The sequence below is a fragment of the Chionomys nivalis genome, chromosome 24, assembly GCF_950005125.1.
Source record: "Chionomys nivalis chromosome 24, mChiNiv1.1, whole genome shotgun sequence".
Taxonomy (NCBI): domain Eukaryota; kingdom Metazoa; phylum Chordata; class Mammalia; order Rodentia; family Cricetidae; genus Chionomys; species Chionomys nivalis.
The window spans coordinates 3,720,269-3,792,357 of record NC_080109.1 but is presented as its reverse complement, the minus strand read 5'-3'; the positions used below and the strand labels follow the sequence as shown (position 1 = coordinate 3,792,357).

General features: G+C 40.6%; 1 protein-coding gene across 1 annotated transcript; it reads right to left on the bottom strand.

The window, feature by feature from the left end:
- Nucleotides 1-37,577: 37,577 nt before the first annotated feature.
- Nucleotides 37,578-66,476, bottom strand: Rbm46 (RNA binding motif protein 46). The gene is made up of 6 exons (XM_057757169.1): nt 66,436-66,476; nt 59,948-60,109; nt 58,741-59,208; nt 57,426-58,208; nt 42,136-42,195; nt 37,578-37,900 (listed from the first exon to the last, which is right to left on the bottom strand). The coding sequence occupies exons 2-5, from the start codon at nt 60,096-60,098 to the stop codon at nt 42,140-42,142; spliced, it is 1,458 nt and encodes a 485-aa protein (XP_057613152.1). The 5' UTR covers nt 60,099-60,109; nt 66,436-66,476; the 3' UTR covers nt 37,578-37,900; nt 42,136-42,139.
- Nucleotides 66,477-72,089: the final 5,613 nt, after the last annotated feature.

The window sequence follows — 72,089 nt, the reverse complement described above, 5'->3', positions numbered from 1 at the left end:
AGCTCCTGAATGATGACTCTAAACTTTGTATAACTCCAGACCCACAGAGTCTGATGCCCTCTTCTGGCCTCCATAGACACCAGACCCAACAAATCATGTACAGATAGGCACACAGGAAAAACATCCATACACATAAAATAACTTCTTTAATTTAAAGAAATAATCTATGGAGCTGGGGAGATAGTGCTTGCTCCACCATCATGAGGATCTAAGTTCAAATCCCCAAAGCCAAAGCAAAAATGTAGACACTGTGACACAATTCTTGCAACCCCAGTTCCTCAGTGGACAGAGACAGGAAGAGCTCTGGGTCTTGCTTTATCTCCCAGTTCAGAGAGAGACCCTGACACAAGGAAATAAGGTAGATAATGATAGAACACAACATGCTCCTCTGGCCTTTGCACTCACACACACACACACACACACACACATGAGCATATACTACACACATAGATTATACAATGCACACATACCAATGTAAGTAAAATATAGAAATGGTAACTGTGAAGGGATGAGTATCAATTAGCTTAACACTAGAAATCCTTTCATGCCAAATGTTTATATCAGCACATCTCAGTATATATCTTAAATGTATACAAGCTTTATCTACAGCTTTTCAGCAAAGCAGGAAAAAATAGAAGAACTGTGTCTCTATCAGCTGTAGTTTCTCTTACACGTTATCTCCATCTGTGTTCAATCAAACAAATGTGTTCATATGGCTTATCGGTTGCATTGTTGGTGCTGAAACATTGTATCTGGCTGGAATCTTCTTACACTGCAGCTATATTCACCTCAGATGACCTCACTTTGTCAAGATCACAGGTAGGCCTTTCTAAAATGTGTAGTAGGCTTATTGCGAAGGGTCTCTGGGATGAACAGTTGCTGCAAGGGAAGGAATGGGCAGAAGGGTGGATGGACTGCAAGGCAGATGGATGGATGCATAGACTGCCAGGCAAAAAGGCAGATGAGCAGCTAAGCAGAGGGGTGGTTGGGTGGCCAGGCAGAGGGGTGGGTAGACAGCCAGACAGAGCAGTGGATGGATGGCCCAGCTGAGGGGTGGATTGACAGCCAGGCAGAGGGGTAGATGGATGATCAGGGAGAGGGATGGATGGATGCACAGGCAGAGGGGTGGATGGACAGTCAGTCACCAGTCAAAACTTCTGCTGACTTAATGGGAATCCTGTGGCTAGGAGGTATCTTGGGCTGACTTCTGATGACTGCAAGGAGTCAGACCTTTAATTCCGTGTTGACAGGCTGGCCGAGGTAGTGGAGGCTTGAGACCAGGCTGCTCTCTATTGCAGAAGGACTGTGTTGACAGCCCTCTGCTGGCTCCTTCCAGCAGCTGTGGGGTGACAGCTGAGGGGCAGGGTTTAGCCAGCCAAGCAATGTTCCATCAGGTGGGGCTCTGATGAAAGGCAGCCAGATGTACAAAGAAGATATTTCAACTTCAGTGCAAATAAAACATAAAGGAGAAAAGTCTGGCCCGAAGCAGAAACTAAGCACTGGGTCTCTGGGTCACCACGTCCAACCTGGGCTTACAGTGTGATTTCCGACCTCCAAGGCACAGGAAGAGCTGGGACAGTACAGTGTGCTTGGAAACAGCATCAGCTTTATGTCCTTCGTGTCCTCTACTGCTGAGATGCCTTTCTCTGTGTGTCATTAAGAACGAGGTTGGCTGATGGACACTGTGGCCACAGGGACTGACATGGTCCCTATTTGAGACAACGTTACAAAGTAAGAGGATGTGCATGTTGAAAGGCCACTGGCTTTTAACATTACTTATAATTTAGAAATTATATTAATGCATTTTCCTCTTTCCTAAAAAAAAAGCCTTTTAAAATAATACTTATCAGGTGGCAAATACTGAAATAAACATCTTTAAAATGTCCTAATCGTGTGTTTTGATTTTCAAAATAAATTTACTATTTCCAGTGTCATGGTGTTGTTTTCCCTACATTTATGAACTCAGTCTAGAGCGTCCTTTTCCGCCTATTAAGTACGTCCCAGCAGGCCCTTCACCGTGGCTGCTGTCAGTGGCAGATGTTCAAGTGCAGTCGTGGGCCTTCTAGCAACACCGAGCAAGGCACTCAACAAGCAAAGCCTTGTCATCAACCTTCTGCGGTACGGAAGGGAAAAGGGTCTTAAATGATCTGCCCAGAAAGGCAGTCTTTACTCTTAGGATTTTGGGGACATTTTGCAGGAAAACGGAGTACTAATAAAGCAGTGTTAGCATCTAGTCTCATCTAAAGAGTTATTAGGAGCCCATAGCCACGAGTCACTTCCTTCTCTACTGCGTGGCCGTGGGTGAAAAAGGAAGTCAGCCCTCCAGGCCTCCTCCATTTGCTTTTGCCATGAATTATAGATGGTGAGTAATACATGGACTCCTAAATGCCTGAAAAACCAGAACACAGAAGAGACAAGAACAAGTGTGTGCTAATCTACATCCTGAGCCAGCCACTTCATCTCTCCAAGATCAAGTTTTCTCTTCCATAAAATGAAGAAAACTAATGTATTAAAATGCTTGTAAAGTTCCAGGTAATGCCTGCAAAGCATCTGACTATCAACCAAAGATACAATTATTTATCATTGTCCCATAATCTGTGGTCAATGTTAGAGACTGGAACTAATGGGCCAAGCAGTGTTTAAAAGAATACAGTTTCCGTGTAATTATGTTGGGGCATAAGCTAGCCATGCCGGCGGCCGGGTGCCGGGGACGCAGCCCCGCCGCTCTTGTTACAACAGAGTGGCACCCAACGTGCTAATGAACTCCACGTAAAACCTGAGAGGGCTTAAAAAGGACACAGAGAGAATTTAAGACAGCTTTTTGCTGTTTCTGGGTTGCGTGCGGCAAAGAAATTGTCCTGACTCAGCAGCAGGAAAAAACTGGCTGTTTTAAAATGCCGGCTTTCTGGGCTGTGCCGCCATCGCGATCTCTGTCTGGCTCCTGCAGGAGACAGAGCTTTTGAATGGAGCATTTGGAGTAAAGTGCTACGGCTTGCTTGATGGCAATGTGGACTACTGTGTGCCTGGAACTGTGAGTGGTTCAGGGGCACCAAACGGCTCAGAGGCACATGCATCTCCACCACGCTACTGGTGCAATGTGCAAGGATCAGAGGCACGAGCCGCTCCGCCATGTTGGACTGGGCGGGGCAAGCAAGCAGTACCTGTTTTTGTTAGCGATTTAAAAGCACAAAACAAAGTGCTCCTGGATAGTAAAAAAATTACAGATTCACAATAGAACTGATTCAGACGCTGTTGGATGAATGTACGTAGGCTTGAGAGAGAGAAAAATATATATATAAAGAATAAAGTTAATGTTTTAAAAAAAGGGTAAAGTCTTTAAAGAGACAGAGTACAGATAGTTATAGATTAAAAGAAATAAAGAAAAATAAGCCACGTAAAAATGGAAAATTCACAGAGAGTCTGGATTCTTTGTATTATTGTGTTTTCTTTAAAATTTTTGACTGTAAAGGAGCTAAGTGCAGAGAGACATTTCATTATATGAGCTGCCAAGCTAAACCAGAATGGATACAAGGGTATTATGATTTCAGAATATGGGTCTAAGGATATGATGCTTTGGAAAGGGTCTTCTTTTGTTTTCACAGAGGATACGACCCTGTGGATTTCTTCTATCCCAATATGGTATGATAGACCACGCCCTCCTGAAAGGTTACTGTGAACCCCTTCAAAAAATTGCTTCACTCAACTGCCCACTGAGATGAATGAACCTGGCACACAGGTTATATCATGAAAGACCTAGTTAACGACGCCCCCATTCAGCAGGAAGCAGTTTGGAGAGAAAAACTGCGCCCATGTTCCCAAATATGGTTTATAAATGTTCTTTTACATTTAAAGGGGGATATGATATAGATATAAATAATTTGCATTGGTGTGGATTTGAAGGTCAATTTTGTTATATGTATATGCATATTTCTAATCTTGATTAAGGTATTATGATTGTATAGTTCATTTAAAAATGTAATGTATATAGGTTGTTAATGGATAATCATCGATAATTGTCAAGCTTTTAGTCATGTTAGTTAGATTTTCTAGATGTGCATAGATATATTTCAGCTAGGGATATATATTTCAGTTGGATAGGCATTCTTCATATCTTTCAAAGACTACAGAATATGGCATTTAATGTTTTAATAACTTAGGGCTTTTTATGACAATGAGACACATCTGCTCCTGACAGCACCAATCTACTTCAAGAGGATGATGGGCATCGAAGAGGCTCCTTATGGAGTTTGATAGCCATTTGGGCATGAAACTGTTCTTGCCTGGACTGTTGCATAAACTGGACACAAAGAACCCGCAGAGAGAGGACTGCTGAACTTGCCTAAAGGTGAGATGGTCTTTCGGGGTTCCTGACTCATGAAAGAGTCTACGAGACATTCTGCAGGACACAGCAGAAAGTGACTGAACTGTCTTTGGAATTTTCCTGCTTCATGGAAATGTCTCTGGATACTATGGGTCTGTAGGCCGAAGATGGATGCCCCAACGGTACAGAGGAACTTTGGGTGACTGTCCAGGCAGCAAGATGTCTCTGTCATTTCTAGAGTTTTGGATTTCTTGTTTACTTAGGTAATATTATATCCTTCTGGAGTCTTTGATGGAGTTGAAGAATGGTTAGTTATAGTTACAGTTTTCCATTGTTATGATAAAAGATAAAATAGATATAAGTATTGTAACTGTAATTCTTGCTTTATAACTGTTTTGTTATATGTAATTTTACTATGTTAAAGTGAAAGCCTTTCTTGTTTAAACAGAAAAAGGGGAAATGATGGAGGTGGTTCTTGTATCTTATCTGTTGCTTTCATTGGTTAACTAATAAAGAAAACTGCCTTAGCCCATTTATAGGCCAGCCCTTAGGTGGGTGGAGTAAACAGACAGGATGCTGGGAAAAAGAAGCCGAGTCAAGGAGTCGCCATGATTCTCCCACTCCAGACAGACGCAGGTTAAGATCTTCCTGGTAAGCCAGCTCGTGGTACTACACAGAATATTAGAAATGGGTTAGATCAATATGTAAGAGCTAGCCAATAAGAGACTGGAACTAATGGGCCAAGCAGTGTTTAAAAGAATACAGTTTCCGTGTAATTATGTTGGGGCACAAGCTAGCCATGCGGGCGGCCGGGTGCCGGGGACGCAGCCCTGCCACTCATATTACAACAAATGTTCAAATATATTGCTGTCCTCAAGAGATCATAGACTCTTAAAGAGATCATGGAAATTGAGCAGAAATGTTGGCCATGTAGCCCCCAATGCCCAAACACAGGTATACCAAATGTCTAACCTCTGACAAGAAAAGCATACCAACTGAGCAAAACCCTCCAACATAAGATGGGTTCACACCTCCTTGAACCCTCTAACACAGCCATTCTCAATCCATGGGTCACAGCCATCAGAAAGCAGAGTATTTCCTATGCTCTTAGGAACGCGCAACAGTAAATTTATCTTTGCTTCTACTTCCTAACTATAATTTTGCTACCGAGAGGTGTCTCAATTCCTAAGAATATGTTTTCCCATGGTCTCCACCCTGTGGCTCGGAACCTTTGCATAAACACTGTGCAAATTATCTGTTTCCTGGAGCCTCTGCCCTATGTCTATGTAGGGTTAGTTTTACCCGTTGCTGGTGGGAGGTGACATGGTATTTCTAGTACAACTATGACCTGGAGAAAGTGATTCCGAGACTGGCTCCTCCTCTTAATCCAAGTACATATTACGTGGTCAACATTATATCATCTCTGGGGACTAACATTGATCCTAAGCTTAGGAAGCGACTCCACCGTGCTGGCTGTAGATATTTGCCATTCACATCTTCATCGGAATAAAACTCTCTGGAATTATTAAAGAAGAAGAATTGAAATACTACAGTATGCAAGTGGGGAGATATAAATAACGCTAATCCTTCCATGTCAGTCTCTGAGTCTGACAGGCCATACTCGGCAACCAAAATTGTATATTTGTATATTATCTACTGAGTGTTTTACTTTGCGTTTTACTTTGCGTATTATGACACTGGTGTTTCTTCAAAGGTCTTTACTACAGGGCCAAGTTATAATCCATTCATCACTTTTCCAGTGGTTTATATTGAAGTTGGTTATGGCTTTCCTGGTAAGTAAGAATTTGGTAGCATGTCACCTCGTACACAAACACACACAAGAGAAGAACGCAGGGTTGAAGCATGCAGCTGACACACAGCCTCGGGTCCCAAGGTCTTAGGATCCAGGCGCTGACACAGTGCAGGTCTGATCAAGCCCAGGTCACCCAACTTCAGAGCTGTGGTTTCTCATTAGAGGAGACTTTTACTCAATGGCCATGCCAGACCTGGCTCCAGTGCTGTCATTGGAGCACAGCCATTGGCTGGCTCTGTCACTGCTCTCCAAGGACTCAACTAAAGTCACTATCTAATGCCACTTCTTCCTTTACCTGGGGCCCCAGCTACTGGTTCTCCCTGGGACTGGGACTTGTTCAGGATGGAGGAAGCCATCACATCTACACATGAGCTGTCCCTCTGCAAGCTATGTTTTCTCATAGTCTGGATCCCAAGGACGCACACTTTTCTTTCCTGGGGAAGACTTTCAATGTTAGCATCTGTCATAATGATGCTCACCCATGCAGAAGACATCATGGCATTTAACATTCTCCATCAGTCATGGAGTCCTTGTGCTCATCACCTAGGCAAATACAACTAAACACAGTGTGCGGGAAGGGTGAGAGAGGACAACTTAAATAGCTTGGCACATTTGGTGATCTACAAAACAAGTCTGTTCTGGGAGTGGTTAAGGCAATCGAGCCTGAAACGGAAACTATGTGTTCCATAAAACAGCAGAGGGAACACATGAATAATTTGAAGCTTCCTGACCACTGACAAAGAAGTAGAAGACTTTGTCTAGATTTCCAAGTGAGTGGGTGCAGCCAATTTCAGTCAAGGAAGAAACTGAAAAATTAATATCAAACTCTCAGAACCGATAAAATCACAGACAACAAAGAGGAACAAAGAGAGCCAATGTACTAGAAGTACAAAAGCTGAACTCCCAACTAATTAACTTCTGTGATGAGACTTTTACAGCATGGCACTGTCTCCTCTCAGAGTATGGAGCACTGTCTGCTCTCAGAGAATGGAGCACTGTCTACTCTCACAGAACGGAGCACAGTCTGCTCTCACGGCATGGAGAACTGTCTGCTCTCACGGCATGGAGCACTGTCTGCTCTCACAGCATGGAGCACTGTCTGCTCTCACAGCATGGAGCACTGTCTGCTCTCACAGCATGGAGAACTGTCTGCTCTCACAGCATGGAGAACTGTCTACTCTCAGAGAATGGATCTCTGTCTACTCTCAGAGCATGGAGCTCTGTCTGCTCTCAGGGCATGGAGCACTGTCTGCTCTCAGAGCATGGAGCTCTGTCTGCTCTCACAGCATGGAGCACTGTCTGCTCTCACGGCATGGAGCACTGTCTGCTCTCAGAGCATGGAGGACTGTCTGCTCACATGGCATGGTGCGAAGTCTACTTTGCTCTGTTCTGGGAATTTCTGGAGCATTGCATGATGGAGAAGTGAGAATGATGCTTCTGAGAAGCAGATTCATAGGATTTCATGATTGTTTAGACATATATTAGCTTTGTTGTGTTCTGATAATAGAATATCATGTCATTGCTGGGAATCTGAGAAGAAAATTAGAGTTAATGTCGACATGAACTGATAAAAGGTCTCTCAGCATGGTAAGATTCCTTGGAAACTGTAGCCCAAAACTCTGAGAGGGAAAAGGAAAGGAATTCTATTGATCATGTACTCAAGCTAAAATACCAACCCACACAATTGTATTTAATCTTTACCAAACTTTGTTGGCTAGGCTTTAATAGCCCAATTTTTAAATTTAAGAGTTTATGGACGGAGCCGGGCGGTGGTGGCGCACGCCTTTAATCCCAGCACTCGGGAGGCAGAGGCAGGCGGATCTCTGTGAGTTCGAGACCAGCCTGGTCTACAAGAGCTAGTTCCAGGACAGGCTCCAAAACCACAGAGAAACCCTGTCTCGAAAAACAAAAAACAAAAAAAAAAAAACAAAAAAAAAAAAAAGAGTTTATGGATGGGTGTTTAGCCTGTACATATGACTATGTACCATTTGCATGCCTTTTGCCCATAAACAGTAGAAGGGACCCTAGAACTGGACTTATAGATGGTTGTAAGCTAGGGCACAAACCTAGGAATCAAACCTGAATCCTCTAGTAGAACAGCTAGTCTTCTTTACCTCTGGGTCTTCCCTATGGCCACATTCCAGTGTTTTATATAGAGAAACTGAGATTCAGCAATGCTGGGTAAGTTTCTCTAAGTAACATCACTGACAGGTGAGATACCTGAGTGCGCAGACAAAAAGCAAATACTCAAGTATACCTACCAGCCCACAGTGCCCAGCTCCCACTAGGAAGTATACCTACCAGCCCACAGTGCCCAGCTCCCACTAGGAAGTATACCTACCAGCCCACAGTGCCCAGCTCCCACTAAAAAGTATACCTACCAGCCCACAGTGCCCAGCTCCCACTAAAAAGTATACCTACCAGCCCACAGTGCCTAGTTCCCACTAAAAAGTATACCTACCAGCCCAGCAGTGCCCAGCTCCCACTAGGAAGTATACCTACCAGCCCAGCAGTGCCCAGCTCCCACTAGGAAGTATACCTACCAGCCCAGCAGTGCCCAGCTCCCACTAGGAAGTATACCTACCAGCCCAGCAGTGCCCAGCTCCCACTAGGAAGTATACCTACCAGCCCAGCAGTGCCCAGCTCCCACTAGGAAGTATACCTACCAGCCCAGCAGTGCCCAGCTCCCACTAGGAAGTATACCTACCAGCCCAGCAGTGCCCAGCTCCCACTAGGAAGTATACCTACCAGCCCAGCAGTGCCCAGCTCCCACTAGGAAGCAGACTTCGACATCATTTATACGAACAGCTCCAGAGTTTATACAGAGACATTCTGATAATGGTCTCCCCAAGCAGACCTAAGAGGCAAAGTCCTCAGAGAAACTCTGAACCTGTGAGATATCTCTTTATACTTTGACCTGGTAATCAGACTGGGTACCTTTCCACAATAAAAAGTTAGTCTTTATGATCCTTGTACATTTAAGGAACCCACAGAGTAGACCTAGAAGCAATGAATATTTAAAGTAGGCATGGTAGCTGCGGCTGGAGTGTAGATGCACGGTTTTGGCGGTTACATGTCCAGGAAAAGTCCCGGTGTAGAAACCTTATTAGGTTACTCTGACCATAACTCTATGTAGGAAGTAGAATGAAAGCCTGCGCACCCCCACTTCACACTGTTCTCTGTAAAGTACTTTACAAACAATCAGCAAATAACAGAAGAGTCTAGAACCATCGAACCTTATAGATGTGGGATAGTTACAGGAGGTATCTCTTCCTAAGAAGAGGACACACAGTAATTCTGGAGTGAGACTCTATACCTAAAGTCTTGCCTAAAGCTATTGGACATGAAAGTCTTTCTCTTTGCCTAAGAAACTGGAGTAGGTCAGGTGCCTCTTGGGTTGGCTTTCCCAATTGGCCCTCTTTCATCTTCCTTTGTATTTGATCTGCGTGTGGATCAGCAGAAGCTGTCGGGAACCCAATTGTCAAATACATTGTTGAGATAAATGCATGGCCAAGAGCCTGGCTCAGAGGAAGAGTGAAGAGGAAGGAGACTGGGCACAGGGGAAGCCAGGATGGACAGAGGCAGAACAGGAAGCAGAAGGAGAGTTATCCAGAGTATCTGCGGTGTTACAGGGTGCTTACATGAAGTCCTAGGTTCAATCACCAGGATTGGAGGAACATGAGATAAAATAATCAGAGCAACTGAGGCCTCCAGCTGAGCCCAGGCTGGCCAATTGAACACTGGAAGTAAAAAGGAAAGGGCAGATAATGGGTCATAGATACAGAGGGCTTTTGCCTTACACTTCAGAGGCTTCCAAGACTGACCAGTCAGAAAACACCCTGAGTAAGGTCAGAATAATGCCATCTTTAGCAGAGGGACACTAATAAAATGGATTGTGGAGGCAAAGAGATCTGGGTTCCAGTCCACCTCTGTCATTCATAAGGTTACCAGGGAGACTACTCTGTGTGTTAGAGCCACCATGTGAACATGGTAATAGTACATGCATTCTGCCAAGAGACAGAAAGGATAAAAAGAGAAATGCCAACTGCTATCACTCAGTAAGCACCCAAGCTGAGTCCAGACGAGACCCTTCATCTTGTCTCTGTCTTCTTTTTCACTTCTCAGCACACAAGAGAGGAGGTTCACTGGTTCACTTATTAAACCGTTTCCCACACACCTCCTAAGGGCTCTCAGTCCCTGCTTTAGACAGGAGAGCTGTGGCTTACGGACACACGGGGAGGTGCTTGAGGGTCACGCAAGAACAGATGGAGCCAGAGCTTTCTCTCTGGAGTTTTGGGCAGTTAATGGTCTCATCTTTCCCTGGAGTAATTACCCTTAAGCACACCTGAGTTGATGCCTTTGTGCTGTGATGGGCTTTGTGCGCTGTTATTCCTAAGCCAATTCAAGCCTTCCATCATTCAGATGATGCACTGGCATTCATCAAGAAAAATACATTGCTCACAGAAAGTATAAAGTACAAAAAGTAGATTAACCAATGCATTATTGTGCTTAATATACTGCTGCTTCTGTGTCAGAGAGCTCACGGATGATTAAACACGTGACGTTCTCCAGTTAGCACCCCGGGGGGTTCATTAGGCATTAGAAGGTGACAGAGTCTGAACGCCAAGGCTCATTCCATAAAGGTGGTCTGTGTTTTCCTTTTGTGAGCCATTAATGTAAATCTGGATCAGTACACAACCCCACCCACCACAGGGGAATTTCTTGACCTAAAATGTGAATGCCCGAAATGAAACTATGAAGAGCGGCATGGATGACTGCTGACTTCCGGCCACTGTCGGGAGAAGTGACCATGGAACAGGGCAGAATAAAACAGAAGTAGAGGAACTCTTGGGGACATGTGTTGTTGGTGGAAAGGCTGAAACAGCACAGCAGGTTCTGCACAGAGCCAGGAGAGAAAGCCACAGCTGAAGATGCCCTGTCCGAGCGGCTGACGTAAGGCAGGTCAGTAGCAGCAAGGACAAACATGAGCAAGACGGTCACTTCCAGGCATTGAGCTGGACGTGTAACTAAAATAGGGCTTGAGCGGCCAAAGGACCAGGTGGCCTGCTCTGTCATTCCGTCAGAATGAGCTAAGGGGACAATAGCAGAATGGAGCTGGGCATTTATTTGTTCCCTCGCTCGCTTTGCGTCTGACCAACGTGCGTCTGAGATTGTGCACAATGTTCAGAGCAGCACGGAGACTGCCCAGCGCTCATCTGACCTTTTCACTGTCCATATATGGTTCATCTCCCGTTTTCAGGAAGAGCAAATTTAGGAGAATTATCTCTCCATTCCAAAGACTTGGTAGAATAGTAAATCTCACTTCTATGTGTTTTCCCTAAGACAGAAAGACTCATGTGTAGAGACATGCCTAGAAAATGTGTGCAAAGGTGCCAAAAGCAGCTAAAAGCAGAAGCAGCAGTCATAACTGGGAGTATGAACAGCTAGAATACACTTGATCTACAGCATGGCACGGTAAGCAGCATTTTATCAGGATTAGTCCAGCTCATACCTCTCAACCTGCATGAATTTCCACAACATTCTGTGGACTTCTGAAAGCAGCACTTAGAGAGGCACATGTGATTGAGTCCAGATTGCTCAGATGATGAGCTTATTTTTATTTATTAATTCAATAGTGTTAGTGTGTATGTATGTATATATGATATAGAATATCGTAAGACAACTTTGTGAAATTGGTCCTCCTTTACGTGGACTCCGGGGAGTAAGTTTAGGTCATTAGGCTTAAGTGACAAGTGCTTTATCCATTCAGCCACCTTCCAACACAGAATAGTGTGTTTGTGTATTACTATGTACTGAGACACAGAATGCATACCTGCTGGCTAATCATGACGAAAAGGAGGGATAACATAAACAGACTGACAAGGCCACATTGTAAAGAGGCTGGGGAAGACCCTGAAAGAGCTGGGAGGGGAAATAAAGATAATCAAATGCTTTTTATGAAATTCCCAAAGGAAAAAAACTATTAAAAAAACAATATCGGGAGCTGGAGAGATGGCTCAGAGGTTAAGAGCACTGACTTCTCTTCCAGAGGTCCTGAGTTCGGTTCCCAGCAACCACATGGTGGCTCGGAGCCATCTATGATGAAATCTGGTGCCCTCTTCTGGAATGCAAGCATACATGGAAGGAATGTTGTATACATAATAAATAAATAAATCTTTAAAAAAAACAATATTTCAAGTTATACTGCAGAGCCTTATTAGTAAAAACAGCATGGGCCTGGCACAAAAAGACTCACAGATCAATGAAATTGAATAGAGGAACAGATACAAGCCAAACAGTTGGGGACGAAAAGGGTCTGAGTGAGTTAATCAAATCCAAGAATATATAAAAAACAAAACCTTATAGAAACCTTTTAGTCTGTAAGCTATTTTTAAAATACAATTATTTTTTTCAAAGAGTTTAAACACCTTTTATGTCCACCAAGTCAAACAAATAATCAATGACCCAGGTTCCTGGAGATGGAAAATAGTGAACAGTCTATTAGCCAGATGTGGCCATGGCTGCTTTACCCACAACTAAGTGGAAACAATGTAAAATTCAAAAGGCAAAGATCATCTAACCCATGGTGATTAGTGGAGCAAATGCCAGGAGCTGCTCTGCGATTTCCATGCAGCTTTAGGGGCATCCCCCTTTCTCCTCGAAACAGCTGCTGAGGATTTAGCTGTTTGCTAAAGGTTCCATCTTCACAACAAGCTCACTTTACAGATGAAAAAATGGAGACAGGAGAGTTCAAAACTCACTGGAAAAGGACAGAATTTGCCACCTGCTTCACCTTTGAAGGACATCTAGAGTATGTCCCATGAGGAAAGAGATGCTCCTATTTGCCTGTGTATCTAGGTACAGCCACTCAGGATGTGTCTGTTTGATGGATGAATGAGTTCATAATTATTTTCATTAGTGTGCTCTTCAAAATCAAAGAAAAGTTATCAATAGGAGATACCCAAAGCCTGCAGAAGGAATCAGTACAGATCAGACTAACTATGCTTTTCTTCCAAGTACTTGAAATACAAATACTTCCCGCTGTTTTTTTAAAAAGTATTGTTTTTTACAGTAATTACACATTAATTTTAATGAGATCTTTTATCTGATCTCCTGTGTACAAATCTTTATAATAATGTGCATAATGGAAAACTGCAGGGAGTCCCATGGAAACAGGGCGGATGCTTTGACAAGGAAAGACAGCTTCTATCATCTTGTGATTCAGTTTACCCAAGAAGCAGGCACAAAGAACTAGGGTAAGAGATCAAAACGAAAATGCAGGAAGACGAGAGACATCATGATTGTGGTGAATCACTAATGTTTCCTAGGTGATGAAGTCAGTAAGCTGGGAGGCTTGTCTGGTGTGTGCTCTATCCTGCTACCTCTCAGTGTGTGCACTGCCCTACAGATCCTTCACATACTCATCCAGACACATCTCTTATTTCAGCACCACTTCCAAACAACGTCAGAATTTGGTTCCTCTGGGCTACATGTGAGTGAAAGCCTACATGCCCTTTGGCTTCTTCTGCTGAGTCCCCCAGTCACTTTCTGTCTCCGATCACGGCTCTCCCAACTGTCCCCTTCTGTGCCTCTCATGGCCACCATGCTCTAAGCTTCCACTGCAGTTCTTGGTCTCTAGCATGCTGGCATGCATCAAGTGATCTTCCTCTCTGATACCAGCATTTCTTCTCTTTGCCAGACTAAGTGTCCAGCTTCTAAAGAGCCATAATATCTTCTAAGAGAGAAGATGGGTCAGACCTCAAATACTGCGGGAAGTCAGAGAAGGGAAGAAGGGAAATAAAACTGCTGGCTGTGTGTTGAACAGGAGGTTCTCAACCTTTCTAATGCTGCAATAGTTCCTCAGGCTGTGGTGACCCCCAACCATAAAACTATTTTCATTGCTACTGAATAAATGTAATTTTGCTACTTTCAGAATTGCTAGGCTTAGTGGATGATATTCTATAGCTCTTCATTCATATGCCACAGTCTATGTCTCTTCCATTTGGAATGAAAACAAATTCAATTCCCTTTTAGAATAAGTGTCTTCTGCAGGTGATTCTAATTTCTTAAAACTTAATATAGTTAGTGGACATCTTCCTTTCCACAGCCTCCCTATGAGATTCAGATTAAGTTTTGTTGAATAGCTATATTTTATATATTAAATTAATATTAGTCATAAACAAACAATCCCCAATGTCTATAACATCTATAAGCAGTATATAATGTAGGCCTTAACACTCTCCCAGTTATCAGATTCAGGAACCAGCATGCTGATGAGCTTGTGAAATGCTGTGACCAATAAATAGCTGAGCTAAGATCAAACTGACTGTTTGATATCAGGGTTCATGGTCTCACAAGCCCCCTGTCATTTGGGATCAGAGCAGCACTTGTAGAAACTGTCTCTGAGATACACACTTCCTGGTTAGAAAAGGCAACCAGCTGACCCAATTGGAATACTAGGAATCTCTTAATTATAACTAAACCCGACAAAAGTCACAGTATCGTACCATCCACACGAAGGCATCCAAAGAAACTCGGTACCAGCTAAGTCTGTGTTTTATTGGTGTTTTCAGAGAACACTGATTTTCAGAACTGTCTATTTCACTAGTTGCTTGAATGAGTACATCGTTCCCCCAGCTCCTGCTGGCCCTGGAGCTGGTAGCCAGTGAGCCAGTGACAGAACACACGAATCATCATCTCCTTAATGGAGTTACACTGCAGCTAGACCGGCATTTCCATTCCCCAACACATTATTACTGTGAGATCATTGTGTGGCTTTTGCTTGAACATCATTTTGGGAAATGCCTGGTCGGCTGGGACAGCCACCTTGTTGGTAGGCATTTGCAACTGTCAGCTCTTTTTTACATTAAGGTGTGTGTGTATGTGTTCCTTCCAATACCCGCCGTGATCACACAGTCCTATGCCGTCACTGAGGAGTAGAATGTGTTATTACATCTCAAAGACAACAGCAGCAAAGCCAGTGTTTCTCCATGTTGGTTGTTGACCTTCTCAAGGAACACAGTGAAACACTTCATGTGACAGAATCATGTTCACAGCACACAGAGGCAGAAGTCAGTGTGGCTAAGGACCTCTGTGGGCAGAAAAAGCAGATGTAGTAACCACAGTGACTGGGTTCATAACGGACAAATAATCAATTTTGCTGATGGATGGAGTGAATAGGTCTTAGGCAGTTTGCTGTCTAAACATGATTATACTAATCACAACGTCGGAGTCCTCCTTCTGATTGATCATGACACAAAACCCAGCTGTGGAAATTCACCAAAGGTGGCTAAGTGCTCATTTTTGGCAATTTAAAGAAGAGCCACAGAATCAGCAAGCCTTGGGCCACTGTTCACGCTTCTGAGGCTGTCCCTGGGGAGCTGCTGATTCTGAACTGTAAGTTCCTGATTGCTGAGTAGTTCATCCAGTTAAGGCTGCGGTGCATAACTGGGCAAGGTACGGATAACAGGTTACAGACTTATATCTACCTTAGAGAAGACAGGTCCTCACAATGATCATAAGAACAATGGAAAAATATTGCTAATGGAAATGCTTAGGCCGCCCTTCAACTATTGTCAACGTGCAGTGTTTAGCTCAGATTTAGCCGGCACCCTTCATATGAGGAGAAATGCACAGAAGTTAATGAAACCTCAGTGAATTTCAGACTTGACACCAGAGTTCAGCTGTGCAGACAGGAGTTCCAGCAGTAAATCTAGAACAAACAGTGAAAAAAATAAAATGTCCTCTGCACACTTAAGATCTAGGTCTTTCACTATATGCAGGTTGCATCTCATATGTTTGGGGGCCGGAAAGATGTCTCAGCAGGTAAATGAGCTCTCTGCTAAGACTGAAAATCTGAGTTTGATCCCTGAGACGTACAGGAAAGGAACAATCCCCCACAGGCTGTCCTCTGACTTCCACTCATGCGGTGTGGCATGAGTGTGTTCACAGCCACACACACACACACACACACACGCATGCGCGCACGCACACACACACACACACACACACAGAGAACAATAATTTAATCAACTAATTTATTATTTTTAATTAAAAATATGCCTTGGTGATAGCTATAAGGGATCGATCAAAGGACTTGTAAAAGCTAGTGGCAAATGAAAAAATGCATCCGTCTATAATGCTTTTCCTCCTCTTAACCCCATGGACACCTTTTGTGAAAGTCAGAGGTCACCTTTCAGGGATTGATTCTGCCTGTCCACCTGTCTACCTTGTTGGCACAGGGCATCTCTTGTGTCTGTTGCTGTGCCCTCTCCTTCAGGTTGAACTCCCAGGGATTCACCTGTCTCTACTTCTTGGTTGCCCACAGTACTGGTGTTACTGTTGTAAGATTCTACATCCAGCTTGTTTGTGGGCTCCAGGGCTAGAACTCAGCTGGTTGGATCTGAGCAGCAAGTGTTTATCCCTGCTGAGCCAACTCACTGGCTGGAACCTTTGGGTTGTCTAACTCTGAAGCCCAGGCTGCCTCTTGGTTTATTAAGTTGCTCACATCTCAAACTCCCTGGCGTCCTCATGCTTCAGTTAAGTGCTGGGATTACAGATATGAGCTGTCACACACTATCTGATTGTTTAACAACAAAAATATTACAGTGTAAACCAGAGAACCGAGACGGTAACCAGATTAAGCAAAGTCTTTTCAAAGATGGGGACTGTTTGACCACATGCATATTCCAATGAGAAAGAGTATAACCAGAGAGAGAGAGAGAGAGAAGCTTCCAAGAGAGAAATAGGAGATGTCCAGGAGCCTGGGTTCCTAAGAAGTCGGGAGAAGATGGAAATCAAACATATAATGTGGGATTGGCCTTAGCTGTTTTCCCCATTGAAACTGGAAGGAAAGCATGGCATGTTGAGACCGTTCTCCCCTCCCTGCGCCACATTATCAGTGAAATAGTCACCGATGTTACCTGCTAAGAACAAGCAGGTACAGCATCTGACCAGAGTGGGGATGAGATTCCAAGCCTCTGCACAGGCTGATTCTGGGTTTGTTTTTTTGTTTTTTTTTTTTTTTTTTTTTGGAAGAAGCCACTGACAGACCCAAAGGAAGGGGAGTAGGGGGTGACTGTTTGCTTTGTAGCTACAAGACTGAAGGGGGAAAGGGATTCCTGGGATCAATGAGACATGTGAGGAATAATAACTGACGAGTCAGTTCAGAAGCTGGACTTCTTCTTCGGGACCAGAGTGACCATAGCGTGAACACTGAGCACAAAACAATAAGACGAACTTCCAACACAGTCCATCCCCTCTGCTTCAGCATCCACAGCGGGAGTGAACCAGGACACTGAACTCATCTATGAACACTGTTACTTAGCAGCACCAGAGCCCACAGTAGGAAGAAGGGGAAAACCAAATTGCAAGGCTGGACAGAGTGGCACACGCCTGCAATTCTAGTGGCACATGCCTGTAATCCTTAGTGGCACACGCCTGCAATTCTAGTGGCACATGCCTGCAATCCCTGGAGGAGAGGTGAGAGGATTGGGAATCGAAGGCTAGCTTTGACCACACGGGCTATTTAAGACCAGCTACCTGTGGGTCACAGAAACGGTGACAAACTGAACAAATGGCAGCATCCACCTCTACCAGTTTCTAAGTCTGCACTGCAATCTCTCTATGCCTTCCTGCATCAGAGAGTCTCATCATTTTAGTCACGATGAATCGGTTCTTTACCACAGCCAGTGCTTGAGCCGGAACGGTGGGACACAGTGCCAGAGCATGGGGTTAACGGTGAGATACTCCTGCCTGGATTTATTCATCAGGCAAACGTATCAGATGGTCATCAGAACAGGAATCTCATGTCTGAAGCTCAAAATAATATTCCTAGCTATTAATAAACGCAGCTAGGTACCAAAGGAGAGCGTCAGGATCTTCATTATGTCTAATGGAGTCTCACTGTTAGCCTGGAGTTCTTGATCTTCCTACCTCAGCTGCTGAGTGCCGGATCACAAGTCACAGTGACTCAGAGTGGATGGTGTTCAACCATGTCAAGGTCATGCTGACAAGAGCCAGGGATTTATTTAAAGGCTCAGCACAGGCCAGTGATTTGCCATGGGAAAATGCTGCCTGTGATTCTGAGAAGCCCCGCAGCTCCAGAGCTACAAGAGTGGCTCAGGGCATGTTAACACAGAGTCTGTCCCTCCTAAAGATTCAGTCAAATTTCTCAGGTGGAACCGTGAACAACCCTCCCTGTGAGCAGAAACGGGTAGTCTTTGTGGAATTGCCTATTACCCACAGTTCCGCCGGAACAATAGAGACCATAATAGCCACGGCATCTGACTGAGGACATGTCACACCAGCCCGTCTTTGGATGTGCAGCCTTTTCAGGTCTTTGCACTGTTTGTCCTTTGAAAAACCCCATTTTACTCTGATATAATGTGGTACTTCTACAGGTTTATAATAAAATACTTCAAGATAGGTTTTCGTCTAAAACCACAGAGTCTCTACTTCTCTCCCTGACAGAGAAGATTGTGTAATGATTAGTCATCTGCCAGCCTCACCATTATTTACACATCTGTGTTCAATTTCATAATGGCTCAAAGTAAAGGTAAGTATATTGCATATGATTGCTGGCTCTGTGGGCACATTTCACTTCCTATTGCAAAATAACAGAGTCCAGAGTAATTGGATCCATGGCTGTAAAGAGAAGCCTGTGGAGTGCTGTAGTCCCCTGTATGCCATTAGTGAGTGCTGGGACCTGGAGCAGAGGGCTCGGCCTCTCTGGGCCCCAGTTTCTGTCACTAGCAGATATGAACCCCTTCAAATTTCTGTTGTTCTTACCATTCATCTTCTGGTCATCTGGTCTACCACAATAGTTTTCATGGCTGTCCCAAAGTTCTCTTCCCCATCCAGTTGTTGACAAACCCAGTTCCCAAAGCCTACGTTCTCACCTGTGCTACCCCCAGCATTCTCTGACAACATGGCGGCACTTAGCTCCCCTCTCGGGTCATGAAGGCCCCTATCTGGTCTCAAGCCCACTTGGCTTGCAAATCCCTAAGGCTGTAGATCTCACCTGTACTCCCCTTTGTCTTAGGCACTGAAAGAACGAAGGATCTCGCTCCTTAGATCTTAGATTCTCCCCCCCCACACACACACACAGCTAGTCAGGAAAACTTCAAGGGATGTTTTCGAATCTGTTTTCTAGACTTCGCTATTGATTTGGACCTTGGACAGCTATTGCTTTACATAGTTTTTGCCCAGGGCAACATGAAGGTAAACTTGGTTTTTAATTTTTGCTCTCCTCTTGTCTCTCAACTTCCTAATGGGAAAATTATTCCCATAGAGTAACTTAGCACCACAACTTTATGAATGTGACACCTTTCTTTAGTTCTGTAACACAGGAATTCAATTCTAAATATGAAGTGATTTACAATATTATAAATTATAATATTACAAATTACACAAACATTCATGCTGATATAAGGAAGGATCTGCAAGCTTTTGAAGTCAGTGATAAACGTGTACTACTGGATCTTATTTCCTTTGACTGATGCTGAGTTGGTTGCTTGTATGGCAAGGGCAACAACAGCCTACATAAATGACAACAAAATTGAATATCAAAGATGCTTTTAATATTGCATTGCTTTAAATAAGACAAAATGATCATTCAAGTACATTTGAGTCAACATTTCCAAAGGCATTTGATTTATGTAGGCATTCTGACTCAATGACTTATGCCTTGTAAGCAGAAAAAAAAGGTAAATACCAGAGAGCCTGTACACTACTGCTTTACCAGAAAAAAATCTATGAAACATTTTCCATATTAGCCACCCATTTCACGGGTCAGTGACTCCGAGAACTGCTAAAATATTCAATTATTTAAAATGCAGCAAAAGAAAAATAAGCATTGAAAATATTTTCTTCTTCCTCCTATGTTTGTTTGGTTTTTGATTTTGTTTTGTTTATGCTGTAACACTGAACCACACCCCTGTCCCTATTTATCACACTTTTTAAATGATTGTATATGCTAAGCCTTATAAAACAGGTATCCTATGCTATTTGGTTTATAAGTCTTTTGTGTGATAATGATTAGGTTCTTTATTTACGTGGTTACAGTCTTAAATAACCAATACATTTACTGGTTACAGATGATACATGATAAACAATTATCATGATGGAATTTATTTAGAATGTATGTGTTGAGAGCCATCGTGTGCCCTTTGGTATTCTGAATCGTGAGTGTGACAAAGAACAGTTCAGAGAAATACGAACTCTCGGGAAGCCCACACTATATTTGAGAGAGACAGAAAATAAGTGAATGTTAAGATGATTTCACACAGTGATAAACACTATGGAGAAATGAAAGGGGGTGGTAGGAGGCAGAGCAAGAGGCTGATGACTTGAGCTGTCAAGGAGAACATCAGCCTACATGACAAGAGTCAGCCATGCGAAGACCTGGGAAGAGAGCGGTACAGACTCAGCGCGAAAGTAAAGGCTTCTAACTGACAGCAAGTAGGGCAGTATGGAGTCTGTAGTACGAGAGTCAGGAGGCCTCAGAAAAGGAGCATGGTGGATGGGAAGGGGCTTCCCACTCCTGTGTGTTGGCCACACTGAAGGAGTTCGATATTATTGGAATTTCATCTGTACATCGCTAAAATCTTAAACAAGGAGTATGTCGTCTATATGTATTGTTTGAGAAGAACATTTTGAACGCTGAATGGGAGCGAAGGAGGAGTGGGAAAGCAGGAATGAAAGCAGCTCATGTAGTGCAGTCACAGTAGAGGCGGGTGTGCAGCAACTTCTGACAGCACATACAGGACTTGCTAAGGTCCAGCCAGACGAAACCCAGTACGGTACATAGAGAGTGGACATGAAATCCACCAGGAGCTAAGGAGATGTTGGCATTTGATGGCTGCTGGGCAGAGGGAGAGTCAGTTCCTCCACTTATGTGATCACTGGTCAAACATGTGCCAGAGCAGACCCCACTCCCAGGGACAATAAGAAGGAGAAATCTCAGAGTTGGGTGGGAAAGGATGGGAGGGTAATTATGGAGAGAGTTGTGGGGAGCTATATATTCAAAACCCACGGTGTGAAATTCTCAAAGAATAAATAAAATACTATTCAAAAGCATAAAATGGACAGGCATGGTGGTGCACACCTTTTAATCCCAGTCCTCTGGAGGCAGAAACAGGTGGATATCTGTGATTTCCAGGCCAGCTTTAGCTACAGAGGGAGTTCCAGGACAGCCAGGGCAACATTGACAGATAAAGAGAGATCCTATGTCAAAAAACCAAAAGCTAAAAAACAAACCAAACCATTGAGTTTTACATCTTCTCTATTTACCATAGAACTTAGAATATAGCAAAGTTAATAAATATTAGTAGAATTATGAATCAATAAAAATATATATTTATTTTAAAATTAAGTTTATTATCATCCAAATCGACCATTGTTCACAGGTCAAACTGTACAAATGTAGTTCCCTAATTAGATAGATAAGGTATATAATGGTGCACTGAGTAACTCCGGGTCTCTGCTATATTGGCTTCCTCTGGCCTATGTAGTCTGAGACTTAATTGAGCCTTCCAGAACCATGACTTTCAATGCACAACTAGAAACAGAAGAATTTAAACCTACCTGAAAGGTTGGATACAGAGATGTATGACATGGTGGAAAATCAGGTCTGGGCCCTTTCTGACTCTGGTGGATCTGATCACAACTCAGCATTCAAAAAAAAAAAAAAAAAAAAAAAAAGGACCAGAGGTGGGGTGAAGGCCAAAGGAAAGCAGACCATCATGACACGTGAGCAACAAGATTCAAATCCTCCCAGTGACAGAGCAAGTCAGGACAAGTCTCTCTGACTAGCCAGCATTGCTTAAGGAGTCGGAGACATGTGAGAGACAGATGAGCAAGCTGTGAAGCTGGTTTGCAGGATAACACAGCTGCCTCTGAAGAGAAATGCACGCACGCAGGGAAGGCAGGAGCTTGCTTGGGCAGAAGCTGGGACTGACTTGGCACTGACAGAGGAGCGTTTCCTTCCTTTGGCGGAAACTGCCAGTTTGCATGACTTACTTCTGTTCATTGTCCCTTTCTTGTCGTTGAGACAAAAATGCCGGGCATAAGCAACTACTACAGAGAAAAGTTTATTTAGCTCACAGTTTCAGAGATTTTAGCTCACACTGTGGCGGGAAGGGTCCAGCATAGCAGCTCAAACCATAGTAGGAAACACTCTGTGGGTTTCTTTTACTCTGCAGTGGGATTCAAATGTGTGACTCGTTGGGATAATCCACTCTGAATTTACCCAAATGAAGCATCCCACACAGGCAGCAAGAGCTGCTAGCCCATGACAAGTCTGCAGGCTTGAGTCTTCTAATTCTATCACACAAGATTCCTTCTTAACAACAAAGCAGAGTCAGATATAGTGAAGCACATTTGCAATCTTAGCACTTGGGAGGTGAAGGCAAAAGGATTAAGAGTACGAGACCATGCACAGCTCAATAGTGAGTTATGGGCAAACGAGGGCTACATAAGTCCTTGTTTAAAAAATAAGTAATTAAAAATATTTAGAATTAAATTGACTTTTAAATGTAAGAACAAATAGTAAAATACTTCAACAATAAGGAGCCACTCTTACTCATCTTTTATATTCCCAGCCCTTAGTGAATGGAAAAAAAATTGAATAAACAGTATATGTTAAATTCTGCCTCCTTTTAGATTAGAATTTAAGAATTATTCCAAAGTGGCAGAAGCAAAAGAAAACAGGAATTTTATTTTTGCCCTTTAGGGTAATGAACACATCAAGAACTGAATTTTTCCTAGAATGGAAATGTCTTCCCATACATGGAAACAGCATTGTAGGAATCATCAGGCTTTGCTCTCCCCTAGACTACCGCAGCACTGGAAGACCTGTAAGTGGTATCAGCCAACAGATGCATAGTTTTTGCTTTTTTTTTTTTTTTCTGGAATTGAACAATCCTGTATTCCTGGAATTGCTATAAAAATTGATTGAATTTTATTTGAAATCAAAAGTAAAGAGAAGGTCATCATCAGCAAAGGCCAGAAGCGTAAGAATTCATGGAAGACCTAAGAGCAGAGCAGAGAAAGCCATGCACAGAGAGCACCTGAGAGTGGCTTCTCACCAGGAACCGTAGGTACCCACCATATGCAAGCCTGCTAAACTTCTAGCTTTAAGTCCCCATAGCTTTGCCTGCTCGTGCTCATCAATACACATTTATCTCAACTGTATCTATGCATGTTTACAGTAGGCCACTGCACAAACACACCGGAAGGCTCACAAATGAGGCAAGCAGATGCACACATACAATATAATGGAAAATAAAGGTGCACAAGTCTTTCTCCCCATATCTTCTGTAAGCCATTAAACTATATTTAATTAAATGTTGTCTAAATATGCCCAGTGTTCATAAACATAGATTTTATTTCCCAGTCAACAACTGGAACTCGATCAACTGGAGACTAACATGAAGAAGAGTACGAACTTGAAACCTGAGGATTTCTCCCTCCCCAGGGCTTTGGTTAAATCAAATGAAGTGCCTTTAGCCACTTACTTTCAAAAGAATAAGAACACTGTACACTCCATGTGCTTCTGATCTGACACCTGAGGAACGAGAGGGAGAAATAAAACCAGACATTGGGAAACTACAAAATCACAGTGTCCCGTTTCTAGAAGCTAATGGAACAAGTGTAAAATCAAACTCCAGTAAACTTAGAAATTCCCTGTCTCAAAACAGAGCACTATAAAAAAAATATTGTACAAGTCTCCCTTGTGGTCTGGACTTGAAGTGTGCCCCATAGGCCCAGGTTAAAGGATTAGCTTCCGACACTTCCAGTAGTGGGACTTTGGAAGTGGGGCCTGCTGGAGGGAGTTCAGATCCGTAGAGGATCCTGGGAAGAAGTGTTGAATCCTCTTCCTGTCCCCTATGAGGTGGGCAGCTTTCTCCACCAAAGACTTCCCGTCAGTGTTCAAGATCACAAAACAAAGCCAAGCAGTCATTCACTGAAACTTCTGCAACTCTAACCAAAATAGACCTTCTACTCCTTTTGAGTTGGTGTCTTTGGGATTCTTTCACACAACAAAATCAGAGTATGTAACAAGTAAATAGGACAGGAGCAAGAAAGAACATGAGGACAAAATTATGTGTTTGATCTATAAGGGCTATATTATTGCTTGTCTGCATCTATGTTTGTACGCCACACACATGAAGTGTCCACTGAGACCAGAAGAAATGCCCAGTAGCTATGGACGGTGATGATCTCCCACGTGGTTTCTGGGAACCAAACGCAGACGTCATGTAAAGAGTAGCAAGTGCTCTTAGCTGTGGAGCCGTCTCTTTGGGCCCCAGACTGCAGGCTCCTTCAAAGACTACTTTTACATACGTGCCTCCAAGAAGATGGTAGCATTGCTACCTATCACAAGCCTCCAAAAACAGTTTGCTATACTATTTTTAAACTCTGATAACATGGACAAAAATAAACAGGCCTCCATTTTATGCACTGCAAAGAAACTTACATTCAATAGGTAAACTAACAATTGGACACCTCCAATCACAGACCCCTTGTGTGATGAGAAAACCTCTTGATTCCCTCCATATTGAAGATTTTAAAAAAATGTTCCCACTAGACTAGGAGACAGGATGTCATATTGTCAGTATTGATAACAGAATTACTAGACAAAGTAATGAGCGGAAGGGCACGCCATTTCATACATCTGTGTAAGTGGTGTAGAGAGAGGATGATCTCATGTGTAACTAACAAACCTGTGTCATTGAAAAGATGAACCTTCTGAGTTAGGGCTTGGCCTACAGTGCCATCCAACAGACCTGAATCTTGTAAAGACCTCCGTGGCATTGTGCAATCCAGCACTTCTACCAAAGCCACGGGTACATAGTGTATAAACAGTCTACTGCTATTTTGTTGCTATGATAAAACACCCTGACTGAAAACAGTTTAGAGGATGAGCAGGTTTACTCAGCTTCTACTTCCCTGCTACTGTCCGTCGTTGGAGGGAAGACAGGGCAGGAACTGCAGCAGCTAGCCACATCACATCCATAGTCAAGGTAAATGCTTAATTAAAAAACTGTTTCTATGGCCATGTCTGTGAGGGGTTGTCTTGATTGTTAATGGGGGTGGTAAGGCCCACCATGAGCATGAGTAGCACCATTTACTGGGCTGGGCCTTGGATAGTCTAAGAGTGAAGGAATCTGGCTGAGCACGGCATCAGGTAAGCAGTGTGCAGCCACAGAGGTCTTTACAGTATGAAACAGGGCCTTAACAAGGTCATAGATCATAAAACATCCGAAGACCCCACAGGAGCCTTCACTATAAACGTATCTTTGTTTCACTGCCCTTTTAAAAGCTATTCAAACATCAATTCTTGACAGCATGGCTCTTTAAACACCGAGCTAAATGTGTTCTTTCAGACATTAAACATCGAATGAGGTCAAAGTGAAGAAACAAGAATCCTGGAGAGGACTGAGGAGTTCATCAGGTGAGTGTCCACAGAACCACTGAAATGGGTACCAAGAGAAAACATGGAGCTATTGCCCCAAGACTGAAATAGGAAGGTTTCAAGAAATAAAAAGTGAGCTCCTAATACTAAAGGAATCCTAAATCTTTTGAGTTTGACTAGAGTTTAGCTTATAGAAATATTTAACATAGAAATACAAGCAAACAATAAAACATAGAATTGGTACCGGGTATTTCCTTTATATAAAACTAAAGCAAAAAATAAATAAATAAAAAAAAATAAAAAAAAAAAAACTAAAGCAATTTAAATCTTTTTCAAAGTGGATGTACCTTTAATGCAAAGGAGAATCACTGAATCAACCATGACTTTGATCTTTGGTTGTATGTCTTTGATTAAATTGAATTTTAGTAATGTGCTCATTCCTCTTGTTTTATTTCATTTCTCACCAAAGAAATAAAAAATCATCCTGAAAAGGTTAATGTTAGCTCTTTCTGCTTCTTAATCTAATTCTCTAATAACATTCCCATTTTCTGAAAGTTGCTACAACATATTTCTCACATATTAATAGCAGTGCCACATTAATGCCTTGTGTATACGTAAGATATTAAAATAGGAATACATAGATACAAAGACAAGAATAAAAATGATGATGATAGTAGATCTGTTCCTAACTACAAACAATGCAAAGCCCTTTCAGAGTCTAACTAATGTATCAGACTCAAACAGCCAATATGGAACCTCTTGCTCCTAGACAATAGGCTTTCTGTCCTCAGAGAATAAATTCAGACTTAATGGGCTGACTTTGGTTATAGCAATAGAGAATTATCAGAGTAAGGCCTTTGGGGGTTCATAAAAACTTAAATATTTAGTAAAATATGCTTTGTTCCTGACCATCATTTCAAAAGTAATAGTGTAGTCACACTCTTTAAGGGACAGAATCTAAAGTTCCATCTAGTTACTGCAACCAACTCAAAGTCCAGGGTCTCTGGGTGAGTTTAACTCCCGGTACCTACATAGCAGTTTACAAATGGCCTATAATGTCTGATACCAGCAGCACCAGACAAACACTCATACACACAGACAAACAAAAAGAAATAAAATGTTTTTAAAAAATAAACCTTTAAAAAACATTGTGTTCACCATATATTATCAAAACTTATTTAGCATTCACCTTTTGATTTAAATAATAGAAATAAAAGAAAGAGTTGGGAGCACACAAACCGCACAGAATATTGGGACATGCATTATATCGCAGTAACAGCATCCTATTCTTTGGTCTTCATATGTAATTTTTCTTAAGCATATCTACCTTGGGACATGATTGAATTTTAAGCATGATCATGTTTCTCTTCTTCTACCACATTAAGCATCCTTGTAGCTCAGAGAGACCACCAAACATGTCACCCCTAGGTAGGGAAAGTCAGTGTTCCTACTGAGGGTATTAAATAGTTCTGTTGCTGTTGCACTTAGATAGCTTTCAAATCCTTGCTTCTGATAAATCTAAAGGACCCAGGATCAGCAGGTAGATCACCAAAAATAAATTTTTGATTAGAGCAATTATTCAGAAGGAATAAATGAGGCAGTGTTATATAATCATTCTCCAGTCCCTTCTGCTTATTCAAACAAACAGGTTTCTTGGCACTTAGGTCTAATACAGGGAGCAATGTGGGTAGAATTGTCAATGAGCTCGGTCTTTTCGGAGCAGCAAGTGATATTCATGCACAGATCAAAATGTGAATGCACCTGTTTATTATGCTAGGCTGCCTTCTTTTAGGGCCACAGGCCAATGTTGGAATACCACATGCAGGTAACCACCTCAGAGTTGGGTAGAAACATGTCCCCCAGACAAACCTCCTTTCCAGGACTGGGTAACATTACCCAGGAATCCGGTCCTCCGAGTCTATCCCTTCCTGGTCTTCTGGAGACTCCTAAAGCCAATCGTGAGTCACCCCTGATGCCAGGTGGAACCACAACCGTGTTACGGACCTCAGACCATCAAGTACACGACCAAGTCACTTACAGAACTGCCACCAAGAAGAACGGGTAATTCTGCCCATTTTTCTAAATTCTAACACACAAAACCCAAAGTAAGTTCCCACTCTTCATTTCCTTCTTTTTCTTTTCTTTTCTTTTCTCTTCTTTTCTTTCCTTTACTCTTCTTTTCTTTTCATTAGTACTAGTCAAAACCCAAGCATGCTTCCTCTAGCATCTGGACACTGTAGCTTGTTCCCTGAAACCTATCCCCTTCTGCCATGTGGCCGTGTGTCAAAAGGTACCGATTCCTCTCCTCCATCTTTCCTGTACCTGTGGAGACAGACTCCTCCTTGGCCCTGTTGTTTCTCTTTCAAACTTTAATAAAACTGTCATACTTAAGCAAAATGTGAGCAAATTCAGGGTTCTATCAGCAAGACTAAAATATTGTTCAGGCAGCCATAGTCAGCCTCAGTTTAGGCCCTAATGTAAGGCCATGAGCGGGCAAGCATTAAGGTTTGCCTCAATAAGACAAGGACAGGCTCTAACATAAGACAAGACTCAAGGCCCCTTCCTGCCTGCAACATCTCTCTCTCACCCTCCAGCGACACACTGCAACACTGACCGGAAACTGTCTTACTCTCTGCTTGGAAGAAATTTTCACAGTCCTTTTTTTGCAAATGGCTTCACTGGGGGCTGTGGAAGACAACAAGTACCAAAGATGAATGTGGCCCGCTCTTACTTCCAAGGCATGTAGGATGTAGGCGTGGAAGAGGGTGGGACTGCATTTGTAATTCAGTGGGGTGATCTCCTGTGTAATGCTGAGAATTGGCCCCTGTAATGAAGGCGACCACCTCCCCTCCCTCCCACCATTTACATCTACTATAGACTTGGAAACAACTAAACTACATTTATCTTTGGGACAGCTCTTAGCACTGCCCTTTGTATGTGATTTAATAGTAACTGCGGTGCATTGAATGTCTGCCACTGCCAAGCACTGCTCCAAATGCTCTTTCTATGCAATGAAGGATTTAACACTCCCCACAGGTGAGGTCTCAGCATCTCCATCTGACAAGCGAATGAAGCTGGTCCAGAAAGCTTCAGTTCCTGCCTGAGGTCACAGGTGTGGGAGCTGCTTTGCCCTCTCCTCACTCTGGTATTTCTGCCTCTAATTAGCATTCGTTGTGGGAAACTGAATCATCTCTGCTTGTTACCCAGCAAATGCACGGAGCTTATTATTAGTTGTGTGCCTGGTATGGTGGTGCTTCGACATGTTATCTTGCAGAATGCTGGTTTTCTCGCTCCTACAAATATGGAATGTTAACTGAAGAGATACTGAGTAAATCAGTCACATCACCAGCTACAAAGAATCACTACTGGCCTCCTCTTCTGCTGTTTTGATGCAAACAGAAACAACACAACCATTTATAAAAGTCAAAACAAATTACTTCTTTCTGTTAATGTGGGTTAGCCAGTAATAACTGACATCGTGAAAATGCTATTCACTTTTATTACCCAAATCTATTTTTACCAGTTGTGTACAGGATGTCTCTGTGTGTTCTTAAATCCTGTTTCCGTAAGTTTTTGTGAGATATCATACTGGGAATTCTTAGATCTGTAAGATATTTAAATGAGCTATTAAGCTGGGTGGTGGTGGCGCACGCCTTTAATTCCAGCACTTGGGAGGCAGAGGCAGGTGATCTCTGTGAGTTCAAGGCCAGCCTGGCCTACAAGAGCTAGTTCCAGGACAGGCTACAAAGCTATAGAGAAACCCTGTCTCAAAAAAGAGCAACTAAATCTAGTAAATTGATTTCCTCTGCCAGGGAACTTACTAAGGTGCCAGAGTGCCAGATAGACTCTAACCAACAAGCTCAGCCCATGATATCTGATCTGTTCCTCTGTGTCCTGTCTCCTATAAGGTGCCAAAGACTGTATTATAAAATTCACAGATGTAGCCGGGCGATGGTGGCGCACACCTTTAATCCCAGCACTTGGGAGGCAGAGGAAGGCGGATCTCTGTGAGTTCGAGACCAGCCCGGTCTACAGAGCTAGTTCCAGGACAGGCTCCAAAGCCACAGAGAAACCCTGTCTCGAAAAACCAAAAAAAAAAAAAAAAAAAAAAAAATTCACAAATGTATTTAATAGGTTACCACCTTCTGGAAACTTTCTGATCTTGTCTAATAAATAATAGCTCAACCATTAAAATATTTCAACACGAGAATGTGTAGTCAGTTCTGTTAAAATGCACTTAAATACACACACGTGCGCACGCGCGCACACACACACACACACACACGCGTGCGCACGCGCACAAACACACCTTAAGGAACCTTAAGACATGAAAAAGTTTTAAAATGATTCAAGAAAAAGAGCAGGGACTAGATTTTAGATTTGCTACAGCTGAGTTTGCCTGAGTGAACTTCAGCACATCACTAGAGCAGGATAGTACGTGAGTGCTGTTTAAGATAAAGTTAAAAACAAAACCTAGTAGATTGAAGCAGGCAAAAGTAGACGAAGACCTCCCCATTTTGATCTCCGCCACATATCCAGAAACAGTTTTGTCTCCACCATTTCCGGACTTTATTTTGCAATTTTGCTTCCATCAAAGTTCACAATCTCAGAAGGAAAATAAGAGAACAAAAGAAGACAATGTGGAGCCCAGAATTAAAGCCAAGGGACAGTGGAGAGTAAAAGGCTCCGGCAGGGTCTGTCTTTGCAAAGGCAATTTCCAATTGCACCGGGAGTAAGCAGCAAGGGCCACTTACTGCAAACCTGATTCCTTAATTAATTAGGTTACATCTAAATCAAGTAATGAAAACTGATGAGGAAATTGCTCTTGTGACCAAAGCTTTTTTTTTTATGTGTGCCTTAGGATAACACAGCAATAATCAGAAAGGACCAAACATCAACAAAGGCTTCATGAGAATGTGGAGTTTTAAGTCAGTGGATAAAGTAAGGGTGTGAATGTTCCCCTAAGATAGATAAAGAGCGGCTCGGAGTTAAGGAGCACTTACACTTCCAGAGGACCCATATCTGAGAGCTCTCAAATGCCTGCACCTCCTGCTCCAGGGGATCCAGTGCCCTCTCTGGCTTCTACAGGCACCTGCACACATGTGCACATGCCCACACAGAGACACATATACGCACACAGTCAAACCAGGTAACATGAGAAGTTAAAATAAATTTTTAAATATGATAGAAGATGACGAGACAATGGCATGGATCCATTGCTGTACTGAAGGACTGAGAAGCAGGTAAGCCGGTGGAATGACTTCCAATCCAGCTCTGAACCCAAAGACAGAGAATGCTAACGCCCTGCTCAAAGACAACCGAGCCGCGAGGGCAGCCTCTACTTTACTCCTTTTTATTCTGCTCACACAGGAAGCCAACTAGAGAGGTCTACCCACACTGGAAAGGAAAGCACAGCCTCCTGAGTTACCCACCTAATGCAGATGGAATAATGGCTAACTGAACAGTTGGTTACTTTGTACAACTAATATACACCAGGGGTTTGGGGGTTTTTTGTTTGTTTTTAGAATTCCTGAGGAGCTGGAGAGATGACTCAGTGGTTAAACACACTGGCTGCTCTTTTAGAGAACTGGCTGCCCTTCTAAGTTCAGTTTCCTGCTATGACATGGCAGTAACAATCTAACTACAGTCTCAAGGGACCTTCTGCCCTCTCCTGGCCTCCCCAGGCATTACAGGAAACATAAACAAAACAAAAAAGCGTCCTAGGCTAGCAAGATGGTCAGTAGGTAAAGGCACTTGCTGCCAAGCCTGACCATATGAGTTCAATTCCCAGAACTCACATGGTGGAAGAAGAGAAAGATCAGCAATAAGTGTCTTCTGAGCCCCCCAGTCCAGCAACAAAATGCCCCTGTCCACCATGATTCACAAATTAAGCCTCATTATTTGGGAGACGCTGACAACTTCCAAGTAAACGTTAGGCAGACTTTGGCTCCTCTTTGCTTCCCCTGCAGCCAGGAAAGTGGATATGCACACTGTCCAGATGTGGACACGACCTGGGATGTGGCAGAGCAGCTGACAGACGCTTTATTCTAAACTTGCCTCCTCCTCTCCATCTGCATGGGACGTGATAGGGAACATCAATCAAGTGATAACTGAGTTTTCTCCTGCTAGGAAAATACAACTGACTCTATGCCATCACCAACAATCCATAATATGTTGAGAAACTTAACCCGTGTAAACCTAAGACTTCTGTAAAGATCTCTCAGTGCATCCTTACAGGCCGCCTTGCACACAGAGGTGGTGGAAAGAGCAGGAACATAGGACAGGGGGAGGAAAGCGAGGGTTTTATTTCTCCTGCAGGGTTTCTGAAAAGCACATTGTGAACCCTAAAGATTATCCTTAGTAATAGGAAAATCTAAGAACCTAGCACAAATCAGTTTTCCTTTACTAATGGGAGTTTTCCACAGTAATGTGGTTTTACTAGAAAAGGTCCATGAATTCAGTCACTTCCAACAGATGCTCTTTCAAATGTCACTTGTTTATGTCGTTTCATTGAAGATGAAGAATCTTGCCAAAAGTCATCTTATTAAAATCAGATAAAAAGAGAAAAGTCAGGGGGGAAGAACCACTGTGCGTAGCTTGGTAAAAGGCCTTAGAAAGAGCTTGCAATCCTACCTTGCTCAGACTCCACAGTGCCCCACAATCCCCTGGGAACTTGAATTTGGTTTGAAGTCTACCAAATAGTAAATGCTTACCTTGAAGTCTGAGTCACTTCCTGATTAAACTAATAAATTGTTCTTAAACACTTTCTAGGCATTATGGTTTGTATCCAGTGATAGAAGGTAAACATTTGGCAAGAGAGCCTGGTATAGTGGAACACACCTTTTGTCCCAGGACACGGGAGGCAGATGGCCTAGTTAGTGGCTAGCCTGATCTACTCAGTGAGTTCCAGGAAAGCTAGGGCTACATAGTAAAATCCTTTTAAAACAACAGAGCCTGGCCTACAAGAGCTAGTGCCAGGACAGGCTCCAAAGCTACAGAGAAACCCTGTCTCAGAACAAAACAAAAAATAAAAATTAAAAAAAAAAAACACAAACATCAGAACTGGGTGATTGTGGTAAGATGATTTCTGCCATGAAGAGAGAAGATGGGATTGCATGTTCATAGCTGATTCCTCACTCAGGATTGGAAAACAGGAAAACACACAAATGATCTGAGAAATCCTTTCCAACTTGCAACCACAAAGGACTTCAGAGAAGTTGGTATCTGAGCTGAACCTAAAAGAGCTGGAGACGACCTCTCGTGATCGGGGCCACAGGACTTCACATCCTGTCCTCAGAGTCGCCTTTGGCAGCTTCTGTCACAGCAACAGAAAGTAGAGCGCAGCTTTCGAAGCCGAGATCGGATCCACCAGGATATCTGAGTACACCCACTGGAAGTTAGTCTTGAAGAAACATATGGAAAGCTTGAAAAAGGCTGGACCTCTCTGCATATCTGGGGACAGGTGGGAGGGGTTTCCTAATATTCTTACAAGCTTCCCTGTCTGGGAAACAGAAGCGTAAAGGCAGGTCACTGGGAAGTCTGCAGCAATGACTGTAGCAGAAGCATCAGTACCAAGGGCCTGCTAGCACTGTCCCATCCCGCACACCCACCCACAGACTCCCACCACCCCTTTTGCACATTTCTGCTTTGCACTGGCAACTAGGGACCATCTTCATATCAAATTCACACCATCCTCTGGTATCCTTACCATGGTATCACCAAAGAGTGCTCATAGATCAGCCTGCTAGACTAGCCCCCTTGATCAACACCCTTTAGAACCAGAACACATTAAATTGTGTGGCATCAAGCCCATGTGGTTGTGCTGAAACTCAAGCATTAAGTCTAGAACCTAAGACTCGGAGGGGAATATATGACGGCCGGGTGGTAGGAGGGCCATGCTGTCTTGCTGCCCAGGAACTGACTCTGCAGGACTCTCATATGGGAAAGTGTAAGCTATTAGCAGGAAGAAAAGCTTTGGAGATGGGGGCATCCACTCAGATGTCATATCTGTGAAGATTCCATTCTTTTTAAACTATGGATGTGTTGACTGTTAGCTCTCTGCCCGTTGGTCTGGTCCTGACAAGTTTTTGTGTTGTTTTTTTAACAACTTGACATTTAACAAGTTCATTTGGGAAGAAGGAGCCTTAGGTGGGAAAGTGCCCCCCCCCCCGCCAGACTGGCCTGTGGGAAGGCCTACAGGGTATTTTCTTGATTAATGATTGATATGGTGGGCCCAGCCCATGGTACAGGCAGAAACAAGGATTGTTGGCATCAGCCTGGTCAGGCTGTCCTGACTTGTATAAAAAAACATGCCGAGTAATCTGACCAAGCCAGTAAGCAGCATTCCGCCCATGGCCTTTTCTTCAATTCCTGCTTTCCAGCCTTTACTTTGGTGATGGAGTGTCAATGTAGAAGTGTAAACTCTTCCTGTCCATTGTTTTCAGTCATGGTGGTTTATGCAACAATAGAATCCATCACCAAGACACTATTTCTCCTTCAAGAAAGGAACTGCAGAACAAGAAGTGTGCATCCACTACATAAGAGGTCTGTTGCAGCAAAGATAGCACACAAGCAAAGAACACACATAGCCAGAGCAACAGGGCAAGAGGTGTCCAGAAAAGCAGCACCTTCTGGCCCTGTATGGATTTATATAAAGCTTTTAATAGGGTGTAGGACGGGGCTGGGTTCCTTTCCTCTTTCTTGAACAGGAACGGGCAGAATGGATCATTTTAAATGAGCAGGGACTTAACTGGGTGAGACAAAGTTGGGACCTCTGAAATTCCCAGAAACTTCTAAGCCATCATCAGATCTGCCTGCAGCAATTTACTCTGTCCTGCCCGGTCCCGCAGCTGTTCAGTCCCAAAGAAATACACAGAGGCTTACATTAATTGTATACCGGTTGGCCTATTATCTCAGACTTATTAACTAACTCTTACATCTTAAAGTAACCCATAATTTTAGTCTGTGTTAGCCATGTGGCTTGGTACCTTTTATCAGTGAGGCATTCTCATCTTGCTTCTTCTGTCTGGGTTATGACTGCAGATTGAACCTTCCCTCTTCCCAGAATTCTCCTGTTCTAGTCGCCTCACCTATACTTCCTGCTGCTGGCTGCTATTGACTAAGGCCAATCAGTATTTTACTAAACAGATACAACTGTCAGCAGTGTTCTCCACAGTACTTTCCTGCACTGGGTACTGAGTCATTACCATCCTCATCCCCTCCCTCACCTCCAGCTGTGGAGATGAGCAGCTTTGCTCCACCCACCACCCAGCCATGCTACACTCATGTGATTGGAGGAGGAAGTGAGGAAAGTTGTGCAAAAAAACAAATACCACATCACTGCAAAGATACCCCCCAAAATATCAGCTACTATGTGGCTTCTTACACTTACCAGTGTTCTAGCTTCAATATTATAAGGACCATAGCACCCTCAACAGGGGCCTTCAACTAGACTCAGATTAAAACCTGTTCAAGTTTAAAGAACAGGTTTTTGGCAGAAGTCCAACCTGACACCAAAATTTACGCATTTACCATTACATCACCATGGATCTTCAAATCTTATGGGATTAAAGCTCTCTAAGTTGAGGTGTTTTTTGGCTCTCCAAAGTGAAAAGTCCATGACAAAATTTGTGATAACTTATAATTTGGGCTATTACAAGTGTTTTTTATAAAAAAAAACTAAATGTGTCTGTTTTTCTAGCTTAGAATCTGAGTCACCTGTGTCTCATGGGTACTCACAAAGCAGTCAGCATTCACTGCCTGTTTTCTGAATGATTTTACCCAAGCGCCTGTCATGTATGTGACAGCTGGGTTGTGAAATGTATGCAGCGCTCATTCAGTGTCTCTTCTCTCTTAAAACCAGAACATCTAAAGCACGGGACTGCAAAGGCAGCAGGCATGCTTTATGGGAGATAACCCTTCTCTAGCACTGCAAAACTGAGACTCATTTACTCTTCTTATAACTTCCTGCTGCTACAAAAATCAAATTAAGCTGTAAGGGAAGTTATTTGCAACTATTTCTAATTCTGTGTACGCAAATCCTGGCTCTGGCTCTACCACTGTTGTTTTTAATATTCAATATTTAGATATTAATGATATCTAGAATATCTGGTATCAACTATGAAAACCATCATAATTAATCATGCATGCTATAAATGATGAAATCAAAATTATCTGAATTCATTAATTATTCTTTAGTAAACAAGGGAAACTTCTGTAATTCTACCAACAAAACATTTCTATTGGCACTTGAAAATGATTCTACTTTTATTGTACAAATCTCTTTATAATATCTGACCCTTTGATCTCATGAAGACATTGAAACTGCAACTGTTGACCTGGCAAGTTAAACTCTTCTCAAAGATGAGAGACACTTGTGTGTGTAAATTTTAATAAAAAACAAAACACACATTAGTAGCAACATATATTTAATATTGAAGAATCTGAAGTATAAAAATTAACACATGATTTCAACATTTAAAAACATTAACACTTCTTGCCAAAACAATGAATATCAAAACATAGATGAAATATAACTATAAAAACCTTAAATTTATTAACAGCAAAATTATAATTTATTTGTGTAACAAATATTAACAAAAATATTTAGTTACTTCAAGGACCACAATGGTTGACTGATTTTTCATTATGACTGTCAAAAATTTGCATCTTAATCTTTTTTGTCTCATTAATTCTTTCTACATAATAGTTAGATGCTTCTGGTTACATAACTATTCCAAACTCCACTACAGATAGTGATCCTTGGTAATCTAGTCTAGTGTAAACACTGTCTTTAAGTACTTCAATAGTTATGAAATGATGCTTTACAAAGTTGTTATACAAAAAGAACATAAACTACTGGAATCTTTTCAAACTAGGAATTAGAAAGTCCCAAAGTTCACAAAGAACAGTGGTAGTTTGCTACCACTAACTTTTAAATGTGTCTCTGCTAATCTTACCACTCTTGTAATTCTGAATTATAGTTGATGTTTAATATGTTAAAATATATTGTTTTTAAAGTCAAATGTGCAAACCCAATTCTAAAATACAACAGTACTTTAATTTTCATGCCTTATACAAAGAAAATTTATACTACTGTATCCAGACTTTCTTCAGAAGAATGAGGCCTGATTGGAGATATATAGTCGTTGTCCAACATGGCTGCCATTAGCAAGTGATATTGTTGGTGACAAGGGATAACTTGGATAAGAATAAGGCCTTGAAGTATAAGGAAGCACGCTGGGCGTCCCAGAAGAGAGGGTAGCGCTAACAGGGGAAAGACTATTTATTGAGCTGCGACGGAAATTGTAGTCTGTAAATAAATATATATGAACAATTATGCTGCACATCTTTTATGGACACAAATTTAATTCAAGAGACAAACATTCAGACAATCATGGTTTAACATAATGTTCTAACATTTAAATACCTGGTGATACCGTAATGGTGGTGGATTACTATCACTGCAGTGCAAACACAACAGTTACATCAAGTCAGGTCTCTTCTTAACTGACAACACTGCTGGGGAGATCTTACAACAGGACATTCTTGGCTATCTTTTTCTTTTTAACACAGAAAAAGAGAACCTCTGATTTCTCTTTAATTAACAAAGAAGTAAATTTGGTTTTATATATATATAAATATATATATATATAATGAATGAGAAAAAAGAACAGCAAATTTGGTTTCTTTTTTCTTTTTTTTTTTGAAACTATATCAAGCATCAAACCAGTATAAACATTTACCCCTGGACTTCTGGTACAAACTAACTGTCCAAAATTTCATCATTTAAATGCTGGCACAAACAAACATTCATATAACAAAACACATCAATTTAACATTAGAGTCTCACTGGTACCACAAAACAGTAAAATGAATCATCTCTACCAAATGAACTTCAAAAACCATTATTAACCTAATAGTATAGAAAAATATCTAAAATTAACCAAATTATTAAAACAATTATATTTGAAATTACTATTTCAAACAAACGTTCATCTTATGTACCAATAATTTCCTGCTTCCTTAATTATAGTATTTCTGTATGTGTGTGTTTTATTGACCAAATTTGTAGATCCTGTACTTTCCAAAAACTCAACTATGCTCTTGACTGCAGTGTAGTCAAAGTGGCGACTGCTATTGTAAAATAATCATTGGTAGAAGCTGTGCTGTTGTAATGGGAAGTGGAATAGGTCGTTTAATGTACAGGTCAGGTTCTCCCCCCAGTATCATTGACTATGAGCCCTACAACACGTGTGCATCAACTTTATGTTGTCATGGGACTTAATATGTAACCAACAGGAATGAGACCAACTGCAGGAGAGTAAGCTCAAGCAACATCAGAAAGGACCTATTTAAGAAAAAAATAAAAAATGAAAATCAGTTGTAAATAGGTTTAATTGCTAGCATTGTAAAACTTTAATTTTGTAAACAAATTTTTAATGAATGGTACTACAAGATCAACAGAGCAGCTTGTTTTAAGAAATCATAAACATGTTTTGTTATGTCCAAAACAGTGTTCAAAATATTTTGGATATTCTGAATTGAGAAATTACTTTGAAACCATTTACTTTTCTAACATCAGATTTATTCTTTTAAAGAATCTACTTTATCCAAGGGTTGAGGTATTAAACATAAACTAAAATGCAAGATATTTTATGTATTGATGAATAAATTGCCCTTTAAAGTTCTGATTTTTCCTGTTGAAGACTGGTAGACACATACAGTCCCTTAGTAGCCACATACCTTTAATGTACCAAGTTTTTTTAAACTTTACTAATGTAGTCATCAACAACATGATTAAAAGTGACTTCAACAGACAGAAAATGTAGTTTTCAAGGAGCTATCATGCTTTCATTGAGTTTACACCAATTCAAGAGATCAATGGAACTTACTAAAAAATGTGGACTCAGAAAGTATCTCCAGAAGATGATGTAAAAACGAGCTACAAAGCGGGCTATGAGCATAAGATTTAGCATTTCTGGCAGTCCTCTACCACAAACCTTTAAGCAAACATGGATCACCTACTATATTCTCGTTTTTAAAGAAAACTATATTAAATTCAAAATTAGAAGATGACTCATAACATTACTCATATAAGATGATATGAGAAAAACCTCCAAACTACTGCAAGAATTGGGCAAGTGAAAAACTTGCGAGATGTTTATTAACACTTCACAAGAACTTCACAAGTAAGTACTACTCCTAAAACCATTATGAATCTAAGTACATTCAGGAAAACAACCGGCTGATTAGAAAATAGAACACATGTTAAGATAATAAATTAAATGTAAAGTGAAATATATAGTTAAATAAACGTAGGAGTAGGAGCATATTTCTTTGACACAATTTACATATTATAGAAAACAGAAAATGAAAAAAGAAAAAATGAGTTAAAATTCCAAGCATGTACATACTTGTCCCCACCCCATCCCAGTTGTTCCTCTTCAATTACATCTTCAACTCTTCAGTCCCAAACTGAACTCTACACCCCTTTCCCCTTATTAATGAACGAGAGGGAGCCAATTTCAGAGTTGAAGTTTTACAGCTGTCTTGACAGTAAAAACTGAAGCACAATTTGCAAACAGTAAGACACACTGCACTCATGTATCGGATTTGATGGTTACATAAGCTTATGTCATCAAGTCACCTGTCTCTTCCCAGTCTGCAGTCACTTACTAACTCTACTACCATGGATTCATTCATCTGGTTTTGGATTTTGTTATTTTTAAAATATTTGTTATTCTAGCTTCTTTATTTAATATAATTTCTAAGACTCAAGTTCTCTATTTCAGCAATTTCTTCCATTTTATTGTTAAGCATTTCTCAGCTGTATGACTATACTATGATTTTATGCAGTCATCTGTTGATGAACATGTAACTCTCCTAATACCAATCTCTTACAGATATGCTCTATGCTCATTCTTACATAAACCTTTTCATGATTTTTTTTTCCTTTGAGGTAAATACCTAGGAATAGGGCTGCTAAGGCATGGGGTAGAGATATTATGCTCTAGAGTATTCAAACAGTAAAATAGGAAACTGCCAGTTGGTCACATCACATCTTCCACAACAGCACATGTGCACACGTGCACACGGGGTGGGGTGGAGGTTGCTGCACACTACATCTTACTCTGGCTGGCCTGGAATTCACCTTGTAGAAAAGCTTGGTCTCAAATTTGCACTGATTCTCCTACTTTTTCCTCTTAGATAATGTAAAAACAGGTAGGCACCACAAAACCTGGTCTAGTATTCTTAACTATAGCTTCACCAGTACATATGTATTCCACTGTGGTTTTAATTTATATTCCTTTATAACTAATAATGTGTACGTTATCTATGTAAATATCTTTGCTATCTAATTCGAAATTGAAAATAGAGAATGGACTGAAACTTTACGAGCTGTTAATTCAAATGACTCCAATTCATATGAATGACAAAGACAGCTGATTTAGGTTAAGGCAGATCCATAGGTCCACAGGTATATGGGTACAGAACAAGCTAAAATTTTCAAATCTCCTGATTCGTAGGAAGGTACTATTTCCAAGATTTTAAGAAACCTTAAGCAGGATATTTGAAAGCAACCATCTCCAAAAGCCTCCAAAGGCCTCCATCCCGACAGGGCAGGTGCACAAGGGTCAAGTCGAAGGCGCTCCTCTCTAAGCAGCCTGGGTGTGGCCTGTACCTCTTCGTTTTCACAGCTTCTCAGTGCATACAGCTCTCTGCACATTTTCTTATGTGCTAAAATTTTGTAATTTCAATTGTATTTGTGGGAGATCGACCATGAGAATGTTCTAACAGAGCTCTCTCCCGTGTCTCACGTATCCCAGGTTATCCATAAACTTGTACCAGGGATGAGCTTGATTCTAATCCCTTTGCCTTTACTTCCCCAGTACTTAGAAATAACAAGAAAGCATGAACAACAATAAACCCCTCTAGAGACGAAAATTCAGCACGTAGGCAAATGGTAAAGGAGGAGCAGATGTAAAGACAGTGCCCACGACGCTCAAGTTACTCCAGCTGCTTTCCTTTTGAAGAATCAAGAAGCCCAAACAAACCACACTGGGAGATGTCAACTGCTCCTATGAACTAGAGATCACAACGACAGACTCCTCCCACTGCTAGTCTCTCCTATGCACTGAGATCATGACACACCCCTTTCTTCATTATTCACCATTTTTTTATTTTACATACCAACCAGTTTCCCTGCCTTTCTCTCCTCCCATTCCCTGACCTCCCTTTTACAGCCCCATCTGCTCCTTCTCTGTCTCCATTCAGATGGAGTAAGGAAGGCCTCTTATTTGCTTTGCTGATGGAATCAGCAAATCAAGTTGAAGCATGACCAAGTTTCTCCCCACTGCACCAAGGCTGAACAAGACATCCCACCACAGGGAATAGGTTCCAATGAGCCAGCTTATGCACTAGGGACAGGTCCTGGTCCAACGGCTAGGGGCCCCACAAAAGATAAGCTACACAACTGTCACAGATGCAGAGGACTTAATTCAGTACCATCCTGGCTCCTTAGCAGACCATTCAGAGACAAGCTCCTTCTAATTCTAAAATCTAAACTGTCTGGACACAGCCTTCAGGGAAAGAACCATGATGGGAACTGTAGATCTAGGGTTCAGAACGGGTCCCACACTGTAGCTCACTAGATATATCTGGGCCAGACTCAAGAGAAAGGCTTAGACTTAAAGACACAACTCTTCACGGGTTTCAGTTTTGCCAGTCCTCACAATCACTCTAAGACAAGCTTTAAACTCACGAGGTTAAAAGAAGGTGGCTCTAAAATAGCACTGTGTGCTTGAAATTTATGTAAGAGTTAAGACCTGCAGCTAGTTTTGCTAAAATGTGTAAGGATAAATTTAAGGTCTAAGATTTAAGTGTCAAGAATAATAAACATATTTCTCATAGACATTAATAAGGCTAGCACTTAGTACACGCCAAAGAAGACCAAACAAGATCAGGAACAACAGAAGCCTTCTAAAAGTGTTGAAGCTCTCTCATTGCTCCCTTTGATAATGCTGAATTAAGGCACACACTGATGAAGTAACCTCCTCAGGACACAGAATTATTACACGGGCTGATCCCTTCACATGTATAAAAGGGTTCCTGGCAAATCATAAACTGCCTTCAAACTGCCCCACAAACAGTCTCTATTGTGCTCTGGTGAGGAAACAACAAACTCAATTTTTATAAAAATAATTTAGAGTCAAAATATTATTGTAATAATGTAGAAAATGTCTCATTCTCAGCTTAGTTTGAGAAACACTAAATAATTGAAATGTAGCATTTACTCTTAACTATATCTGATTTAAACTACTATTTACAATCTTGGTAGTTCAATTTAGATATCAGAACATTGTCAGGTTCAAAGATTGGAAAATATATAAAATATGGAAACTCATTTAACTTTTAATTTTTCCTTAATGAGTCTTTAGCTAGTAAAACTATTATAAACAAAATACCACACAGGGTTTTATCAGACAATTCTAGGCATTTCCTCATGGTCAAGAGAGGATTAGCTGAAAACTGTTTTCCTGGGAATGAAATATACCACAATATTCCTAAGAGATGTTTTCTTACCTGCTTATTTTCTCCAAATTCTTCTACACAGGTCCAGGCTGAAGAGACTGTGTTCCCTGTCTGTAAGCAGTGAAGACAGAAAAGAATTGAGTCCTTGGGTTAATGTTATCCCTATCTTGGAAGTGCATGGAATCCTTGATAACTTTAGTTGAAAACTTTTTGGTTAGTAAGTAAGAAAAAAAAATGGAGAAAAAGAGACAAATGCCAACCAACAGGTATCATTTCTTGACTCTGAAAAGACGAACAAGAACTATTTCTGATATCTACATAAAAATCCTGAGTTAGTGCATCATCTGAAAAAGCATGTCTAAGGCCTTACTCATAAGTGGATTCAGGAAATACTCTCCTATTAAGAGAAAGGATTTTAAAAAGTTAAGTGAGATTACATAACTTCAGAGAAGCAAAGAAATGTAAGTAAATTCAGGAAATGTAAATGTTGTAGGTATAGCTACTTACACATGAGCTATCATTTCCTTCCTGCCTTTAGAAGAGACAGATGGACAAAATAATACTGAACTACAGAAACTTGCCTGACAGTCACCTTTCCAAACATAGTTCCAGGGCAACACCTGCATCTATGTTAGCCTCATCATTTCATATGTCTTGAACCCTTCCATCAAGAAGATATATCCAACTCCATGCTAAGAAACTACATACAAGTAAAACATGTCTGATGATCTCCAAAGGCACTGCAGAGTTTTAAATAATGTTTTAAAGATAATTCAGTATAAAAAATGTCTCAATAACTTGTTAACACATAATGAACTAGGTAACAATCGATTCTGTTTTAAACACAAACACCTATCTGAAATCATTGACAACAGTTAAGAGAATAACGAACCATAGGGTAATGATTGTAAGACACATGGAAAATCCAAAGAGGTATAACTTTCTTTGAGAATTGTCTTTGTCCCTGTAAGGATTGGTCAATCCTCAAGAGAAAGATGACACAAAGGGGAAATTATACATGGAAAAATCACTGAGGTTCAGGGCTAACAAACTGAGAGCTGAGGAGGAGCTACTGTTAAGGCAAGATCAACCCTGGTAAAACTGACCTCAAGTAGACCAGCAGTGTGAACTCAAGTAGACCAGCAGTGTGAACTGAACTCGACTAGACCAGCAGTGTGAACTGATCTCTAGTAGATTAGCAAAGTGACCTGAATTAGAGAGCTTCTCAATTCTCATTGGTAGTTAGGCAATATAGACTTTTCAATTATTTTGCACCTCTGTGATGAGGAAATAACTTCTCTATGAGTAAAGGTAACATCATGTTAGACCTTAAATTCTCTATAATTTTTCATATGCAATATCTGGTATTCAATTAAAAAATCAGTTATACTAGGAAATAAACTAGATCATCTAGAGCAAACAAAAATAGCAGTCAAAAAAGCAGATTCCTATAACATTTAAATAATAAAGCTTCAAACTAGATATTAAGATAATTATGTCTTGACAGTAACACATAAACCCACATGTAAACCAGTGAGAAAACAGAGGACCTTGAAATAATTCATTCTTGACAGAGGTGCTTACTAGTATACATCAGAGGAAAGGCAGTGATGGAAGTTGGGAATCTGTTACAGGATACACTAAGCCTCTATCCTCCATGCTACACAAAAACCAACTTAAAATGGATCAAACATGTAATGTAGCTGAATCTTCTATAGCGGAAACATGTCAAGATATGGGATAGTAAGTGACTCTTTGAATAGCTTGGGACACAATGGCAAGGACTGACAATGAGACTGCAGCAGACCACGTCTCTGCACAGCAAAGGCAGTAGAGAATGAAGAGAGAGCGTTCCAGAATGCGAGAAAACCTGTCAGCTTCTCAGCTGACAGGGAATTATTATCCAAAATACAGAACTCATCAAATTTGTTATCAAAAAAACAAATTATCTAACCAACAAATAAGCAAATGAATTGACGAAGAGAGTTCTCAAAAGAAATATAAATGGCCAATAAACTTAAGAAAAGGTGTTCAATATCTTAGCCATCAATGAAAAGCAAACACTCACAAAGAATAGGGATCTGTGTCTACTGCTAGCATGGTGTGAATCAGTGCAGACAGGTACTATGCCAAACAGTATGGAGTGTCCGCAAAAAATCTAAGAATGATGACATGATCCGTCTATACCAGACTTCTGGGATATATACAAGATTCCATCTCTGCACACCCCAGACATATCTGTACATCCATGTTTACTGCAGTAACAGACACATTAACCAACATAATGAAATCAGCCCAGCAACAAATGACCAGATAAAGGAAATGTATTATATATACACAAAGGAGTTCTATTCAATCACAGGAATGAAATTATGAGGCTACTGAGATGGCTCAGTGAGTAAAAGTGCTTACTGCTGAGCCTAACAACCTGAGTCCAATTCCTGGGATCTACACAGTGGACGGACAGAACTGATTTCTGCCCTTCTTCTGGATGTCATGCACCTGTGTTCCCACACACATACACATGTACACATGCATAAACACATATGAATCGATGCTTTAAAATATTTTTAAATAAAATCATGGCATCTACAAGATAATGGACTGAAGATCTTCATGTTATATGATATAAACTCAAAAAGATTAATATTGCATTTCCTCTCATGCAAACTCTATATTTAAAAGTAAAACCCCCACAAAAGTAGTGATATTATTTGGAATGAGAAATGGGACCAGTGGAATGACTGAAGAATGACAGAGATTATTGGGGGTGGATATAATCAAAAATATAACATACATGTATGATACCATGATGTTACAATGAAATCTACTTATCTTGTATGATTAGTGCACACCAAGGACCTGAGGAGATAGCTCAATAAACTGCCTGCTGCACAAGAATAAAAGGACTCAGCTCGAGGTCCCCAGCACCCATTTGCTTTAGTAAATGAAGTAGAAAACACCAGATGCCAACCTCTGGCCTCCACACGTACATACACATACATGTCCATATAGTAAAAATGAGTGTTCATATAGTGTTCCTATAGTGGGAATATTCATACATACATGCATGAAGAGCATAGGAAAATACACTAACAAATATGAATGGTAATAAATAAAAGTTGCTATGCCTAATATACTCAGGAATTTTAAGGTTAAAATTATTTAGAAGAAACTGGAAGTCCTAAATTGAGCATGGCGACACAGGTCTGTAATTTCAGCTCTGAGGAGAATTCCAAATCTGAAAAAAAATCCAAATCAATATTTCTTACCAGCATACTAAGAAGGAAATACTCAGATTGAACATACAAGAGGGCAGAAAATACTGAAAGGAAGTGTAAAGGCCTACCAGGTGTGTAAGTAGAATGATAGAGGCAGAGGAGAAGTAGATATCTGAAGACAATATTAGACTTTTCTAAGGCATGCTATAAAACCTGGTAACATAGCAAAAATAATCTTCCAAATACCAAATATATAAAACACAAAACAAATAATTCCATCAGTATATCCACACAAAATCAGAATGTTTTTAGATAGATGCTTCTGTTTTTAATGTTTAAAAACAAAATTGCTTGTTAGCCTAGACCATCATATGACCCATGTACACACCCCACTCATTCGTGCCGACGTGGCACTAGTTCATTATGTGGTCCAGGTGAGCACACATACCGCTGGCTTGTGCTTGGGTGACACTACAGAGTCGTGGGGAGTGGCAGTCTTCCATGACTGTAAAGAAATGGAATAGGGGCTGGTGCAGTAGGCAAAGCATTAGCTATGTAATTAAGCCTGATGAGTTCAGATTCCCAAAACCCCCTTCAAAAGCTGGATACAGTAACACTGTATTAAGCTTCTGTAATACCAGTGTACTTAGATGGGGAAACCAGACACAGAAACAAGACATAATCAAGCAGCTCCCAAGATAGCTAGCAGAAAACAAAAATAACCAAAACCCTCCTCTAAACAACGTAGAAGACATTCTCCAACTCCTGAAAGCTGTCACAGGCCACCAAAGACACGTCCTTCTCACACTCACATAAATACCTTACACACGCACACCAACATTTAAAGAAGCTATTACAAGAGCTGTGCATGAGCTTAATCTGGAAAACTGATAGCTTGGCGTGCACAAGACCAAGACCATCACCACCACCCTCTGCTACACAGGGAATGTGAGGACAGCGTGGGCTAGAAACCCTGAATCCAAAACAAAAATAAATAAATAAATAAATAAATAAATAAATAAATAAATAAATAAATAAAATAAAGAACAGTTCTTCACAATTTGAAACAAGACACAAATGTAACAGGAAGTGAACAAAACTGCTACAAAACATCACATGGATCATCTTCAGAATCACGTTAAAGAACCAGAACAAAATATATATAAATGTATAGGTTTCAACAAAATACAAAATGAGAAAAAAGGCCAAATTATGGAAGAAAAGAGGATGTGAGAGGAAAATAAAAGCATCACCAAGTGCACAAAAGACTACACACAATGTCACTAAGATGACACAGTCTGTATACTTAGTTTACATGTAGTAAATAATGAGTAAAAATTAAAGGCAAAACATTGGGAAATATGACACCTATTGATATAAAATATTCTTATTAACTGTGATAAACTATAAAACCACTGATTCTAACAGGTTATCAAAACCAGATAACACAAAGTAAAAGAGAGCCCAAATATGAAGACTATTAAAATTCCAATGTCTGTTTTCAGTACAAGTGTGGAATGGAAACACTAGAATACAGAAACTGTCTTCTCTATGTGACACACCTGCCAGCTACTCAACTGGAGTTTTGTAATTTCGTTTAAATTTTCAATATCAATAAAAACAAGTAAACAGAGAAAAATACTGGAATTTACATTTAAATCACCATCAACTACTACTTCAGTGGAATACACACCTCCCTCAGTATTCGCCATCCATTCATTCGCCACCACTCATAATTTAAATGTCCCTGTGTCAGTGCCTACAATTTCCGTATCACAGATTATCTCCTTTCTAATTCTTCCTTCTTTCTACCCAAAATACAATCAAAATTGATTTTCCTCAGACTCTTTCAACCTTAAACATATGTATCGCTTTCAATTATTTGAAAAGCAAAGGAGTAATAAATAACAAGCATTCACCTATATAAGGAAGGGCACAGAAACAACCAGTTCTCCACACACAAAATTCCTTTACTTTATAAATCTTTATGGATCAAAAATGTCTAATAGTAAATAGGCAGGCATTGTGGTACGTGATGATAAATCTAGCACTCAGAAGTGGAGGCAAGATTACAAGTTTGAGGCATGGCTAGCCTGGGCTACATAGTGAGTTCAAAGGCCAGCTTGAGCTATACATTAAGATCATGTTTAAAAATCATAAAATACACTGTCTAATAGTAAAGAGCCACAAAAAAACAAGGCTCCTTTTATATTCTTTCAAATTCTTCCCCAACCCATAATCATATCCTGATTTTTAAAAGATAACCATGATATACTTAATTGTAATTGTTAATCATTATTGCTTTTTAAAGGAGCTTTGTTATATATTTATATTGCTTTATAGTACTTTTTTAGTTTTATTTGCCTAATTACATTCTCCTTGTTTAATCTTTCAGTTTAATAACTATGCATTTTATGTTTTACATATTTTACTAACAGGACTTTTAAATGCATCCCAGGATAAATAAATATTTACGGATTATATAGTCTCACTATAGTCATGCCCATACATACAGACTACACTTTAGAGTTGACCAGACAATTTTCATCACATAACACTTAGCAGAATTTCAGAATTCCAAACTTAGAAAGCTGAAAACAAAACTCATTGTTCAATAAAACATTAAACAAAAGCTTAAGAAACTAGAATAATTTCCCTATTCCAATAACAGAGTATTTGTCATCGGTAAACTATTTTCTGAGTCTTTGAACATTTATGAAAGAGCCTGGCCATCTGCCCCAACCAATGTTAGTTAATGTAGCAACTTCCTGTTATAGCAAAACCACAAAAAAAAAAAAAAAAAAAAAAAAAAAAAAAAAATACAAAAAAAAAAACACACAAAAAAAGAAAATCCAGAAAAGCTCCTTTAAAGGTTGTGTGTGTGTGTGTGTGTGTGTGTGTGTAGGCATGTGTGTACACACGTGCCCATGCACATACAGAGGACAAAAGAGGGTACTAGATCTCTTGGAGCTGTTAAGAGGTCCATGGGACTTCAAGCTCATCGTGTGGGCCTTGGGATCCCAGCTCTGGTCCTCATGACTGCATAAACATTCTTTACCTCTGAGCCATGGCTCTGTCATCCCAATAGACTTCAGAGAAGTGAGAATTTTTCAATGCCGGGCACATAATCGAGAGAAGTGACAGGTATCTACCTATATGTATTTGAGTACAAGAAATAAGAACAAGTATACTAAGTAAATCCCAGGCAAAACAAAAAACAGAGTAGGAAAACTTTCGCATATTTGTAATTCCCCTACGAACCAGGAGTCTTTACAGAACATAAAATCTATTTTTTCTTAAGACTCTCCTCTTTGCCTTTAAATTTTAAAGAAAAACGTAATTTTTTCATGTTCTGGCATCATAATTAAGCTTGTGCATGGAACACCTAAATTTTATAGAAGGGAAACCATCAAGTAATTCTTTTTCTCTTTGGTTGGGATCCCATTAAATAAACAGACATTTCTATGCTAATTTTTAGTATAATACACAATCTCAAACTTGTCTAATAAAGGTTAATAATGGCATATCTGAACCTTATGAATTCTGTGTTTCTAAATTTTAATAAATTATTTACTACCGAACTGGTCCTTCTCCAGTCAAAAATTAAGAAAAGTAGAAGGGAGGGAAGTTATCCACATATATGACACACATTCTGCCAATTTTATGACATTCATTTTTCTTACGGTTTGGGTCAGTAAACAAATAGACATGAACATGTACTGCTGAAATAAAGTTAAGATGAAAAAATAAATTAACAGGCCCATGATCTTGAAGTAATCCACAAGCAAAACAGGATTACAAAAAATGTTAATAGAAAAACATATAACACACTTTAAAATATGGGAATGAGCTGGGCAGTGGTGGCACACACCTTTAATCCCAGCACTTGGGAGGCAGAGGCAGGCGGATCTCTAAGTATAAGGCCAGCCTGGTCTACAGAGCGAGTCCTAAGACAGGTACCAAAGTTACACAGAGAAACCCTGTCTTGAAAAACAAACAAACAAAAACAAAAACAAAAAAATATATATGGTAATGAAAAATCAAAACATAAGACAGAAAAGGTAAAAATAACCACAGGCATACCTTGTATCTAAAAGAAAAAGCTAAAGTTTTATATCATGGGTTTACAATTTTTACTAGTTCATGTTTGTCAACTACATAAAGTGTAGCTCCTACACAAAGAACCAGCTATGAATTTGTAAAATGTTATTTGTTCTTATTTTCTTTAAGTGTTGACCTGCAAGGTCAGTGTGCTGGGCGCAAGCCTAGTTTCTATACAACTCAGGAGCGCAAGTTGTTCTCCTGGGACTGGAGTTGTAGATGGCTGAGCCTCCATGTGGAAAACAAACCTAGGTCCCCTGCAAGACCAGCATCTCTTCACTGAGAGAGCACTCAAGCCCAAAGTTACATTATTTTAAAAACTACATCATTTACATTATTATAAAAATTACAAAGTTATATTATTTCATGAGCAATTACAAAATTATCGTGCCACCTGTTAGCCATCGGCTAATGTTCTCCGATGACTGTGGACCCACACATTTATTTCTCTGGGCAGAAGAGCATTGTGCAGCAGACAAGAGTACTAAGAACGACAGATACAACTAAGTTATACGCCCAGTCCCAATCCAATACACTTTTTAAAAGATTTTAGTCTTTCAAATTATGTTTACATGTGTGGATCTGTGCATATGAGTGCAGTGCCCTTGGAAGTCAGAGAGGATGATGATGGATCCCGCCCTGCTCAGAGCTGCTGTGAGCCACCTGACACAGGAGCTGAGGAGAAAACCCTGGGAGTCCTCTGGAAGAGCAGCACTCTTCACTGCTGAGCTTTCCTCCTGCCCCATCCTATATACTTGTTAGTCTAAATTATAGACAGAATTATAACACACGTCATTATATTATCAGTGTGGTAGAAATACTATGACTATTAATTCAAATCAATATATAACAGGTTATATTTAGTTACCTAACAATTTGCTTCCTTAAAATATGAATTATTGCCTAAATAAAAATCCAATTGTAGGTATTATAGTTCAAGTATAACTTTCTAGAAGACAAATGGGGCCACGCATAATTAATACATGTCTACCCAATAATAACCACTTTAAAGAGCACCAACACCCAAGTAGTTACTGATTTTCTCGTTTCTTAAAACTTCTGATTGAAGTAACTATGATTTGAAACAATTGTGCTTCCTTCTGCAAGCCTACAGGCAAGCCTATTATTCTGAGGTAGCATGCTACCAGAGTTCAGACAGAGCACACCTCTATACAAAGGATAAAGTCTAGGACTGGTGAGATAGTCGATATTAGCTATAAGTTTATCTGACTTTAAGCAAGTTCCTATAAGCAAAGGTATATAAGATAATTTTAGAACATCGGAGTACAAAATGGATGGACATAGTAATTCCAGCATTTGGGAGGTAGAGGCAGAAGGACCAGATGTTTAAGGCCTGCCTCAACCAAATAGCAAGTTTGAGGGAAGGCTGGGATTCATGAGATCCTCCCCAACAAGAAGAAAAAAAGAGTAATAAAATAAATCCCTGTGAGTAAAAGCCTTACTGTGAACACCTGCCTCCAGTCACTAGTCCACTTACTACATTAGTGTCTCAGCGAACTGTTCTGCATAGTAAATACTAATTCACCAGAAACAGACTCAGGAAAGGTGGAAGAAAACCGTCGTCCATGCTCATACTAGACTTCCAGACTCAAAACCAAGAGACAACACAGGAACTTAAAATAAAAACAAAAAAACATCCTTTAAAATCCACATGAAATCATGTACTTAGGCGACACCATGTGGCAGAACTATGAATTGTTGCTAACATCCACCATGTGTGGTAATATACTTGAATATTTAATATGAAGGAAAATTTAAAACCATTGCTTAAAATGAGTTAAATGACCAAGCTAGAAAATCAATTATCGATACAAAAACACCTACTAATGAATATATCAAAGAATGAAATTTAGAAATGTATTGGGCACAGATACGGGAGGCACACAGGATTGTTCCTTTAAAGGGAGGGGGCACAACTTGTCAACTTCCCAGAAGGCTGGCAGTGAACATGGTTTTACAGCCTGGTGACACCTGCACTTTCTGTGTGGTCAGCACTCGAGCTTGTCCCATCTATAGAACCATCTTTATGGAAGATGTCACACGTACTTCACAAAGAGTTCCAATGTAGTCTATCTTTAGTTGGATTGTGCACACAGGATTGAGTTATCACCAGGTAAATTTTCACAAAACTATGCTGTGCTTAAGTGTGCCTTTAAAAAATTACCTGTAGTCAGATTCCCAAACAATGAATGAATACAGGCTACAGACATGTTGAACAAAACTACTTTCTTGTCTCCTACAGACTGCTACTCTGATGGCCATGATGGTTGCAGAGACCCAAACACACAAAGATACTAAGAAATTATAGCATAAAGGGTCAAGCTATTTTAATTTATAAGCAAAATTAGAGGAGTTATTAAGTTAATGTTATTAATAAATAAAACTACGAAACAAATACTGGCCTGATGTATTTTAATACATATCAGTAGTTTTCTAGAACCTGTTATAAAAAATGTTTCTGAACTTCTAAATGTTTTATGGAATTTACAATCTTGGTTTGTCTACAATTTACAGGAAATTTTTTTAAAGAGGAGCTGTAACAAAGGAGTTGGATGACTGACTCCTTCATTTTTTTATAACTGTTAATCAGTTATGAAAAACATATAAATTGCAGCATACAGGAGGCAGAGGCAGGCAGATATCTGTGAGTATGGAGCCAGTCTGGTCTACATAGTGTGTTCCAGTCAGAGTTACACAGTTGAGACCCTGTCTCAAAAAAAGACATAATAAGTTTTAAATTATATAAAGAAATAATATGCCAATAAAAGGTTAGTTCTTAGAAAAGAAGCTCCTGGTTTTAAATTATCAAAACCCAGATATGCATGTTGACAGATATAAATATGGAAAGTGGCATTTTCGGTCATACACAGACACTTGAACAGGTCCTTTAATAATTTAAACAAAACTATAAATTTGTGAGATAAAAAGAACCCTCAGAAACCAGATGTGGTGGCATTCCTTTAATCCCAGCACTCAAGAGGGAGAGGCAGGAAGATCTTCTTTGAGTTCAAGACCAGTCTGGACTACAATATCAAGTTTTAGGCTAACCAGAGCTATCTCAAAAAATAAAATAAAATACAACAATCCCTAGAGTCCACCAAATAAGCCTGACATTGCAGAGGTGAAGGTACTGAAGTCTGAGACCAGATGACATTCACAAGGTTGATGCCGGGTGGCAGGACTCTTGGGCTTTCGTTTCAGCTCTCCACTAAGCCGCTTCATTCACATTAAATTAAGTATTTGTGGCCCATTAATTAAAATAAGTGCTATCAAGATGAGAATAGGATAAATATGAGGTCATCAAAGAATCTTGAAGAAAAAGAAAATTCCAATTGGAATATATGCATCCATTTCAAAAGAACTAGTCCCTCTTCAAGGGTCAGAGACACATAGTTGAGTTCATGGAATTTGGGTCTTATCATTTGGTCATGTGAAGGTGAGCTGTGTAAAAAGTGAAAACTGAAAATGCTAAAGCTGAGGGCTACTTCTCACTTAGGTGCATTTTAAATCAAGTTCAACTCTTTTAAGTATCAGCCTGAGACAGTATGAAAGAGCTCTCCCTTAAATCTAGAAGGAATACATTCTGAAAGTGTTTTCTTCTCTATAAAGAAAAGTTCCATTGTAATATAACCATTATTTTATATTTAGCTTAAATATCTATTAAAATTATTTAATAAAAAACTAAAGTTTTCTATTTCTAAACAATTTATTGACAAATTTTCTAAATCTAAAATGCTGTTTATGTTTTATATTTTGCCCATCAATCTGGAAATGACAGCTCATGAGAAAAAAGCACCAGTTATCCTCCGGGTCAAAGGCTCACAGCAGTGACACTTTCTTCCCTCGGCATCTAACCAAAATTGTGTGACATAGAGAAATCAAACCTTACTTTACATGTGAAGACAGAAAATAAAATATTTACAAAATTCCATTAAACAATAGAAAAAATAAGCCCTCTGTAACATAGCAAATGTTAACACAATACCTATCAGCTGCAGATTAAATGCTGAGAAAAGCAGTGGCATTAAAAACATGAACACTGACACATGGAATGTTTCTACAAACTAAAATTATCTAGAAAAAATTACTTGCTCAAAGGAAAAGCAAGTACAGTCAAGAAAGTAATCATGTAAATTGTTTTAAACAAAGATAAATGAAAGTCCAATTAACTAATGCCACACCTCCTCAATTTCTTCCTAAAATCTGCTAGAAATCATTAAAGCAAACCTGACCAGAGTTCCCAGCCGTGAGCCCACCACCATGCTGCTTTTCTAAAGATGTGCCTTTTAGAAAGGCATCTCGAGGCTCCTCGCTCTGCTCAGAAACTCTTAAGAGAGCAGAACTTTAACTCCCAAAGCTTGAGAAAGTTTCCTAACACACAGGAGACCTGCAAGAGGCCTGTCTTGACTGTGAACTTCACTGGTCATAGCCAAGCAGCAGCACACAAGCCAGATAAGAGTTTCAAACAGAAAAACTAACCAGTGTTCAATTAACTTATGCCACAACTTCTCGATTCCCTCAATTCTTAAAATCTTGGAGAAATCACCAAAGCAAACCTTCCCAAAGCGACCTGAAGTGACACAAGGTACTTTCCTGCAGAGAATCTCATCCCTGTTTTTAAAAACAACAAGTGGTCATAAAAGAAAATCAAAACCCTGCTACAGTCATCAGTGAACACCACACAGGGAAACAGGAAAGGTGCACCATGTTTGGCTATCTCTCTTCTTCATCATCTTATTTTCTAGCAATTTTTTTTGAAAAAGCATAATCATCTAGAAAAGCAATTTCAATACTGACAGGTCCAGGTTCAAAAGAGAGTCACATTTAAAAATAAGTGATACGCAATAATCTCAAACGTCACCACTGACCCAACGTTAAGTATAAAACTTGTTATCCTAACATACACACCTGCATCTGACCCTCTAAACTCAGTGATTTCAAGAACAGTTTAAGTTAACAGGCCAAGATCCTGTCTCAGAAACATAGATGCAAAAACAGGTAAACTCACTAAAATTATTTCACATAAAATAAAATGGAAGTATTTGGAGTTTTTAAAAATAAGCACTGTATTTCTAAAACTAAGTGAATGAATGCATTGCTGTTTCTCCCATTGGATGACTGAGATGAGGAAGGTTACTCTGACATGAAGATAGAAGACAGGCTCTAATTTTGAGGTAAAATTAAAGAGGGCTATATTAGAGATTAACTCTTAACCACCTTTTGGCTTTCTTTCTACTAAAGCATTTTAATCAGAAAAGACTTGGCTTTAGATGGGACAAAAATCTATAATCACTACGAGGTTCTTTGACTCAGGAGTGACTTGAAGTGAACAGATGGCTTCTAAAACTCATTCAGGTATCCACTATCCCTAAAGGACTGCATCTTTTCTTTAAAACAAATATGATCACTGAAACACAGAACATCTTTTAGTTCCCATTAAAGTTTTCAAATTTGAAATATGGTGATAGCAAATCCAAGACATCACAAGACTGTCAAAGCTTACTACATCAAACTGGGTTTAGCTTGATGGTAAGTATCTGGCTTAGCAATGTCATTTAAAGAAAATAACCAAGATAAAACTGTATAATGATGACTGAAAAGGAAAAGAAACTAAACTAGCAGAGTTAAAAGGAATATCATAGCAAACTGTAAGAGAAATTACTATGTCCAAAGAAATTATCTTTAAGTAACTGACACTATCTGCAAAATTATATTTCTGAAATGCTTTTTAAAATATAACCAAAAGATGTATTAATGTAGTTAAAAAAAAAAAGTATTTGAAGCACTCTTAAGACTCAGTAACCATCTCTCAAAACCTCAGAAAAAAAAAAAAAAAAAAAAAACCAGTGGTGAGCAGACTGAGAAGAGAATGAGAACACTCGCCACCTCACCATCCCTCTCTAGGACACATCGCTGCCACCAACTAACCCGTCTCAACTGTGGCATAAAACACTTCTACCTACGGGTAAAAAGTACTGGGAAAGAAGGCGTCAGCCTTTTAATATCTGCCCCTGAGGACCCAACATTACTGAGGAAAGATCAAGACAGGGCACTACTACGTAACAGCCACATGGCATACAGCACCTCCTGTCTATGCACACTGCCAGACCCTGCTTGAAGCTCTTTCATAAAGGCCTCACCTACGCTTTCTGACCAAGGTTTTCTAGATTCCGTCTAGACTTTCCACTTCCTTTGTCTCCTGTTCTTTGCTTGCCTGAACAGTATTTTCAACAGCCTCCATTTACACTTTAGTCAAGCACAATAAGCATAGTTGTACAGCACTCCCTACGCAGAACCTCAGAACTGGTTACTGGGCCCAAATACGCTCCAGTGTTTACTGTAATGTTTTTGGAAAGTCTGAGGATTTAATACAGGGCCATGGACCCACCAAGGAATGTCAGTCCAATTTCTTTTAACAGTTATATACTAATCATAATCTATTAATTCTTCTCCCTAGTGATGAACACAAACAAGAAAAATACATAGAAATGAAAAGTTTTCTATATTTTTAAACTAACAGTTCTGATACAAGACTAATAAACTTCGAAATGAGTGATTTAAGCCATTTCCACACACTTTAGCAGGTGGCTAATCTGTGGCATGTGGAATGCATACAACCTGGTGTTGCTATGCATAGAGCCAAACACAAAACTGTAAACTTACTCTAAACATTGACATTTGCTTTGGAATTTTTTAACCTCAACTGTGCACCTCTCCAGTGTGAACTCTGTATAGACAATACTGTGTCACAATGTGACAGACTGGACACATGTAAACTTGACATAGGCTAGACTCTTAGAAGAGACACACAGTTGAGAAAATAGCCCGCCTAACTGGCCTGCGGTAATTTTCTTCAATGACTGATGTGGGAAGGCCCAGCTCACTGTGAATGGTGCCACACCTGGGCTGGCAGCCCTGGGTGTTGTAAGAAGGCAGACTGAGGCCCTAAACAGCATGCCTTCAAGTCCTCCTGTCTCCAGCTTTCTGCTTGAGTTCCTGCACCGACTTCCTTCACAGACTGTGATGTGGAAGTGTAAAAGCCACACATCCCCTGTCCTCCCCAATGTCACTTTGGCCTTAGTATTTTATCTGAGCAATAGAAGCCATAACTAAGACACACAGCTAATTTTATCTTTGAACAAAACAAATTAGGACTAGCCTAACTTTTCCTAGATCAGTAATAGTGAACTATAGCCCACGGGCTGAACTGAAAAGCCCCCAGAGGGAGTGAAAAGGCTAATGAAGAGCTCCTGACTGCATGCAGAACCTTATCTCTATGTGGCAACTGAAGGGTAACCCTTTTTCTCCATAGAAGTATGTTGTAAGCAGAATACAGATAAGGACAGCCCCAGAGGGTTATAATGTCTTTTTCTTTAGATTACCAAGCAAGCATGTTTTATATACCCTAATTCTTAATCATCTCTCCAACTTTTAAGAAAATGGGGTTCTTTAAAACATGAAATTTGAAGAGACTTGTCATCAACATCTCTTAATGATGCTTTTTACCTTTCATGAGTAGTAATGACAAATTTCCAGATTGGTGAGCGTAAAGCCATGACCCACATGAAAAGTCTGTCATTTTATGAATCTCTAACCTTTTCCACCAAAAATCCATTGTGTAGACTTCACCAAAGATGTAAGAACAGGATTAAAAATTGGTTCACATAACAAATTCTGTAGCATACATCAAAATTTTTATCAAATGATAATTAGTTATTATGAAACAAGTAATGAAAAGGGGCCTGAACTCCATAACCAAAGCTCAACTTCCCTCTCAGTAAGTAGTGCTTGAAAAGCAAAATGTAGGAAAATTATATAGGAGCCAAGTCTCATGAAAATTAACTATGAGTTTTGAACTTGTGGTCCTTCTGCTCTGATCTCAGAGAACTGAGAAAAAGGTAAAAACTCACTACTGACATTCAGGGTTCAAATCATGACTGTATAATCAATCTAGCACAATATCCTCTAATGTCAACACATCAAGTCTTCTAAACTTACCCAAATGAAGCAGCGTGAACTGGGCTGCCAGTTCCTTTGCATCTTCCAGCGTAGTGCAGAGTTTATCTGGCATGAAGTAACTCTGAGATCCATTTGCAATTGCAGGAATTACTATCTTATATACCAAAAGTACTTTTCCATCTTGACTGGTTGTTGAATATAAATAATATTCTGGTGGTGCCCAATTATTCTTGTTGCAGTAATAATCCAAGTGCATCACTGCAGAATTAAAATGATTGGATTTTAAAGAATACATACTAGTTGGGGTAAGCTTTGTTCCAGGAAAAAAAGGGTAAGTACATCTTTCAATTTCAGGGGGGCTGGGACTATGCTGACCATTGAGGCGAGTGGGAAGAGCTGGCGGCTTGCCTAGAGTTTTGGAGTGGCTCTCTTCTTTGTTAGCATATACAAGCAGATTTTCTGAATTTGGGCTGATCTGGCCATTAAGATGCTGTCGCCAAGTATTCTCTTTATTCACTGGCTTTGCCAGTGTCACCTCAATACTGGCTCCATCAATGCACTTTCCATTCATAACAGACATAGCGGCCACTGCGTCTTCTCGGTTGAAGAAGTGAACAAAGGCATAATCTCTAAGTTTCTTTACTCGTTCCACTGCACCAGGTTTGAATTTATTGAATTCTGCTTTAATCGTTTCCTCTGTAGTCGAAATCATTAGATTTCTTACATAGAGAACTTTAACTCTCTGCATGGTTTCCTCATCAACTTCTTTCTCTGGATCAGCCCAATCTACCTGAATGGTGTGGCCCCAAAGTTGAAACGTTCCTGAAAAAAAAAATTCATGAATTGATTTCATGTTAACTAAAGCAAAGAATACAAATTTAAAGAACTACATAAAATAATTTCTCAAAGAAACTCAAGCATATATCAACATATCTGACTAACCACGTACTCCCACTCACACCAAAGCTGTTACCAAAGCAAACCTAATCAGAACTTATGACAAAATTTAGGAGTTGGTAACACAAACAAAACTTTAAAAATTAATTACTGTTAGAATTAAATAATGCTCTCTCTCAATTCTTATTGAACATAATTAACAAAGTTAAAATTATATACATATTAAAGTATCAGTTAAAGTAAATACATATTCAGTAATTAGCAAATGTAACTTATTTTGTAGGAACAATTTCTCATACCTTATAGTCATTTAATTTACTTCCTCATTAAAACAATTCGTCATTCCTCTTCAAGTGGCATTATATATCTAACTAATAATGCTCTATCACTTACTGTTGTTGTTCCATATTCACAAGGGGAGAAATATGTAAAGTAACCCAGGCAAGGGCTATCTCACCTGGAATCAGCTTTCTCCTGGCCATGGCCGCAGCCCTGTGGGACTCATACTCAACAAACGCAAAGCCGCGGTTCTTGGTCTTGTCAGTCGCACTTGGATAGACAATCACATCCACAACACCTTCTGTGACTTTCTTCATCTCATCCAAGATTTCTTCCTTTTTCTTTTCTTTGGGAATTGCTCCAATAAATAACCTGCAATTATCCAAGCTAACACACACACCAATAAATTTCCCTGGTCGAATCTCATAATTGTTAAGAATGCGGATGGCTAGCTGGGCTTCTTCTTTAGTGGTGTACATCACAAACGCATAGCCTCTGTTTTCACCACTGAACTCCATCATCAGCCGAAATTCATAAATCTTCCCAGCCCTTTCAAACACAGGAACCAACTCATCTTCATACATGTCCCTAGGTATCTTCCCAACAAAAACCTCACAGCCTCTGGGGGGAGGCGGACCTTCCCAACCTGAGAAAACGAAATAAACAACTGGAAATTAAATTCTAAAAAGCTATATTCATAACTGAGTCATTTACTCAGTCAACAAATTGGCTATATCAGTCACCTATATGGCAAGCAGTATTCTAAGTGCTGAGGATACAAAAATTAAGTTCCTTTCCTTGTAAAACTCATTCTAACAAAACTCCAGGAGACAGTGTGTGAACGATAAAATGCTGCGAGGAAAGCAGTCATATAAGGAAAGAGGAGTATCTGAGCACAGAGTTTATGCAGTGACCTGAATGAAGCTAAGCGAGTGGAGCAAAAGAAAACTAGATACAAATGCCTTCCCGCCTGTTGTAGATGGAGAACAGTAAGAGGTGATGCAGCAACCAAGGAAGCGGGAAGCAAGCGTTTTATTTGCTCATTTGGAGATTCTGAGCAAAGAAATGCATGGTTCAATGGTAAGATCCATGCCTTTTGAATCTCGTTACATAAATACTAGGCCTCTACTCACTGCTCTTTCAAGTTTCTCCCCAAATGACTTGTCTTTAATGCCTTGAGTACACTTTTCTCTGATGCCCTGAATCCTGATTTCTCAATCCAAACCATGTTATTTCTCAATCGCTTTTTAAATGAGAGCAAGGTTTTAAATAAATGCATGATTTCTTTCAAAATCACAGCTGAGACTGGTAGGGATGTTTGTGAGACTACATGCCTCATCTAAATAACTGTGTTAAAGACTTAAACACATATCAGCAAACCTCACCTGGAGGTGGACCACCAAACTTCCTCTGACCGTTTTCTTGCACCATGTTGTAGCCAGTCTTCTCCATCAGAGCCAGCAAGGCCGCTTCATTCTGAGTACCAGTGCGCACTTTGCCGCAGCCATTTGTTCCATCGGCGTTCTCTTCATTCATGGCTACAGTTCCTAAAACAAATCAAATAACTGTAAGTCCACAACACAGCTCCAGGATGCTGGGAGCATTTCTTTGGATTGCATGAAGCCAAGGAAAACGTGGCTGACAGGTGAGGTGACCAACCTTTACTATTCCCCTTTAGGGTCTGCCCCAGAGCTGGAGACATGCTCAGTGGTTAAGAGCACTTGCTGCTCTTCCAGTAAATCTGTGATGGATTCTCAGCACCACACATGTAACTCCAGTTCCAGGGATTCAATGCTCTGTTCTGATCTCTGTGAGTATGCATGTGATACACATACGTACATACAGGCAAAATACACATAAAGCAAATTTAATGAAAACATTTGAAATAAAAAGAACGTCATTCCTTTGTACTGAATACAGAAAACCTTCGAAGAATACTCTAGAGAATACTATAATACCAATTGCAAATGTTGAATTTTTTTTTAGATAAGCAAATATACATTGATAGTTTTTTACATGGGCATATAAAAATTGTGGGCCATTTACAAGTAACTTTAAAAATTGCAATCACTGGTGAAAACATACTTTTCTTTTTCAATTCTCTGTGTATTCTTTCAGAAGAGGCCTCCAGGCAGGGTTTCTTTGTTTGCTTGGTTTTGTTTTGAGAGAGGCTCTTGCTTACCTCTGCAACCCAGGCAGGCCTTCAACTCACAGCAATCCTCCAAGTACTGGGATTAGAGTATGCCTCACCGTACTGTTCCTTACGACCCACTCCAACCAATTTAGACAGTCACCATGGACTTCTCAAAGTGGCTGAATCTCCCTCCCCAACTTAATCTTATGTGGCCCAAACAAAGTGGCCACACTCCCCTCCATCAGCCCTTAGGTCCGCTGATCCCATGCGCTTTCCCGCCCTCCTTAGATGCTCTTACTATTTATTATCTCAACTCCCCAATCTAAATTAGGTATTCCTTGATATCTACTTTTATCACAGAGCCCAGCTCCGAGTGCTGTGATGGCCAATCCCCTGCTCTTCTACCTCTACCCTGGTCCTCCCTCAGCCCCACCAGACTTTAAATTGTAGACTTATTTCCCTAGCACCACACAGCACCCTGACACATGATGCACAGTCAATAAAGAAAGCAAGAGGACTTCATGACTTCACTGGGATATGGCCTTGGCGGACACTCCTGTCCATTTGAAAGTCCTGAGACAGATTAGGTATTTGTCTAAGCAAATACTCCCTCACATTTACCCACCGGTGTCCCAGGCATCAAACTGCCTACTTTCCCACTTTCCTTAAGACCTTACTTTTCATATTTAAAAAATGAGCTAGGAGACAGCTCAATCAGAAAGGTGTTTGAACCTGACTTCCATTTCCAGAACTCATGTTTGAAAATGTGGTAGGTGTCTGGGGGTGGCTAACCAAACAACATCAATTACCAGTCAGTAAAGAAAGTCGAACTCAAAATACATAAGTAAATGATGGCCAGTGCCTGAGGAACCAACTTACAGAGAAATTAGCATACATCTTTTCAATATAATCATAAAATCATAATCATAATTTATAATCACAAAACATCTTTAAAATACCCTAGATCTGGTCGACAGAACTTTAATCCAATCTGGAGGCCAAGGGAGTATGAGTATGAGCACAGTTTGGTCTATCTGGGGAGTGTCAAGCGAGTCAGGGATACATAGTGAGACCCTGTCTCCAAAATTAAATAACAAACAAACAAATGCAAACACTTCAAAAAACTAAAACCAAACCAAACAAAAAACCATCTAGTCTGAGCAGTGGTTAAAAACTAACAATGTTCTCTCGTGACATGGAATATCTCCCCATGAACATCATTTGAGTCTGAATATTTGTTTTGTTAACGTGTATATGAAAATTTTGCAGGCGAAGAATCTTGCTACTCAGCCCAGGTTGTCTGTCCTTGAACTGACCCAGCCCATCAAGTGCTGGGGTTATTTACATAACAAAGCTACAATTTACAAGAAAGGGACCCAAGAATCCACTGAAGCAAGGAAGGACAGGGAGTCTGAAGGGTCTGACCTAGGTCCTCTGCACATGTTAAGGTTGTGTAGTTTGGTGTTCCTGTAGGACTCCTAACAATGTGAATGGAGGCTGTCTCTGACTGTTACCCACTTTTGAGACCCTTTTCCTCCTGCTGGATTGCCTTGTCCAGCCTTAATATGAGGGAATACACCTAATCTTACTATAACTTGATAAGCCTTGTTTGGTTGACAGTCCTGGGAGCGGAGGCCTGCCCTTTTCTGAAGGGAAAGGAGGAGGAGAGGATCTTGGGGAGAGAGGATGGGTGGACTGAGAAGAGAGAAGAGAAACTAAAGTTGAGATGTAATATGAGAATTAAAAAACAAAGTTCTACTACAATATAGGTAAAAGTCTTCTCCTCTGCTTGTTTCAGAATAATAGACACCATCTTGTTTCTCTTTATTATTAGTAGGGTCTCCTAACTTAAGAAACAGGAAACATAGATAAATTGCTATCAAAAAAAAAAAAAAGATTTTGAACCTGCATTAGCACAAAATGTGTGTCTTCAGCTATAATTTAAATAAATTTTATGTGACTTCAAATTCAATTAATATTTTTAACCCATTCTGGTAAAAGAACTGATAAATTCTAAAGATTAAAGATATGAGACAGATTAACTGACCATCTTTTGAACTTTCCTTTAATAATTCAATGTTTTCCCTTCATTTCTTTAAAACAATTTGAACCAACACAGGTTTAGTATTCCTTATCTAAAGTGTTTAGATGTTAATTCAGATTTAAATAATTCTGGGTTTGGGGACAACAGAGGTATTATGAGTATCTTGCAGATAGGAGCAAACTTAAAGATGAATGCTACCCTACATCCACAGAAAATGAAGGATTTTTTTTTTAATACAGTATTTCTGATGCACTTGTGTGACATTGAGGTTCTACAATAGTACACAAAAATTTAGAGTTTGGAATATTTAAATTTCAGGTTATATATACTCAAAGATATCCACTTAAGATGGTCTTTACTCTGGAGTCTGCCTCTATAGCATTATTAAATATACTGTAGAAAGAAAATGCCAGAAGCCCTTGGACCACCACCAATATATGTAAGAAAGCAAAAAGATAATACTTGTTTGTAAGATAGCAAAACAAGCAACTGAAAAGACCTGGAACTCAAACTCCTATCAACACTCGGCTTCTAAAATCAGTTGTCTTCAATAATTCAGTCTAGAACAGCATTGATTCTAACATCAAACACAAAAGATCATACTTAGACTATGCATAGACTAGGAAAGTGATACTTTAATAAAGATTGCTACCATACAAAGGTGACTTACTGACTATAAAAGCAACATACAGTTTCTCTTCTTTTACCTGACATGTTAAAGTCAATGTAAAAACGGGACTTTTGTTTTTACTGTAACTCAGAGCTAACTCCAATGGTTACTAAGTTCCACAAGCCAGTCTATGCCTGCTGCTACCTACACACATCTATTTTAGGTTAGTATTGTCACTAAAGTGTATGTTAAAGAGACTGTTTACACACTTATGTTAAAATAATAATCAGTTCAACATCTAAAGCACTCCTTTTACTACAGAATAGCTACAAAGATATGCAAGACTGTACATTTCAAGAAATCTTAAAATATGAAACTTGAAATCACAGGACTAAGAAACAGAGGAACATCACCGATCCCATCTTCTCTTTAGTGAGTAAGCGTACTCTTATCCTAAAACCTCCTTAACATCACCAATCCCATCTTCTCTTTAGTAAGTATAGAGTATTCTTATCCTAAAACCTCCTTAAAATGATCCAGACATGTGTAATGCACAACTAGGAGAGACCAAAGCCCTAACTTCCACATCATATCCACTAGCTGATGCATAATTCCTTCAGAATCAGAACTAGCTGAGAAATAATAAGTAAATCTAAAACAAGCTGTATTTTAAAGTTCATCCTAAAATGTTCCACAATCAGTCAGAGTTACTCAAACGGCCGGAGAAGCGCAGGAGTGTAAGTTAGCACACGTACTGAGGGTTACAGAGAAGCACAGGAGTGTAAGTTAGCACACGTACTGAGGGTTACAGAGAAGCACGGGAGTGTAAGTTAGCACACGTACTGAGGGTTACAGGTTCAATGTCTTCAGTTACTTTAAGATATGTATTCACATTCCAAAATGTCCCCCAAACGTTTAGTTCACTAACCTAGGGAATGGAATAAAAGATGAAGGGTTTCTGTGCAATAGAATGAGCAAGAATGATGTCAATCATTTATGGGAAAGGGAAAAAGAGAAACAAAATCAACAGAAACAGTAAACTGGAAGTTTTATAACATTTTTTAAACATATTTTACTTCAACTTTCAAAGATAAATCTTTTTTTTTCTAAACTTTGAAACTTACAAAGATTTCTTTCTAAATTAATTTCAAAAGAAAAAGAATCACTATCCCAAACCCACTAAGATATGTCAGGATAGCATAACTAACTAATCACAGGACAAATATTCAACTAACAATCTCAACAAATCTTTAAAATACTGAAATATATATCTCATTAGCTTATAGCATCCTAACAAATCATAAAGTTTAAATTTCATGGGTCTGAAGAGAGAGCTCCGCCATCATTTCTTAGATTATAAAAGTGAACAATATATAAAGTTTAATTCTTAAAAAAAATGTTCAGTTTAATAATCCGAGACCTAAAACCCCTTTTGTACAAGGTGCACTACATCTTTGCAGCACTGCCAGAACACTGTGAATGTTAGTTAAGTTCCAGACTGGTCAACACAGGTCAGTGGAGACTCTGAGCAGCACTTAGTTAAGTTCCAGACTGGCCAACACAGGTCAGTGGAGATTCTGAGCAGCACTTAGTTTAGACCCGGCACTACAGTCAGCATGCTTGAGAAATAAAAACTGTGGTCCTATACATATAAAACAATTCCCAAATACAAGTCCACAGGTGGATCAGTTCAATTCCATGTTAAATTATTTCTATTAAATAATAAGTTTAATTGCAAAAGTTAAATATTATAAGTTTTAGTACTAGGTATTTCATTTATGTTGAACAGACAAATCTAAAATCATAAAAAGAGAAGTATTTAAAAAAAATCCTTCGGGGGCCACAGTGTGCAGGGGTGAAGGCACTTGCCACTCCAGCCTGAGAACTTCACCAGGAGAGAAGCAACCCCTGAAAGCTGTCCGTCCCTGTACTCTCTCGCACACGTAAAATGTTTCAAATTATTATAAACAATTTTTAAATATTGAAAACAAAAATTATGAGCTCTTTTAATTTATGAGGGATATCTACAAATGTTTGTCCAAACTAAATATGCGAACTACCAGTCTTCTATAACATTATTTGAAATCTTACCAGTTTGAACACAGAAATCACATTTTCCATTTTTCCTTCCTTGCCAACCATCAGATATTAAAATAATACTTATCACTAAAATTTTAAATTTATACAAACTACTTATTTGTATTCCTTTTTTAAAATTATAGTATGGTGGCCATCAACAAAACGACAAATTGAACACTTAGGACTTAATTTCAGCCACATAACATACTTTTCTTGCATATATTCTTAGTATTAATAATCCTTATCTTATAAATACGTCTGCATTTGGCATGGTTTAGTAATTTCGGCATGAATGTTAAAGTTCAAGACTCTAATATGAAAATTAGCATTTAAACATAGGCACACGCGGGAAATAAGGCACGGTTGGTATTTGGTAAATACACCGGTAACAACAATCTTTATGTCCTTAGTGGTAAATAATCGCAGTTATTAAAACACTATTTCCAACCACGTGACACAAATCTACAGCACGAAGTAAACTTAATCCTGAATGACCACAAATGGAAGTTTCTTGAACTTCTCACTGCGATGACCCTTGAAATGAAAACGTCCAGTTACTCAGATTACCCAGTTTCCACGCGCGTATTCATACTCGACGCCGCGTTACCGCCTCGTGGACGCTACCTGCGGTGCTTCCCGGTTTTTAACTCTGTCCTGGGTGACTCAAGGGGGCGGATGAGCAGAGCCGGGTCCCCTCGGATCACTTCCCGGGAGGCAGACCCCCTTCCCGTGCAGCCTCCGCCCCGCGCCCCGCTGCTCCTCCCGCACCCCTTGCGTGCGTTAGCGGCCGCGACGGGCAGTTGGGTCCCGACGGCAGATGCGCTCGGCGGCCGGGCCCTCGAGGAACCCAGGGAGGCCTCAGGGCGAGGGCCGCGGCAGGGAGGCCCAGGCCCCACCGACGTCGCCCGACGGTGCCGCCCCGCTCCGGGCGCCTGGCCACCCCTCGCCTGCGGCCGTTGGCCGAGGTCCGCCCGACACCCCGGGGCTCCCATCCCCGCCTCCTCACCCCGTCGGGTCTTCCGAGGCCGGACCTAAAAACCAATCCCGGGACCAACGAGCTCAAACGGCCACCAGCTCCGGATCTGCGCCGGGGGGCGGAAGCCGCGGAGGGGAGGAGTCGCCGCGGGCCGGGGCGGGGAAGGGCGTGGCCGGCGGGGCTCGTGCCGTCCTCGCGCCTCGGGGCCTGGGCTCCGCGCCTCAGCCGAGCGTGCCTCACGCGGAGGCGCCCCCCCCGCCACGACCAATCAGCGGCCGCCGCTGCCGGCGGGTAGGCGGTACCGATGCACGAGTCTCTCGGAGGCGCTAGCGATAGGAAGAGCGGATTTGGAGTGGCAGTCTGGCTGGCCAATCGGGACGAGAGAAGCGGATCCCGGCTAGTGGGGCTTGGCGCGGGGAAGGCTTGAAGGCGTTGGGAAACAAGTTACGGTCTGAGCTGGTGTGTGTCCCCGCCCGGGGGAGACCTAGGTGGGTTGGGGAAGTTCTTTGTCTGGTCGGGTGCAGTTTGCCAGTCTTAAAACTACAAGTTTGACGCAGAACCGTCCTGGGGACCCTTCTAAAGGACGACGGGAGGCGTGGCTTTCAAAGCTCCCGAGCTTCTCCGGGTCCCCTTGAAACGGATCCCGTGGACCTGGATGATGATCGCGCTGACAGTGTCACCCTTGTATGCCTCTCCACGCCGGCAGCCGTCTAGGGCGTGCTCATCCCTTCCCACACAACGTCTGCCACGGTGTGGCATGTTTGACGGACGGGAAACCCGCGTACAGAGCGCTAGGCATTTGCACGGGCTGCAGGGGCTCCGGTTGTGCCGCAGAGTGCATATGGAAGCCCTGTGGTGTGCCCTGTCCCGAAAAGTGCCCGCCAGGGGAGTGCGATGCCCAGGCTCTGACCTTCATACCGCCTTGGAAGCTTATGCCTCGTCCAATAGACTTGCTTGGCTCTGCTGTTTTTAAGATGTTTTTTAACCTCAAAAACAGCTTAGATATGCCAGGGGCATAAAATATGTTATATACTATCTGCTAGACATTTTTATATCGTGGATGTCTTGTCCTTTACATAACGAATTAATTCTACAGAGTTTAGAAAGGTTTATAAGGGTTGTTGGAGGAACCTTAAATAGTCAGTAGGTGGCGATATTTCACTGTGGGACGTGAAAGAGTTCTTGGTAGCCCGCTGGCTTTCCGAGGAGCTGTGATTCAAAGGAAGGATTAAGTGAAATGTAGATAAGCTTTTGAGTAGAAAGGAGCCAGAAGCAGGAAATAGCCTTTGCTGAAGGAGAAAACAGAAGATCCGCCACAGCCCAGAGGGAATGATGCTGACTGTGGGCACTAAAGAGTGGAAGGGGGCCTGCAGAAATAGCTCAGCAATTAGGAATCGTTGCCATTCATCCAGAATACCCACACTCTGTTCCTCTCCCCAGGTCAGGTAGCCACAACTGTAAGTCCAGTTCCAGAGGATCCAGTACTCCTGGCCTCTGGGAGCACATACCCACATGCAAACACACACCTATACATTATTTTTTAAAAAGTACAATTTTTTTTTGTTTTTTTTTTGTTGTTGTTGTTTTTGATTTTTCGAGACAGGGTTTCTCCGTAGCTTTTGGTTCCTGTCCTGGAACTAGCTCTTGTAGACCAGGCTGGCCTCGAACTCACAGAGAGATCCGCCTGCCTCTGCCTCCCAAGTGCTGGGATTAAAGGCGTGCGCCACCACATAAGTACAATTTTTTTAAATGGAAGGAATATGCAAAATGGTGGTGAGAATAGGTTGGACATATGTAAGTATATTTTTCCCAAATAAAATGCAAGCTTTGGAATATTTAAAAGTTAGTTTCTTAGATGCCCTATATACAGACTCCCAAAAGGTAAGGAAAACAATGAGAAGTCCTTATAAATGTTTGCTCTCCATCTCCCTGGTGGGAATACGGGTGAGTTTGGCATAGAAAGGTCAGTGTGTTGCGAGAGACTCCTCCATCCATAGCTGGCAGTCGTGACACAGACCCAAACCCGCGATAGCTGCTTGTGTGTTTCTAGAACGCTTGTCACCAGTATGGAACTCTGGCACAGGAAACATCTCTGCTTTGATCTGCTTACCCTTCAGTCAAGATGGCACCCTTTCAAAAGTTTATGTTTTCTCTTTGGTTTTCATGATGATGATGATGATGCAGTCATCTTCCCAGCCCACTGGACCCTCTCTCTTGGTGGTGTGATACCTTCTGCAGCAGAATGACTGAATGGCCAGAGGTTCCCGTCACTTCGAAACCCTGAGCCATTTTCAAGATGTCTCTAAGGCAAGGTAGGTGCTTCAACAGTGCCTTTTCTGGCGACAGGAATGAGCCATCTTGTGTTCTGTCTATGTTGTCCTGTGACTGACAAGTGTGTATGTAGTTCAATGTCGAGGTGTAAGTGTCAGACCCAGCGCCAAAGCCTCAGTTACCATCAGTACAAACTGAAGGAAGTTCTGATGAGGACAGAATTTGTGGTTTGTACTAGGTATTAGTTAATACCAAGAATGTGTTGCAGAGGCTTCTCACTGTGAGGGGCAGGGAACAGAGACGGGGGAAGGGTTTGGGCCCAATGCAATCTTCAGAGGCACAGCTCCCGTAATGTGCTTTCTTCAGCTAGCTCAGCCGCCAACAACAGCACTGCTGGGATCAAGCAAGCACCGGACAGATGAGCCTGTTGCATGCATTTCATTCGCACTCAAACCATGACAAGCCTCTGTAATTATTATCAGAAACAAACCCCTGATGTGCAGTTATAAGAAGGAACTGTAAGCCTAAAGCCGCTGCTCACAGTATGGGAGGTAGCGCCATTTGCAGTCTCTAGGTTAACTGACTAAGCACATCCACATGCCGAGTCCACTGACCAGCACACGATCACCTCTGGCACTCAGGAATACCCTCTTATGCTCAGAAAAATGAGGACTGAAATCATTTTCCCATGGTACCAGCCAATCAGGAGCCTGACACGAAGCAGGCTCCTCCCACTTTATCAGAGTACGTTCCCCCAGAAAAGACCAAACAAAAGAACCAGGAAATATGAAAACTTATTTTAGCAAAGTGTAAATATATGATCATGAAACACACAAAAAGATTAGTGAGTTGAATAAACAGTTAATTAATATCCAAATTTCTTGTCTAGCTTAGTGGTCAGGAATGCGCTCAGTTTGTCATCACCGTGGAATGCTGTTCTGTCAGTTGTCAAGGAGAGTTAGGCTGCACACAGTAACTGAGATAGCGGTTGTTGTCCTTCCATGTGTGCAACCATCATCCCATGCTTCTGTTGTTGAGAAATGTGCTGTTATTCTGATGAGGTGTCTCTATATGTGACTTGGTCCTTTTCTCTTGTAGCTTTCAGTACTCTTTGCTACCTATCTGTCTTAGTTGTTTTAAATATAAAATGATTTGGGGCTTTCTTTTGGGGGCTTAACTGTTTGGTATTTTAATGCCTCCTATGTTTTGATGAATGTCTCTTATCATAGATTACGAAATTTTTGCCAAAAGTTTTTTTGTTGTTTTGTTTTTCCTTGCTTTTGTTTTGAGACAAGGTCTCTATATAGCTCTGGTTGGCCTCAAATTCACAATGTGGACCATCACACCAGTGTTGAACGCAGAGAGGTCCATCTACCTCTTCCTCATGAATGCTGCGACTAAAGACGTGCACTACACCCCGCTTTGGCTGTGATTTTGCTGAGTGTATTTTCTTGGTCTGTAGTTTGTATGACTCTTCCTTCTTTCCCATGATTTATTAGCTTTGTCTTTTAATGTTACACCTGCATCTTGAAGGTCTTGCTTATAATCTTTATTAATTTATCTCTTTTATCTGGCTGTTGCTAATTTATCTGTCCTATTTTAAATCCCTGATAGTGTAGCTTCTGCTTGATGTAACTGTTAGTGAAGTTTTTGATGTTTTTATCAACTTGCTGAACTTTTCATTTCCAAAATTTCAATTCAGAAATTAATGGGTTTTTTTATTTTGTTGGACTATTATTTATTTTCAGTTCTTCCTATGGAATTTCATGTATGTCACCCTCACTGAAAAATTTACTGTGAAGTCCACCATTGTTGAATGACTTCATTTTTGTTTATCTTCATTGGGACTTACGTGTCTAGCATTAGGTAATTTTTAATTGCTGTGTGTTAATTACCTTTCTCATTTTTGTGACAAAATACCTCCAAATAGCAGCTCTTTAAGAAAGGGTTTATTTACCTTACAAATAACAAGGCTATAGCCCATGGTGGCAAAGACGGTCTGGCAGAAGTGTGTCCACAGTCAAGAACTAGAGTGGCAAGTGCTGGTGCCCAGCTCACTTCCTCTTCTTATCCAATCCCGAAACATAGCCACATGTAGAGGAGGCCTTACCACCTCAGTTAGCCTAATCTACATAGTGTCTTACAGCTTGTCCACATAGTTGTTTCCATGGTGATTCCAAGTCTTCTCGAGTTGACAGTCAAGATATAAGACACTGTTGATGGTCTGGTGAAGCACCCCTCAACAGGACCTGGCCGTAACATTCTGAGGTGCTGTAAATTTTTATCCCCTGTTTTAAAGCTACACTTTTTTTATTTTCTCCCCTATCTTTTCTTGTGCCTTCTGTTCCTTTGCTTTCAGATATAGTGATTATGAAGTTTTTTGGCTTCATAAATTTCTCTCCAGAATATTTGTGTGAGATGTGAGGACTATGTCTAGCGAGCGATACCCCCATTCATGTAGCCCCATCCTTTCGAATGCCAGTAACTTATTTCCAGTCTTCTCATCTGTAGCTAGAGAGGAATCTGGAGAGATGGCTCAGGGGTTAAGACCTGGATTTCGTTCCTAGCACTTACATGGTGACTTAGACTCATCTGTAGTTCCAGTTCCAGGAGACTTCTTCAGGCACTTTATGCCCACTTATGCATGTGGTATACATAAATACATGCAGGCAAAATTTATACACATACAATAAAATAGCTTTTTAAGTAGCTGCATAGATTTTAGTAAGCTTCGAAGCCACAGTGCATGAATCCCATCACATGTAGACTTTGCTACATGCCGTTGCTCCACTTGGAATGGGAAGTGCCTTCTTATGTAAAAGCAAAAGCTTCCGGGCTTTGTTGAGGCCCACTGAGGTTAAGAACAGAATTTGAGGAGCTGGAGAGCCGTCTGAGAGGATTAAAAACATCTACTTCTCTTGCAGAGGACCTGTGTTCTGTTCCCAGAATATCCATAGTGGCTCTCAGCTGCCTATAACCCTAGTTCCACAGGATATGCTGCCTTCTTCAGGGCCTCCATGGTATTCCTCATGCAGCCACACATGCAGATAAACTTTTAAATGATTTTTTTAAAGAACAGAATTGAACCTTACTTTTAGTCCTGGGTGAAGCTGTGATATTCCAAGCTATTATGCAATGGAGATAAAAATAAATATTCTTTAATGAGATCATTAATTTCTACTTCCTAGAAGTTCCTCCTGTCCTACAGATGTTTATAGCCTTTTTCAGAGAGAGCATGATGGTGCTGGCCTGCCTACTGTGCTTTTCTGAGTCCTAACTCAGAAAACTAACGTTTTTGTTGCGTCAGAGACTAGCCAAAGCTTAGATGTGCTTTGCTTCATGCTCAGGGCTTCTCTGTTCATTCATTACACACCCTTGCTTGCTCCACCATACAGCTGTTTGTTTAATTCCAT

Excerpts from the sequence above, each read along its gene's own strand:
- Rbm46 (XM_057757169.1), bottom strand. The coding sequence starts at position 60,098 with ATGAATGAAGAGAACGCCGATGGAACAAATGGCTGCGGCAAAGTGCGC. Across the intron at positions 59,209-59,947 it reads GTTTGGTGGTCCACCTCCAG|GTTGGGAAGGTCCGCCTCCC; the intron begins GTGAGGTTTGCT and ends TCGTTTTCTCAG. Across the intron at positions 42,196-57,425 it reads GTTCACGCTGCTTCATTTGG|ACAGGGAACACAGTCTCTTC; the intron begins GTAAGTTTAGAA and ends CACTGCTTACAG.